Source organism: Amborella trichopoda, chromosome 11 (genome assembly GCF_054954075.1).
Source record: "Amborella trichopoda isolate Santa Cruz 75 chromosome 11, AtrichopodaSantaCruz75HAP2 v2.0, whole genome shotgun sequence".
Classification (NCBI taxonomy): domain Eukaryota; kingdom Viridiplantae; phylum Streptophyta; class Magnoliopsida; order Amborellales; family Amborellaceae; genus Amborella; species Amborella trichopoda.
In genome coordinates, this window is record NC_142346.1 from 12,056,664 (window position 1) to 12,124,426 (window position 67,763).

Consider the following 67,763-nt stretch of genomic DNA (forward strand, 5'->3'; position numbering starts at 1 on the left):
AGAAAGAGAGAGAGGGAGAGAGAGAGAAAAGGAGAGAGAGGGAGAGAGAGAATAGGAGAGAGAGGGAGAGTGGGAACCAATGGCTAGGCCATCGGTTCGATCAAGGGGAGAGAGAGATAGAGAAAGGGAGAGAGAGAGAGAGAGAGAGTGGGAACCTGCGGTTAGGCCACTGATTCAAGAGAAAGAGAAAGGGAGGGAGAGAGGAGGGGCCCGGCCAGTTGGCCGCTAGTTCGAGAGACAGATGAAAAGGAAGAGAGTAAGAGAGAGGGAGAGAGAGAAGAGAGGAGGGGACCGGTGGCTTAGCCACAGATCCGAGAGGGAGGTAAGAGGAGGGGATCCGCTGGTTAGAGAAAGAGGTCGTCAGTTCGAGAGGGAGAAGAGAGAGAGAGTACCGTGGAAGAAAGAAAGAGAGAGGGAGAGAGATAAGAGAGGGGATCGATGGAGGAGAATCAGTTTGAGAGGGAGAAGAGAGAGGGAGAGAGTGAGAAGAAAGGGGAGAAAGAGAGGGGACCGACGGCGATTCGAGCGGGAGAAGAGAGATAAAGAGCATAAGAAGATGAAGAAGAGAGAGAATGAAAGTGTGAAGAGAGAAAGAGAAAGAGAAGAGAGAGAAAGATAGGCAGAAGAGAGAGAATGGAGAAAGAGAGGAAGAAAGATAGAGAAAGTTGGGTACCTAGTATGAACCGCGAGTTTAAACTCGAGGACTAGGTTGGTCCTATCCTTATTGGGATGCTCCTTAGTATGGGTTGGGTTCTTGGTGTAGAAGGTTTGGGTATACGATTAGGGTTTATGAACTAGGAAATGGGCTAAGGTGTATGAGATGAGGATAATGGAAATTGGGAGTAAGGCATCATAGGTTGGAAGTAAGAAGTTCTAGGTTGGAAGTGAGGGGTTCTAAGTTGGAAATTAGGGGTTCTAAGTTAGAAGTGAGGGGTTCTAAGTTGGAAATTAGGGGTTCTAAGTTGGAAGTGAGGGGTTATAAGGGTAATTCTCAATGGGTGAAAGTTTTCTCTCGCCTCACTTCGAGGTAGGGAAGTTAGGACCAAAAATGAGCATGGCATGCGGCCTTAGCAATAGTATTGTCGAGCCTCATGGTGAGGTCTCTGACTCTATTCTCACCAAAAGGTAGGGGCCCAAATCCCCACTGACTTACCATTTTTCATTTTAGGAAAGGAGCTAGGGTCGTGATGGTAGCATCCCCATACCCAATTACCACATCATACTAACCATTCCTACTGCTGACAACCCCAATTCGGGGCCATTTTCGGGCGCTTTCGATGATCTTTCGATGAAAATAATGCCGTGGAACTGATGGGCTTAACTAGACGATCACTTTGACATATAACTTTGATCTTGAATCGAGGTTTGGAATCCACTTTGAAATTCCGGGGATAGATCTTCAGTGCTTGATCTTGCTCATTTCTTGATGTTTCAGGTCGATTCCTTCATCATAGATTGGCGAAGATGCCGTCACGATCATTTTGTGATAAAAATATCTTGATTTGGTTGTTAGACCGTCAATTTCCAAATAGGGAAATTCACCGGATAATGGGATTCCAGTCACCGAAAAATGTACCCTTTCGAAAATTCAAAATATGGTGTTTTTTGGTCTTGCATCACATACAATCTTTAGCTCAAATTGGAGCCCTCGATGTCATGGTCACAACGAACCCATTTTAACGACCATCCGATTTCAAGGCTTCATGATACGACCATTTGATTAAAGGGGTGTTCCTTTTTTAAAAATTCTGCAACACATGAGTTTTTTAATGCAACTTCTCTCTAGGATTTCTCTCGTTTCTAACCTCGTCATGAGTCGTGCCATATATCAAAATGTGCACATCAATGAGATAAGAACCCTCTAAATTAGGCTTAAAACAGAAAATTTATGACCCTTAGAAGGCAATCCTGAGCCCATATGGTACAGTTTCACTAAATGGAAACTGGTTCACCAAGGCTACATCAAAATACTGTAAAACCTACCTTTTTTGGTAAGTTGGCTCTAGAATGGTTTAGAAAAGTCCGAATGACCTGAAATATGGTATATGGGGGTTTTCAGACCTTTTGAATCCAAGCGAGCTGGTACTCATCTGAATTGGGGTTGTAGTTATGAGGCACTTTTTCAGCATGTAAGGAATTGAAATTGAGTACTAAGCTTCCGTCTAATCTGCTTTAGCTTTGTCAGATCATGACGAAACTTGCCGGATGTCCTTAGGGCATCAAATACCATCCTCACATACATTTCAAGACCAATATGTCACCTTTCAAAATTCATCCAAAAATAGGGCTTATTTGATTAGTGCTTCCGTAGTCCACATGCACTTTGGTACCTATAAGGTGAGGCTGCAACTGGCTTCTTCTTTATTCTTTCCGATAGTAAACATAATTACCTTTGAGGGTAAAGAATAAAAGATTGACCTATACAATATCACAAAAAGCAGTATGTCCCTTAACATGCCTCCTCAAGCCGACCATGCATCTTGTGCATTGAGACCTTGTTTGTTGACTCATAGTGTCTTAGTCTTGTCTGAGCTTTAATAAACACGTCTTCCAGTTGGTGCGACGAAGGAACAGAAGTCATGGAAATAGAACCAGATACAACCTTTCTCGAATGAACTGATAATCAAATTCTATGTGTTTAGTGCGAGCATGGAAGATAGGATTTGTGGCTAGTCGCATAGCACCTTAATTATCACAAGATATAATGGTTGGCTTAATTGTGGAAATGCCAATTTCCTTAAGAAACATATGTATCCAAATAATTTCTGCTGCAAAAATACTCATTGCTCTATATTATAACTTGATACTGAATTTTGATACTGATGTCTTCTTTTTGCTACTCCAAGAAATGATACTTTTTCCAAAGAAAGTACCAAATATGTATTGGACCTACGATCATTAGGACACCCTGTCCAACTAACATCAAAGTATGCTTTAAGATTAGGTGAACTTTTAAGATTAGGTGAACTAGAGAAAATATATAATAAGTCATCATGTATAGAATCTTTTAAATACCTCACAATCCTTTTTGTGGCTTCCCAATGAAATTGTCGGGGTGTCTGCATCAACTAACATATTGTATTCGCTATATAGGCAATATCAGGGCAAGTGAATGTGAGATATTGAAGACTACCAATGACACTTCTGTATAAAGAAGGATTAGACAACAACACCCTTTCTTCAGTCCTTAACTTTTTATTTACTTCAGCTAGGGTGGAAATCGACTTGCAACCCAACATCATTGTTTTATAGAGTAAATCAAAAATATACTTTTGTTGGGTGAGAACAATGCATTTTTCAGTTCGATGAATTTCAATACCCAAAAAATATTTCAGTTCTCCAAGATCCTTCATGTCAAAGTTCAATTTCAATATTGTCTTAAGATGTTCAATGCCTTTGAGATCATTTTCAGTAACAATGATGTCATCCCCATAAATTAGAAGGAGGACAATATCTGAGGATAATCTTTTAAAAATAAGGAGTAGTCAACCTTGCTTCTTTGAAAACCAATATGACGGAGTTGGTGGCTGAATTTCTTAAACCATGCCCGATGAGCTTTCTTGAGTCCATAAATCACCATTTTTAATTTACAGACATGATGTGGTTGTGAGGGATCTTCAAATCCCTTAGGTTGTTGCATGTACATTTCTTATTTTAAATCATCATTAAGGAATACATTTTTCACATCAAGTTGATGAAGTTTCCAATTAATCATAGATGACAGAATTTATGCATCGAATAGTGGGGTGCCTTCACAACTGGGTTGAAGGTTTCATCATAATCAATCCCATATTCTTGACTATGGCCTCTAATCTGGACTTCAACCTTTCAACTGAGCCATCTGATCTAACCATAACATTGTACACTAATTTTGTACCCACAACATTTTTTCCTAGAGGAAATAGCACTAGTTTCGATGTATGATTCCCTTTAAGTATATTGATCTCTTCTTTCATTGATATCAGCCATCCAGTGTCAAAAGCAGCTTATTCATAAGTGGTGGGTTCTTGAATTTGAGAAATTTCTGTTGCAAATGCTTGATGATTGGAAGACAATTTCTCTTAGGCAAAACTTTCAATATAATATTTTGTTGTTATGGGCTTAGAGGTGGTGGCAAGAGAAGAAATGGTTCTGGTTGTCTGACAGATGTTTAGGAGGTTGTGTTGAGCAAGAGGAATGACGTGGGAATCTAGGTGAAAGTTCTAAGGATCTTTCAAATAAATCATGTTGCATTATGGGAGATGCATCTAAGTTTAAAGTCAGAGAGAGGTAAGGTGATGGTGAATGGTCTATCCAGGGAATATATTGTAGATCGAGCCTGTTAAAGTGAGGAGGTGATTGATGATGGTGGTGCTGCTGAAATGGTTCATCTGTATCCTCATAAGAGATAGGTGCTTGCGGATGTAATTTTTCCTACAAATGAAAAGGCATTGAAGTAGGCAGAGACACATTATTTGGCATGTCATTACTGGTGTTATTTGGGGAGCACTGGTTCTTAAAGTAGAACCTTGTTTCATCAAATGTTACATGTCTTGCAATAAAGAAGTGATTTGACACTTTGTCATGACATCGATGACTTTTATGTTTTAAGCTGTATCCAATAAACCCACACTCAAGAGCCTTAGGAGAAAAATTATTTCTTTCAGAAGAATAAATAAGTGGGAAATATATACAATCTAAGACACGGAGAAAAGAGTAATTTAGTTTACTACAAAATAACTTTTGGAAGGAAGATATAAATATAACATAGAGCTTGGTAATCTATTAATGAGATGCACAACAGTGGAGAAGGCTCCTAGCCAAAGAAATTGTGTTAGGCCGCTTGAGTACATCATTGGAAGACTATTCTCAACAATATGACGGTGCTTGCTCTCAGCAACACCATTTCTGCTGGAGTGTATAGACATGAGTGCTGGTGATAAATCTCATGATGACTCAAATATTCTTTAAAAACATGAGAAGTGAATTCACCTCCACCATCAAACCTAAGGGCCTTGAGTTTGGAAGTCGATGCTCAGCATAGGTGTGAAATTTAACAAAACAATTAAACTCATTAGATTTTTGCTTCAATAAATATATCCAAGTATATCGAGTATCATCATTCACAAAAATTACAAAAAATCTAGAACTTGATAAGGAAGTAACTGAGTTGGACCCCAAACATCACTGTGAATTAAATCAAGAGGACCATTAGACTTTTTATTAGTTGACTCAAGTGTAGACTCAAAGTGTTTTCTTAACTGACACGATGAACACAATGAACTAGTAGATAGATCATCAACAAAATTAGGTTGAGCTAACTCTCTTCTAAGACAATGGATAATAGTAAAACTACGATCACATAGGCGCTCATGCCACAAAATAGACGCTCCTACTCTAGTTTGAAAATAATCTTTACAACACCTTAGATTTGATCCTTTTGAAGCAGCCTTCTCTTAGTAGCCCCTCAGTAATCACCTTCTCACTTTATAGATCATTCACAACACAATTCCACTTTGTAGATCCCTCACAACACAACCATCAGGAGTAAACTCAAAACAACACTTAAAATCTTTAACAAATTGAGATACATATATGAGTTGTTTCTCTAGTTTGATAACAAATAAAACATTAGGAATGTTTAAAGAACAAAAGGTAGTAGAAATAATCACAATTCCAATATGGGTTATAGGTAAAGTTGTGCCATCTCCAGTTAATACTATGGAAAGGAATCATATCATACCTCGAAGTTGAGAGTTGTCATCTGTCATATGAGCAGTTGCATCAAAGTCCATAACCTTGGAATGATCAGTTTGGACAGTGGCAGATAGATTGTTGAAATCATGTACTAGGACATCGTGGGACGATGAAACATTTTTATGTCCCAACAGTATTTTGCAATGTGTCCATGTCTCCCACCATACTGACAAGTTACTTGAGATGGCATACTCATTCTTGGCTGAGGTGGGCGATGGTAAGATGGGTTGGCTCCAAGAATGCCTTGCTAATTTTACTTATGACCTCTACCTCCATAGCAACCACGTCCTCGACCATATCCCTCTCTGTGCCTTGATGTTGTGTTCACTAAAACTTGAGGAATACTTTCAACGATCAATGGAGATATAAATCAAGCTTCATATGTAAGAAGAGATTATCGAAACTTTGAAAAGGTTGAAAATTGATGTTTGGTCATTAGGGATGTCTCAAAGGACTTCAACTCTAGACCAAGGTCTTTGACAGTTTAGAGGACCATATCTTGATCACTTACTGGACTACCAGTAACAGTAAAGTGGCCACATATAGTTTTGAACTTGTTTAGGTATTCAGTCCCTAATTGAGAGCCCATTTGTAATTTGATCAATTATGTTTTAAGTTGGAGAACATTTACAAAGGTTTCTCTTTGATATATGTTGTAAAGTGTCTCCCACACTTCTTGAGTTATCTTTAGGTGCATCACTTCACTAAGCAGACCATCGGATGGAGTAGAAAGCAACCAACTCAATAGTGATTTATCCTCCATTCGCCATTCCAGAAATTTATGGTCCTTTGATGGTTTTCGATTGGTACCTTGATTTTCTTTTGGTTCCTCAGAAATATATTCATTTTGTGGCCGACTAGACTCAACAAGGTGACTTTCAAAACAAGCGTTCAATACAATTGAAAACACGGGCTTTCCATTTGAGGCAGTTGTCTCTACTGAGTTTAATAGAGATGAAGGATGGGAAGCTTAAAGAGGTCATGGTTAAAAAAAAAAAAAAGGGAACTATTTCAATGGAAATTTTGGGAATAATGGACTCACTAGAAGAGAGATAATTCCGAGAAATAACAGTGATTACTTCAATACAACAGTTTCCAAAGTTTAACTTCACTTAGACTAGTTCGGCACAAGGGTTGCCGACTTTTTGGTATGACTTAACAGACAGTAGTTCGGCACAGAGTTTACCAAACTCGAGTTTGGATTCTCAAAAAGTGGTTCGGCATAGAATTTGCCGAGGTTACACTTTGGGGTTAAACGACCAAGAGATGAAGACAACGATAAGATATGGAGAAAAACACTAAGAGATGAAGACAATACAAAGCTTTTGAAGAAAAGGACAAAAGATCTAAATGTTAAGAGAAAGAAAGTAGAAGAAGTACCGAAAGAAGTACTACTTGCAACAAGAAATTCACGAAGAAAAGTGGAGAGAATATCAGACTTAGTTTAGAGAGAGAGTGACACTTGATCAGCTAAACTTAGCTTAGAGAGAGAGGAAATTATACTTGCAGCAAGAAATTTATGAAGAAATGTAGAGAGAGAAACCAGACTTAGCTTATAGAGAGAGAAGATGAGAATACCAAATTATAGAGAGAGAGAACCAAACTTAGCTTAAAAAGAGAGAAGATGAGAAAACAAAACTATTTCTAAACAAGAAAAGTGGTGGATGATATGGCACTTACCGGTTATTCCAAGACGGAGAGAGAAAGATGAGATCAATACTCAGATAGCATGATAAAATATGGAAACTTTAGAGATGATAGAGAGAGTGGGAGAGAAGATCTCCCTTGTATTCATTTACTTAACACTATCATGTTTATATATATATATATATACATATATATATATATATATATATATATATATATATATCTTAAACAGAAGTACTTTTGACGATAAAATATAAAAGAATGCTCTATACAATATCACAAAAGACAATCTGTCTCTTTAACAATTATCGCTCGAGCGAAGACAAATAGAGAGACAAAAGATAGGGAGGTGGGTGGGGGGACTTGGTAATTCGAAAGTTGGGGTTTTTTTTATCCAGAATAGTGGAAACTACAACCCCACTACCCCCCTGCCACCCCTTCCATCTCATGCCCATTTTTTGGGCTGGGGAATTCCTTATGCCCATTTTACTATAGCTAAACATGAAGAAGTCTAAATATTTTGGATTTTTTTATCCTAAACTAGAAAAGCATTGTTATTAAACACGTTTTAAGACTTTAATTAGGAGTAGTATTGGTTAATATATATTCATATATACAAATGGAATAAAAAAATCCAAATCCTTTTAAACTGCCGCATATCTGTGGTGTCATACATTACACTACAAATTAAGTTGTTGCATCACAAACCACCCACCTTTGATCGTTAATACTTTCTAATATGCACTTTGCCCTAGGACCACTTTGGAAGAGTTCTCAAATGTAATAATGCATGTTCCAAAACTTAGCCCAAGTGTAAAGAAAGAGGGAGTGATACAAAGAGAAGCACTTATGCCAATTAATGCTGAGAAGAAGAGATAAAAATAAATAAATAAATGAGAGAAATAAAAGATAAAAATGAAATGATCGAGAATTTATACTCTCAACGTCTGCAAGGGAGTATATCCTAAAAAAGATCCTTGTACAAGACCAAAATAAACTCTTCTTCTCCTCTCTCTTTTTTTTATGTCCAGTTTTCTATTTATAGAAGAAAACCCTAAAACCTTACTTGCTCCAACCTATTAATATTAAATCCTAGTCATTCATCTTTAAAAAAAGAAAAATTTCAATTCTACTACTCAATTCTCTACAACAAAAAAGACACAAATGTTCTAAAAGAAAACTAGAACCACAAATAACCTCAAACCATCTTTAATCTCACAAAAAATAATAAAATAAAAGGAAAAACACCCAATTTTATCTTTCTCTCAGAGTTGAAAAAAGTTCGATGTTGAGCTTGTTGTATTCATGACATCCTTCAAATGCCACTTGAATAATTGGCTATGAAGTCTCACCATTCGTTGAGGTACTTTGTTTTCTTCAATGGATCAATTAATTTAACACTTTATGTGCAATTTATAATGAAAATATGGGATGTCAAACATTATTTTAATTTCTCGATCGAGTTCCTCATTAAACTCTCGAAGATTGAGATTAATAATGAGATCATGTAAATATTTCTTAAGTGGTAGATCTTGTCTCAAAATTTGCTCATGGATCGTCACCCTGAGTCGGTCTTGGAGCTCGATATGTCTCCAAGGTGAAATTTGGTACTAGATCTACAAGATTACAATAACTCTTTTCTCAATCTATGACATTTTCTGTGATTTATTTTGCGATCTCTCTTTAAATATCTTTCAGGATTTTATTTATATTCTCTTTGATTTATTGCTTCAGACCCTCCATGATTGTAGCAATATATCCTTAATCATAAGAGTAGGTTTTGGTGCGATTGTGATGGAGAAGCTTAATACCAATTGATGCAAATGAGAAGAGGGGAAAGAAAATTAATAAATCCAATATATAAATGATAAAAATAGAAAATTAAGAGACTACACCATTTCAATGTCTGCAAAGTAGTTCACCCTAAAAAGATATTTTCAGAAAACCTAAAATAAAGCTTTCTTCTCTTCTCTCCTTTTTATTCTTTGTCTAGTTCTATATTTTTGGAAGAAAAATATAAAAGATGTGGTTAGCATGTGGCCAAGCCTGCACATGTAGAAATGTGGGCTTAGCAATAAATATATTTTTGTAAATATAATTTGATCTTAATTTTTAGAGAATATATAATCTTTGATATGGAGATCATGAATATAAAAAAACTAAAAATAATAATTATATTAAAAAAACATTTGGGCCGTTAGTTACAATTATTTTTAGATGGATCATTTATTTGCATGTTTTATACGTCTGGACTGCATATTGTACAAATGCGGTCCAGCCCATATGAAACATTTGTTTAAATATATAACCTAAGTTGCAGCCAAAAAAACCCTAACCAATATTAAATTTTAGATTTTTATCTTTTTAAAAATTAAAATTCCAATACTACTTGTCAATTCTCTACACCAAAAACAGACACAAGTGCCACATAGAAAGAAATACCCCTTTGATATAAACCACATAAAACAATTATGTAAAAGAGTTTCAAAATTTCATATTATTGTTCTCTTATTCTGATAAATAATTGCATTTGATGGCATGAGACTACCAGTGTCTAAAAATTCTGCAAGTCAACTCGGACTCAGCTGTGAGTTACTTCGGCCTAGATAATGGCCGAGGCGAGTTCCCATGTACCTACTCAAGTACATGGAAAAGCATACCGTGCTCCAGTAAATATGCCTAGTACTCGCATGAGTACTATTTAAAAGAGAAGAAAAAGTGGTGTACATTCCCCTATTTCATCTCCCTCTCTTAAATGCGTGCAAACATTTGTACACATTTTTCAATCTCTTTATTTAAAGGGTGTGGTTTGTATAGAGCCTAGGCACTAAACAATCAAATTAGAGTCTACTTTCAAATAGTATCAAGAAATGTGGTTTCAATATTAAAAATCTTTGTGATAGCCTTAAAATATTTTTATTTTTATTTATAAAATTTAAAACTTTAAAAATAGTGTAGATCGACATATCTATGAAAACTTGAAAATCTTAAAAATTGACGGTCCAAAAATACGTTACAAAATGCATTATTTTCAAAACTTGAAATCCATTTTTTTCTCATGTCCATGCATCTTGATGTCGAGATGATCAATTTGAAGATATTTGAGCATCAAAACAACCTATTCTAGTGAAATTTTTGAAATAAGCTCAAATTTGATTGTTTGGAGCCTCGGCTCTATATAATCTTTTCCCTTATTTAAAAAGTGCAGATATTTGCCTCTTTATACACTCCACTCTCTTTAAAAAGGTCCAGAAATCCACCCATTTCATCTCTATCTAGAAGGGGAGATCCACCTTCCTTTTCATCTCTCTCTAAAAGGGGAGGAAATATGCTCCCTTCTCCCTCTCTCCCTAAGGTGGGGTGAAAAATTCACCCCATGTTTTCTCACTTAACCATGGAGTTTCTCTCTCTCACCAATGGACAAATTTCTTCTCTCGTCTCCTTTCCCAAATGTTCTTTATCACTGGCTTATTTTTTTGTTTTTTTTTTTTTTTGAGGTGGTTTTTATATTTTTAAGGTTTTACAAATCGTCTTGAGTGATTTGCTCTGCTCAGGCTGGAGACTTATCTTACATAGCTGAGTATTTACTTTAAATATTAGAGACCACTCATAAATAAGGGATTGTCTACAAAGAGATTATTTATCTTTTGTATAAGGAGGTCACAATCATTCTTGTCCCGTAGATTTTAAAATAAGTGATGTAAGAGTATCATTAATTAGACACAGTTCCAAAAAAAAATTTATCAGACTTCGTATCTCACTTCAAACCATCCAATTTGACATCTAATGTTGTAATCTCCCTGTATATAAGATAAATAGTCACTTTGTATACAATCCTCATAAATAAATAAATAAATAAATTTCAGTACCAAGGAGACCAGTTTCAGTATTTCACCCATAATCATAGGGAAAATGCTATATAAAGGGTGGCTCATGACGATTCCTAACAAAGAACTGAAGAAGTAACTCTAGAGCATCTATTTAGCATGATCAAGCTCAGTGTAGAATGCAGCTCTAGCCTTTCAAATGACTAAAATACCCATATTGTAATGTATCGTTATAGGGTAAAATTGGAGTTTTACAGTGAAGCTCCAACAAAAGGAGATATGCTATTTACTTCGTGAAAAATTTAAATCTTTTTTAAAGAAATAAGTGTTTTTTTTTTTTTTATATTCATTTTGGGAAGAAAAAGTTTAGCAAACGAAGTAGGTAGAGTTCGAAGCATAGTTACAAGGAGCCGGAGCGGGGACAGCTCCAGGATTGGGAGCGGGAACGTCGGATCGAAGGGTGTTGGGTGGTTAAAGCTCTGGCACTTTCAGATTGTGCTTCGTAGAGGGTATCAACCCCCGAAAGCTAGATCCCATATATAAACCTCTCGCATCCTATTTTTCAAGGGCCGCCTTTCCCACTTCTCATGGGATCTTGATCCCAAATACCCGGGGAGCACAACCTGTATAAATTGGGGTCCTCGACCCATAAATATAAAAGAAAGCTGTCCCAATGTTCATAGAAACTAGATCTTATTGCGCAATGAAAAGGGTTAAATCTTCCTATTGTGTTAAATACTTTAATTATTTTAATTTTTGATATAGTTTAGTAATCTAATTTTGATGTTTTGGATCAACACATGATGAGGATAAAGATCCACAAATATATGGCACTGAGATCCCTGAATCTATCTGAGGATCGTGATCCCAACATAATAGGGATCAAGATTCACAAATAAAGGGATTAAGCACCAAAAAAAACAGTTCCGGTCAATATCCCAGCTTTGGAGTGCAGCATCTAGATTCCTGAGCCAAAACCATGACCTCTAGGGGCACTCCCGGTAACTACAGTCTAAAGTGATAATTAATTTATAGGTACATTTTAAAGTTAGAATATACTCATACAGTTCCTCCATGGCCCTTGTCATTTTGAGAATAATCCAATCATCTTTAAAAAGAGAGACCATATGGGGTTTAATAAAAAAAATTTCAGCCTTAATCACTACCTTCTAAAGCTAGAAGATGCTCAAGGCCATGTTCCACGCGTTGATCGTAGTCTTCGGAATAGTCCAACCATTTTTAGTGAGAGAGAGAGAAACTTTGTTTCAATGAGTTAGAGAGAGACTCCTTAAAGAAAGTGGGTTGATTCAGGCTTTTCTAAAAGGTGGCTATGAGAGAGAGAGACTGTGGAGACTTTATTTAAAGGACACGGTTTCTATGCGGCCAGCCCACACATTGTAGAAATGAAGGATTGGCAATAAATATATTTTTTAAATATAATTTGATCTTAATTCTTAGATAATATATAATCTTTAACATGGAGATCATGAATATTAAAAAAAAAATTAAAAATTAAAAATAATTATTATATTAAAAAAAAGTTTGGACCGTGAGTTATAATTGGTTTTATATGGATCACCTATTTGCATCCATCTTTAAAATGGATACTTTATGTCTCCCGACCTTATATTGTAGAAATATAGTCCAGCCCGGATGAAACAAATTTCCTTGTCTAAATGAGATACAGAGAGAAACTATTTTGGAGAACGTCGGCGTTGGTTAGGGCTAAAAGAGGTAGAAAAGAAGGTGTATGCGTAAGGAAGAATCATGGTGCAGATGGATGTGCCTACCTGCCATGCCTTCTCCCTGGAAAGCATGGACACCTGAAAATAGAAATCCCATTATAATTTCAAGAATCTCTTAAACATGTAGCACATGCATGGTTTGCATAACGCTTGTGTCAGTTCTTCGCACCTGTTGAGATGCTCAACACGTATCAGATTTCTACATTCCAAATGGTTGAGCTGGGCTAGGGCCAGGGCTTGTGTCAGTTCCAACATATCAGATTTGGACACTTGTGTCAGTTCTTTACACCTGTCGAGATGCTTAAGCGGACAAGGACTAGGCTAGGTCCAGGGCTGGCCAACTCGGCCCCTGAACTAACCTAACCCGTTACCCCCTTAATTATTTTGGATAGATCAGTGGGGATTCATGCCCCAACCTGTTTTAGAAATAGTTTGTGGTTTCAAATGTGTAGTGAGAATGGAAGCCTAAACTGTTAGTGGAGGCTGTTAGTTGAGGCTCAGGTGGTGCCGCCACGACTACAACCCCATTCCCAAAAAAAAGGTACATAAGTAGGGATTTGGGCCCTTACCGTTAGGTAAGAATGGAGACCGAGACTTAATCATGAGCTCAGTGGTATTTGAGCCAAGGCTCCAGCCCATTCTTGTAAAATTAGGTACGTCAATGGGGATTTGAACCCTTATCCTTCGGTGAAAATAAAGTCCTAAATTTAATCTTAAGCTGCTACTACTGCCAAGCCACCACCCTTTATTCCTTTCGCTGTTTTTCTTTTTTGAATAGGAGTTGCCAAAATTGTATCTACAGCATAATTGTATTTCCATTGATTTATTTTACATCCCAAATCTATAAAAACCTTAGGTGGACTCGTAAGTCAGACTCAAAGTAGACTTGCCCAAAGTAAAAAAGGTGTGGTTTGTATAAAGCGCACCTCCAAATTTTATCATAAATATAATTTTGGTTTAAAAATTATGAGATGTTTTGAGAATCTATTTTCATCTCTAATGATAAAATTTTAAACTTTAAAAAAGGTTCAAATCAAATAGATCTGTAAACACTTAAAAATCTTGAAAATGGGCGGTCCAGATAATGTGTTGCAAGATACACTATTTTTAAGATTGAAATTTTCTTTTCTTTTTTTTCATATTCATGCATCTCGATGTCGAGATGATCAATTAGATAGTTTTCCAACATCAAAACTATAATTTATGATAAATTTTTTAAGTGCACTTCAATTCTACATTTTTTAAGATTTGTGGTGGAACTTAATTTTACATTTTAAACCCCCCAAAAAGGTCTAAGCGCGGTGGATCCGTGACCATTCAAATTAAATAGTTTATTTAGACGATAATAGATTTGGAGCATTTTCTCTTTCATGAATTTTAAAACGTAATCCTTCACGTTCGAACATGGAATTTTAAGACGTAATCTTTCACTTTCGAACTCGGATTACATTCATCGGGTGGTAGTGACCTCTACCATGATGGTAGATTTACAGCATTTTCAATGCTTTTTTTTTTTTAATACACTTGGTACAAATAGCCAAACGGTAGCCAATTTAATCTCGACTCGTTTCTTAAAAATTTTCAATGCTTTTCTTCTCTTGGATTGTTTTTAGATTGTATGTTGTAACTTAAATCCACTGCCCATTCCAATGGATGACCTAAAATTCATTCAGTCTTGGCAATGCATTTGGGATACCCGTTGGGAAAGCAGTTATTGACACTTTGAGGTAAGGGAACATTATTGTCCAATACTCTTGGGGATACTGAAAGCTTTTCCAAAAACAAAAAATAGGGAAAATTATAAAACACAAACACCCCCACCTTAAAAATAAAAAATAAAAAATAAAAAACAAAAAATAAAAAAGTTGTACTTTCTAAACATCCACCCCTCAACAGTTTTTATACCAGACTATTAACCCAACATTATTTTTCTTTGCAATCATCCCCCAAGTAAAAAAGTGCCTTTTTTTTAACCAAAAGTTATTTTTTTGAATGGTCAATTGATGCAAGACGGAAAAAGGTGTAAAATGGTAAAATTATGAAGATGGAAAAGAGATGGTTAGCCTTAACTGTGTGTATTCGGTAACAAGAAAGCCCGAAGGTTAAAATGGATGGTCCAGATAATGTGTTAGAAGATGAACTATTTTTAGAACTGAAATTCCCTTTTTTCATGTACATGAATCTCACGGTCGAGATCATTTATTTTAAAATATTAAACATTTCAATGCTAAAATGTCCAAAATGTGAATATCAGTTATTATAACCGATGATTCCAAAATGTGATGCGTGGAATGTATCGATCCAGTACTAAATATGCCAAACTTGAAAACTTGAATATAGAGCTAGTCCGGCACATTTAGGGGTGGCAATGGACGTAGACCAGACTTATACTCATTAGGTATAGCCAACACGGGTCCAGGTATGGGTCCAAGTTTTGGACTCGCGGGTAGAGTTTGGGTCCAATAAAGGATGCCCGAATAGTCTCGGGTACGGGTCCTGCTATAGCCAGACCCGCATTTTTAGTTTACCCAAAAGCCAAAACCCCAACCTTAAAATCGTTTCAATATTTTCGGTCTTCTCTTGGTTCCCTAAATGGCAAAGGCCCATTGCCATCCTCTCGCTCTCAATTTCTTGGAAATATAACTGACTCTGAATCTTGAATGTCTCTCTCTCTAATTGCCCACCCCTCAAAAATGAGTTCAGGCTACAAAAAAGGAAGCTCATAGTGAGGGTAGCAATGGACACGACCGGAAGGTCATAGTGAGGGTAGCAATAGATCCAACCAAACCAGGATCCAACAACAACAATAACAACAACAACAATAATAATAATAATAATAGAAGAGACAAATGGAGACTCGGTCATGCCAAGAAAACCCTAAAAAAGCCAACCACAAAGATTAAGCCTTGCTAAATCAAGCAATGCTTATCATGTTGTTAGACATAATCGATATTCCACATGTACGGTTTCAAATTTCTACCCCAAAATGAAATTTCCCGACGAGCTATCTCTCACCGTAAGAAAGGTCAACGGCTTTTAATTATCTGCTTCTTCGAGTCAAGTAAAATGTACAGTTCGGTTGCTAATAATCTTTATATAAACCATGGCATACTATTTTAATACTTAAAAACCATAGAGCATATAAAGAACACCCTATTGAAATTCTTCCCTATGTAACACAAAGCAAGTCCTCTGTCTCCATCCATTCGTTGTCATTTGAAGGATAAAATAAGAACCTTTCTCCAAATGCTATCTATGATCTCCCCTTTATATAGTATTTTTAAGAAACTCTCTCCCCTTTATATGGTAAATCCTCATTGTCCATGAAACCTCTCTCTCTCAATAACTCATTTTCCTCTATGCAGTCTCTCTCTCCTGCATAGAATGGAAGATCAACATCACCATCGTTGCCATTGCTTCTTGCCCATCCCCTCCTATGGGAGAGAATTCATGCTTCCTTTCATCATTCTCCTCACGTTCGTTTCGTGCTTTCTGTTTCTAGGCACCCAACCTCTCTCCCTCCTCCGCGAAGTCGCTGCCGAAAAGCTCAGCTTCTTGGCACCGGATCTCTCCAATTCAAGTACCAACAGCAAGACTTCTATGAATGTCAATAGTAAATGTGATTTCTCTTATGGCCGGTGGGTTCAAGACGAGAACTACCCATATTTCGATTATGCAGGAAATTGTGCATTTCTCGATCCTGGCTTTAGGTGCCACGACAATGGCAGGAAAGACAGGGATTACCTGAGGTGGAGATGGCAACCTGCAGGCTGTGATCTTCCAAGGTTTCTCTCTCTCTCTCTCTAACTTACCAGTATTTGATTATATCGTTGTTAGTTTTTATCTGAATTTGTTTGATAAGCAGAATGGGATTTGGAATTCGCCTTCCCAAAAACAAGAAATTTGTAATCTCTATGTATAACAGTAGAAGTAGAACCCACGCAAACTTGCGTCGGACTTTTTAGAGTTTGAATCTGAAACCATTTTCTTTTGGGAGTTTGTAATCTTATTATTACTCCTTGAATATTTCTACCTCCTTATTGGGATTTGGTAGACTTTATTATTAACATAATCATTATCAATATCATGACCATTGTTATTTTTTCCATATTGCGTCCCAGCTACTGCAGGTTTTCATTCTTATAGTTTTACTTCACGGAGTCCCAAACTTGCACCATTAAAAAGAAGAAAAGCCATAACTAACTATGGATTGGTAGGCTGGTCCACAAAACTAATAAAAAAAGGGAAAATTTGAGCCTACTTCAAAAATTTGAGCCTACCTCAAAAATTTGAGGTTTTCATGCCCAAATATCCTCAAATTGATCACAACATCAAGATGCATATACATAAAATAAAACATAAAAAAGGATTTTAAGTTTTGGAAATAGGGTATTTTGTAACCCATTTTTTTACCTGTCAATTTCAAGATTTTTAAGCTTTCATAGATCTATCTACACTATTTTCAAAGCTTTAAACTTTATAAATAAAGATAAAAATATATTTTAAGGCTACCACAAAGATTTCTCGAGACTATTTGAAGGTAGGCTCTAATTTGATTGTTTAGAGCCTAGGCTCTGTACAAACCGCACCCATAAAAAAAACATAACACATTTTAACAAACTTGTTTGCAATTTCATATCAAGAAAGTTGAAAATACCCAAAAAGAAAATTTGAGCAGTACTGTAAACTTGTTTTGCTAATTAATTTATGAATTTGTTTTTCTTAACTTGCTTCAGTGGAAATTACACACATCTGGCCACCCTTTAATTAATAAAAGGAGTCAAACACGAGGGGAATACTGACATTCAAACAGTACCCATATCCCAGTTTTCTTTTGTTTCTCCCATCCAAAAAGAATTGTTGTTTCCTAAACTAGATTTTTCGTCTTTACTTTCATAATTTGCTCCTTGGAAAAATAAAACCCTTTGACAAACCAACTGTTGAAATAAAGGCTCCAATGCATTGGGCTATTGGTAATTAAACACCTGAAAGGAAAAAAAAAAAAAAAGCGTGGGCTATTGGAAATTGAACACCAGAAAATCTAAAAACAGTGGCACCCGCAAGCCAGTCTGGATTGCTTTCTCTTCCATGAACACGAAGTTTAGTAGAATAATGGCTAACTTACGATCCATGAACTACAAAAGTATTCTGAAGTATAAATTAACTCATCCTCTTTTAATCAATGGGATTAATGCTCTTTATTTAAATTGGACAAACCCATAATTTAGCCTCTCTACAATATCTTTGGGTCAGGTGAACAAGCACCCTATGCCATAAGAGGTCTTAAGCTGTGTGCATTTAAAAGAGCAATACTTTTATGGTACCCTCATGTGAATTGCATTGCATTTGATCCCCAAGGTCTTGTAGATGATTTGGATCTAATAATGACACTCTTATAATTCATGTTCAGGTATGTAAAATGCATATGCACACTGGCATGAATGTGGAATGTGTATGTAAAACGCATGTGCATGTAGTGTTGTATATTCGCATGCATGCATTATTCTTACTAGCACACACCAGAAACTTAGTGCTTTAAAAGACATTAGTAACAGTAGCGGCTCTTGCCATTGCAACAAAACAATGACATTGTTTTAGTTTTCCTCTATAACTTGTTCCAAAGAAATTGCATAACAGTGTTATTAAGTCTTTATAATGGCAAGTTGGCAGCAGCAAAGGTCCTTAAAATAATGGTAAATGCCACTTCTAAACCGAAATATCTGCCTCAGCATTACATATCTCTTGCCTAGAAAACAACCATATTAGCAGTGAACCTCGTCTCTAATTTTGAAGTTAACTGCATTGCAAGCAATTTAATCTGTACTTTTCTGTTCTTGTGCTTATGGTAAGTTCCACAACCAGCATCTGTGTTAACCCCCGAGGGAGAGTTTTTCTCTATTAACTAGTTCTAAGAAACGACATAACAGAATGTTATTAAGACTGTAATAATGGAAAATGCCACTTCCAAACATAAATGTCTGCCTACATGGACATCAATGTCTCGCAGAGAAAATAACCCAAGAATTAGTGAAACACAACTTCAATTTTAATGTTATCTGCATTGCATGCAATGGATCATCACTTTTCTGTTGCAGTGCTTTTGCCATGCTCCACAACCAGCATCAATGTCAACTTAACCCCCAGAGAGAGTTGAAAGCAAAGAAAAAAAATGCTTGTTACTTATTTTCATGTCTGTTATCGCAGATTCGATGGAAAGGATATGCTGGAGAGAAGCCGAAATGGGCGCATCGTATTTGCAGGTGACTCCATAGGAAGGAACCAATGGGAGTCACTGGTTTGCATGCTAGCTCAGTTTGTTTCTAACAAATCAAGCATTTACGAAGAGAATGGAAAACCTATAACAAAACACAAGGGGTATCTTTCCATCAAATTCGAGGAATATAACTGCACAGTTGAATACTACAGACTGCCTTTCCTCATGCTCACAGGTTCCCCTCCTAAGAATTCCTCCGTTAAGGTCAGAAGTGCAATCAGAATTGATAAGCTCCATTGGTGGTCATCTGGGTGGGTGGGCTCAGACCTTCTCGTTTTCAATGCTGGGCATTGGTGGAACCATGAGAAAACCCAAAAAATGTATGCGCAATATACTCCAATGAAACTAGCTTACATTAGAGAAGATTAATGTTTTATCAGAAGTGTACCCTACACCAATGGTGTATGGTACATCCACCATCCTTTCTCTTCGATGGTGAACATGAAAGATGGCAAATGTCCCATCTTGTAGCATATATATCCATCAACGACATGGGTATACTTTGCAAGAACGGACAATTTTCATTGATCATCCATTCTATTATATGGATTAAAACCAATACCAAGTTTGAAACAGACATTTAAAATGTTTACCTATATGAAAGTAGAATGTAATATCAGGCCCAAATGTGCAGTTTGGGTTGATTTTCCTTCTTTCCAATCAAATTAGTTTTAGAATCAGTATCCTCCTGTTTCTGGCCCCAGGTTGCTATTGCCAAAATCCAAAAATCTTAAAATTGTGTTATTTGTGCTTCAGGGGTTGCTACTTTCAAGAAGGAGAAGCTATCAACATGACAATGGATGTCAAAGATGCTTTCCGCAAGTCCTTGCAGACATGGAAGCAATGGGTAGTTCACAATTTGAACACTCAAGGGAGCCATGTTTTCTTCCGAAGCTACTCTCCGGTACATTTCAGGTAATCACAACAAACAAGTTCCTTACTGTGCTTGGATACTCCTAACCCAAAGGCTACATATGCTATAATCCAATGGACTATCAAATACCATAGTCCATTAGTATCATCACCATTCAATGATACAATGGGCAGTGATGAGAGGGATTGGGACCCACCAAACCCTAGATTACAATCCATATTCCTTCGGATTATAGCAAACATTCCCTATCCCAAACCTGACTTAGTAAATTGTGTTCCTGAATGCGAACAGCAGAGGTGGAACATGGAATGATGGAGGTCAGTGTCATGCTAATACTCAGCCAGAGACTAATTTAACAGAACTGGAAAGGGAGCCATGGAATAACCAAGTCATATCAGAAACTATTGAGCACATCAAATATGTCAAAAGAAATGTGCATTTTTTGAACATCACATACTTGACAGAGTTCAGGAAAGATGGTCATCCATCAATACATAGAGAGGAAGGCATACCTCCAATCCAGCAAGACTGTAGCCACTGGTGCCTTCCTGGAGTGCCTGACACTTGGAATGAGCTCCTCTATGCCAACTTGTTGTCAAATGGCTATAGGACAGATACAAACAATACAAGGAAAAGTTGAGACTACATGTAAACAGTATCAACATTTTACACGAATTCAACCAATCAGCCCATCAATTGCCTCATGAGGACCATGCAACTACTTGTGGACCTTCAGTTCTCCCTAGCTTGTGCCACTCCACTATCATCTGGACTTCCATCATTGTCTTCCATTTCCTTCACTTTCTCAAGCTGCCTCAGCAAGTCCAGCCTCTCCGGTGCATAGGCAGAAGGAATCTATAGACAAGGAAACATGGTGTCAAGAGCAACCAGTTGGTTTTTCAAAGATCAGGATTGTAGAGAGAGGGAGGGAGAGGGGGCCGAAGGGGTAGGAGAGAGAGAAGCCCTAGACATAAGACTTCAGAAAGAAATTCCATACCAGAGCAGGCACGTATCTCTGAATTGCTGCTAGTATGGCTGCATGCCCAACAGCAGTAACCTGAAATTTAAAAAATGTTCAACTCATGCATGAAGCATACTCCATATAAGATGGAAATCAAGTGACTAGCAATGAACGAGAACAACTCTAGAGTAACGCAAGAATAATTAAGAGTGAAATAAGTGTTATAAGCTCGAAGTTATAGACCTGGGAGACGGTTCAAAATGTTCTAAAGGTTCTTCATTGTGCATCTCTGAGTTCTTTGATGTGCAACCAAAGGGCCATACCTCCAGAAAGGTGAATGGTATGGATTATAAATGTTCATATAGAGTTTTCACAGGGGAGGAGTAGATTTATCAGAGTCCATTCTGAGACTGGTAACCCAGGCAAGGAAATAGGGATTGTTTAGCCATGGTGAAACCATGTTCTCTATACCAACTTTAAACAGAAGCCAATAAGGAAATAAGGAAATAGGGATTGTTTAGTCATGGTGCAACCATATTCTCTATACTAACTCTAAACAGAAATGGGGATTGTTTAGCCATGGTGCAACCATGTTCTCTATACTAACTTTAAACAGAAGCCAACAATTTCCATCATGCAACTGTGTCATGTTCAAATTATAACTAGGTTTGTTCTTCTACAACAGAAACTAATTTCCAGCCATATAAATGTGAAAAAAAAATGCAGACACGAAATATATATTCAGGGACAGCCATCTAAAACTCACAGGGAGAAGCATGAGAATGCCAATAGGTATTACTGATGCCAAGTCAATTAATGTCCTTCGGAGAGACTTCTTCTCTTTCTCTGTGAGTTCATCGCCTGTGATTGCCCTCCTAAGCAGTACCATCGCTGCTGCCACATCTATGGCAAGAAGTTGGGTTCCTTGCAATACATCCTGTTTACGTGAATTAAAAGTCAACCATACTCCAAAACATAGAGCTATACTGACAAAATAAACAAATATAGAAATTATTTGAAAGAAGTCAAACTGCATATTTATGCACAATTAACTACTTATTCAGGTTTAGTAAATGAACATGCTGGTAATTTCAGCACTTCTTATCCATTGAGGGTAATGATAGTACAAGGTAGCATCCAAATTCTAGAGTCTCGACTAACTCGTTACTGCATGGAGATGTAAGCAAGAAAGCTCTGAGATATACAGGCCTGACAAAACAGAAACAATTTGTTTTTGACAAAACAGAAACAATTTGTTTACAGTGAAATTATGTATCTAAACCTATCACGAAGATACTCCTCCCTCTCTTGTCAATGAATTGTAAGCCCATATTTCACGTCATTAAATATGAATTTATCCCTCTAAATCTTATGGATATAGGTTGCTTCCTATACAAGAACTAGAGAAATTTATGCAACGACCTAAAGAGAACTAAAAAACGCAACACTACCGTGGTAGTTTCTTTCAGCTTGTCAATAGATTTCCCAATTATGCCCTCTTTCTTTTGCACTTGAACTAAGGGCGCCAGGGAGCTTCCCAATGCAGAGTTGTTTACGGAGAGTTCAGATTCATTGATGATATTCTCCTGAAATAAAATAAAAACTCTATTACAAACCTATCAAGAGGGGGTCTTAAAAAAAATGAACAGCAGCATAGTGATCTAAGGGATTGGAGAAGCATGCATGCAGACACATAATGTCTTTTGAAATAAATCTATCCCATCAACTTGAGCCTACATGAGTGATGATACATCTTGCATAATGAGTTACACTTGAATGAAGAGATCATATTCTCATTCTCCCGGATGAACATTTCAGATAAAAAAGAGGTACTGGACAACATAACCATCCATTCATTCAAAAAGTAATTAATCATCGTATAGAATCCCTGTGCGTAGGCAATTATCATATTAAGCCCCTGTGCCTAGGAGGTCTGTGCACACACTGTGTGTGTGTGGACGTGTGCATGCAGATGTATGTGATTTTGTGTGTACATGTGTGCGTGTTGCACGTGTGTGTGTGAGAGAGAGAGTCCCATCCTTGTAAGTCTAGAATCCCATACCCAAATTCTGGGCCTCAAGTAACCTTGGCCTCAAGATCCTCTCACAACTTGACAGGAATAATTTTTGTCATTTGTCAAGGACAAATGAAGAGAACCCATTCAGAAGGGGTTATTTTATTTAAAATACATTTAGTGCTCCATTAGGATGATTTCAGCCTATTTAATCTATGTCTATGTCATCGTATCACAAAAGGAATAGTTTCCCATTTGCCCTTAAAAAGTACCAAGAACTGTTGTCAATTGAAAGTTGTTGACATTATAGAGAAGGGTGTTCTATGTCCAAGACCTGAGTACTGGCTTCATAATTTACAAGGAAGTATCTAAAATCAGGAAGCAGCAGGAAGGGCTGTATATAGATGCATGGGGATAAAATTATTCGAGAGAGTTACATTGGTGGTGAGCACCTAAGTTACTGAAAGAACTTTACAAATCCAAGGTAGTTCAAGGATTTCATGTAGGATGTGTTTACCTACCCAATATAGATATATGGAAAAAGCTAACAACACTTGGCATCTACAATTAATAGTAATATAGGTGGAATCCCAGCCATAGGCAAAAATGAACAGTGATTTCGCCTATGCTAATCACTGTCCAAAGTTCATCACACGGTCACAATTGTCAGGTAGTATTTTAATTTTTAAAATACAAATTATATATATATATATAGGAAAAGTCTTCCCAACGCCTATAGGCGAAAATGAACAGCGATTTCGCCTATGCTCATCACCATCCAACAGTCACGATTGTCTAATAGTGTTTCAAAAATTTACGGGGTATTTTGATTAATTTATATTTTGCGAATTATTTTTTTCATATTTTTATTAGGTGCGCCTCACTAAAGTGTACACATGCTCCGAATTTCAGATCATTCCGATAAGTAAAAAAAAATGAAAATTGAAACACTACCAGACAACTGTGATCGTGTGAACTTGGATGGTGATGTGAGTAGGTAAAATCACTATATTATATATATATATATATATATATATATATATATATATATAGATATATGGAAAAGCTAAGGTCAGCCCACCAGCTGATGGAACAGTGTAAACCCAAAAGCCTAAATTGAATCTGGGCTGAACTGACCATCATGATTGTATTTTGTATGTGAATTTTAGCTTTTTTCTACAAATCTAAATCACTTGAAATTTGAAACTTTTATTCTCTAAAAATAGGAGAATCTAATAAGCATAACAAAAAATAATTCAAAAAAAATAAATGGACCAAAATACCCCTGAAACGTTTCATGGGTATTTTGGTCAGTTTAATTTTTGTGAATTATTGTTTCAATATTTTTATTAAGTTCGCCTTGATGAGAAGAATAGATGCTTAAAATTTTATGTGATTTGGATTTGTAGAAAAAGTATTAAAATTTTATTACAAAATGAGGTCATGACCGTCAGGTCAACCCAGATTCGATCTGGGCTGTTGGGCTTATACTGTTCCATTAGCTGATGGGCTGACCTTAGCTTTCTCATATATATATATATATGGTTATTCTAGAATACGCCACACTAATGGCAAACCTAAACTACAATACTCTGAAATTTTTTACCATAAAATACCCTTAAATGATCAAAAATGACTTTTTACCATAAATATTTCATGTAATTTAAAAAGGGTATTTTGGTCTTTTTAAAATCCCTCTAAAACTCAATTTCAAATCAAAAAGATTCTTTTGACCTTTTTAATGATGATTGGAGTTTAAAGGTAAGTTAAAATTACAAAAATGCTCTTTTCGAAATTTTCAAGTAAGTCATTGTTAAAATACTTTATTATATTTCTAAGGCCATTTGATGCCAAAAATTTTGGAGTACTAAATTCTAGACCCACCAGCTAATGGAATAGTGTAAGCCCAACGGCCTTGATTGAATTTAGGTCAATCTGACGGTCACAACTGTATGTCGTAATATAATTTTTAATACTTTTTATATAAATCCAAATAACATGAAATTTTATATATTTGGGCCATCCACTCTTCTCATCAAGACACACCTAATAAAAATATCAAAAAAAAATTCGCGATAAATGAAATGATCAAAATACCCTTGAAACTTTTCAGGGGTATTTTGGTCAATTTATTTTTTGTGAATTATTTTTTTGATATTTTTATTATATTATATTATTTTTAAACAATAGATGCTCTAAGTTTCAAGTGATTTGGATTTATAAACAAAATTAGAATTTAAATACGAAATGCAATCGTGATCATTGGATTGACCCAGATTCAATCTAAGCCATTAGGCTTACACTATTCCATCAGCCTATGGGCTAACAACAGTTTTTCCCTATCTATGGGAGAGTCTGAGATCAGCCCGCTAGCTGACAGCTACAGTACACGCCCCATGACTCAGATTGAATTTGGGCCGATCTAATGGTCAGGATTGCATTTTGTATTTGAATTTAAACTATTTTTCTACAAATCTAAATCACTTAAAATTTGGAGCATCTATTCTTAAAAAATAGATGAATCTAATAAAAAATAATTCACAAAAAATAAATAAATCAAAATACCTCTTGAAACTTTAAGGTTTTTTGGTCAATTTATTATTTGTGAATAATTTTTTATTTATCATTTGCGAATAATTTTTAAATAATTTTATTAGGTGCGTCTTGATTAGAAGAGTGGAGGACATACCAAATTTCATGTGATTTGGATTTGTAGAAAAAAACTTAAAATTCAAATACAAAATGCAGTTGTGACCGTCCGATCGGCCCAGATTCGATATGAGCCAATGGGCTGACTGGATATTTTTCATATATATATATATATATATATATATGGTGTATTTAGTGAACTAAGGAATCTTTGATAAAGTAAATTATCATGATGGATTTGAAATGGAAACTTCTACTCTCACTGGGAAACTCAAAAGTTCACAACATATCCAATCATAAGCTTTGGCAAATTAATGGATCGTCACTAGAATGTATAAGTGATACTCAAAACATGAAGACGAACTATGCAAAAAGGATTCAAAAATTCCTAATCCAACAAGTACATGAATGGAAAGATGGAGAAAAGAAAAACATAAAAATTCATGCGTATAGAAGTATGTGAAGATGCATCCTATATCATGTTAAATATGTATAACAATAAGCAAGCAAACAATATTCACTTTCGGTACCTCTTCGTTTTGAGTTCCATCCGTACTTCTCTGAACTCGTTTTTCAAGCTCAATCAGTTCACATCTCAAAAGCTCAAAGCGGCGAATTTCATTTGGTTCTGATTCTCCATTGTCTGTGGAGTTGTAGGTCTCTTCACAAGGGTCGGTAGCCTGTAATCCACTATTTCGGAAATTAAGACTTCCAAAAAGCATATGCAGGGGAACAATATAAAAATGTCACCGCTTTTCTCTTTGTCTACGTTAGCTGGAAACATAGTGCTATTTAGGCTTGCATACTAAAACTATGCATATACAGCTATTAATCCCTCATAACATCAAGTACTTAAAACAAATCAAAGATTCTTGCCAGCTTTGCGAGTAAAAACAATTAAAAATAAAATAACCATCTGATTGTTGAAAATCACCTTCACAATAGGCCCCAAGCATTCTCCCAGACAAACATGTGTCAAAGGAATCCAAGGAACACCAGTTCATTGGAAATTTCTTTCCATCATGTGTATAGAGAAATCAGGATACACTCCGTTGTAGCATTTCTATCCTCTACAGAATTTTTACCACTTTTTCCTTCCAAACTAAGTATAAATAATTAAAATAGAAAATTTGATCTAAGAGCAAGCTCACGACATGAACTAGATCACGTACAATATAGACTAAATTAATGACACGCATGAACTGTCCAAGTGCAGTTGTTGTTGCTATCAAAAAGGAGCCTGCAATAATTTAGATAGCAACCATTACATCTCTTGCTACTAATGAAACTGTTGCAAGTTGTGCACACTACTTGCTCCCTTCTAAAAGCGAGAGGTGCAACGAGAGATGCATTTTAAACTTCCCTCAAGATCTAGATATCAACAGAGACCAGCATTTTGCACTTCCCTCAAGATCCAGACATTAGGCCATACTTTAAGCTATATATTTGGATAAGGAATGCCACTTTCATGTCACCACTTCCATCACACAATCACATTGATGGAAGAAATTTGGGCGATATGAACCTAAGCATATTTGACACCAGTAATTACCATGACTTAAAATGTGCAAATTTTCAAATTAATTTCATATCAACTACAACACATCTTATCCTATATTATAAAACAACAGACTCATGAAGCACGTTCCTTTGTTCTTCTGAATGGCAGGGCTTTTAAGTTGGCATAAAGTCACAATCATGTGAGACACACAGGGAACAAAGCAGATAAATGATCCCAAGTTCATAAAAACATACAGTTTGGTCCACTCTTGATGGTACATCATCCTTAGAGACTATTTGCCTGGTTGAGCGGCGCAACAAGAAACTCCACAAGCCATGAGGACCATTGTCAGACCTGCAAAGCAAATCACCTGTCAAACATATTCAACCACATGCCATGCACCAAATTTGTCTCAACATCCTTCAAGTCTTATTCTAACAAACAGTGTCTCCAACCTGACAAACATGTACTAAATAAATGGAAACCATAACGCAGAATAGACACCAATAACTTTAGGTACTATTTCTAGAAAACAAACCTAGCTGGGGAACCCCTCTTGCTTTCAGTCCCATCCTGCATCAGAGGATCCTTTTTTCCATGCTTTTTCTTGGAGAAACTCTTCTGCTTACTTAATGATGGATCTAAATGCCTATCATCAACTCCCTATTGCATGGACAAAGGGGACCCACCAGAGTCATTTTAGATCAAGATCAATGATGCAAAATTAAACAGAAGTCCATATCACAAAATGCCTGGGGATTAATGAACATAATTATTCGAAAGATTTCACAAATCCTAACTTAGGATCCATCACTTTGACAAAACTGCAGCACCAATTGTTCAAACACCAAAACCATCATGGTGTCATTTGCAGGGAAAAAGCTAATGGACACGTAGAACCCAGACAATCAAAATCATATAATTGATGATACTAGGAATGCTATAATTTTCTCATCTAATCAAACTCTGAGGTTTGCTATCAGCCTATCATTGACAAACAATTTATTAGAAATTTAGTGACCAATTTATCAAGACATCATGTTCTCCTTCTATTTATCACATGGATGTTAAATTAACTGAAGCTATGTCAAGGGACCATCAAATTCGTATATCTAGCATGCCCATGGCAAAACATTACCCTTCAACTTGCATGTGTATACTGCAATAGAACATTAACATCAAGATGCCATGATTAATGACATTTTATAAGTGAATGTTTCCCAATCATTTGTATTGTTTTTGTCACTTCACAAAACAACCTCACTTTCACCAGGTTGATTTCACAATCATGGAATTGTACAAGATTTCCCAGGAAAAAGGAGTTTTAGAGAATTGGTTTTGTGAAAATTTCCCCAGAAAACTGCATAAAGTTGTCGAAATGACAACAAACAGCCTTGGGATGCATCCCAAAAAGTTTTAGTAGATGAAGGAAAAAGTTTTATAGCAGTAGATTCCCAATTCCTTGTTCAACATGTTCTGTAGTACTTGAAGCAACATTGGGAATCTCACGTAATAGTCACTCATATCCATCTGGGATAAATTCTAGGACGGATATAACAAAAAGTCCATAGATGTCACCTGCTGGAGTGATGCTGCTTTTGCTCTGAATGATGCCTCAAGAAACTCTGCCTCCTTCTTGAGTTTTCTTATTCTCTCAAGGTCAGAACATGCAGCTTTTAAATGCTCCTTCCCTGAATTCGAGCTGCAAACATGTAGCTCTTGAAGCAGCTCTTCTAATCTTTTCAAAGCGTCATCAACACTCTCTAATGCCTGTAAAACCAAAAAGATGAGAACCATATCAATGAGAGCAAGAAACGTAGGCAAGAAGATCATTTTAATTGCTCAAAAAGAAATTGTAGTTTGGATCCCTTTAATAACCTCCATAGCTTTGTTCTAATGGCATCATCACATAAAGATATAAAAGCCACTAATAGTTTCTTCTAATGGAATCATCATTTAAGGAAAAACAAGAACGTTTTTTTTTTAATTTTTAGGAAAAAACAAGAACTTCCCTCTAAAAATAGATGAAAGGAATAACAGACTAAGTTCTTTCACATAATATGTTCTGTGACAAACTTAGAATAGCTTTGAACCAAATCATAAATCAAACAACTCCCTATTCTTCCACAGAAGAAGTCAAACAATGAACTTGCCATATCAAACGAGTCTAACTCTGTCTCAGATAAAGTGTATGATGCTGTGTCAACTTGTTCATGAGAATACTGCAAACCATCTTGGCCCCGTTCATTCCTAGAAATCATCAAGGGCACAATTTCATAGATAGGCACAAGATGCATTCATGGGCTTACAAATTCAACAATGCAATGGCAAACTGAAGAATAATCAGAAACACGATTGATCAGCACTTACTTCAGGAACCCCACTCTTTGCCTGCATTCCTTTAACTTGCTGTGGCTGCAAATGTACCACATGCTAGTGTCAAGAAAGAAGAGTAACCAATGACAATGCATACGAAGCATACGGTTTAACAATTAAATGGGCCAAAAGAACAAGATACAAGACCACAATCGTCTGAGGCAGTACCCTCTGGACAAAAACTCTGCTGCTTTGACATTTGAAGAATTCTCAAGCCATGCACTGTACTTTATAAAATTTTGCATCCAGTAAGAGCACACATCCAGTACTTGGGAGATAGCTTCACCTTTGGGAAGTCCCTGGACTTGTTTCCCTTTATTTTCATGAGGTCTTTTCAATGCACCTGAATGGTTTGGATAAAAAGGAAGCCACTCTAACTCTTCACAAACCACCTACAGGACCCAGGAAATATATTGACAGAGCATATCAGGAAATTTAAATGTTATATATATTTGACTTCTTATTGATGTTGCTAACCTCCACATACAGCTGATAAGCGCTAATGGATGATAGCTGAGGATAATACAACACACTTCCCCCAATAAGATACCTGAATAGAAGAGTATAATATAGATTAATATAGAAGATAAAGAGAAACTACCATCACAACATCAAAGAGAATATCACTGTTGAAGAATCAAACTCATCATATCTAAGTATCTCGACCTATTTTTCTTTCTTAATATTATAGTATGTTCTAAGTTGTGCTTGTAGTCCTACACAAGGTTGAAAAATCGATCAAGGCAAACCATGTCGGTAAGCGGCAGAGGCCAAAATATCAGTATTGACCATTATATCAGACATCAACTGAGGAAATAATAATCATCTCTAAAAAATAATGATAGAACCAGCAATATTTGATGAAGCAACAAAATAATGGTATTTATAACTGTTATAATGAAGGCAATACTTTTATTTAGTATAAAATTCATTCTATTGTTAAAAAAATTAATGGGTTTAGAATGTTTATTATGTCTTTCTAAAAGTATTAGATAAAAGAAGATTTATATTGAATGCAATATGTTTTTTTCTTCAAATTATGAAACTGAATGTACTGGTCTTTATACCCTTATATGACAAACTATTTAAATAAAATAACAATAGTTAATGTACTGGTCTTTATACCCTTGTATGACAAACTATTTAAATAAAATAACAATAGTCAACATATTAGTTTTGACCTAAGATTCTTAACCATCACATACTGTGACAGGCAGGGCCCTAAGCCAATATATAACCAATATTGGGACAAGTTTTTGAACCACGTCCTATATCACATAGCCAATACATGCATCCTTTTCTCCATATAAAGAAGGTTGGGTCTCGTAGAGATGTAACCACAGTTAAGGCAATATGGAGCTCAAGCAATGTCCAGAGCACTTTCCACCATAAGAGTGCCACCAATTTCTTTAATGGGAAATATTTTTGTCATTATTTATTCTTATATTTTTCCATTGTTTTAAGTTTTAACAATCACATTCTGGTAACAAGATCCCAATTAACTTGGATGTTTAAATATTTGGATTGTGCCAAGAAAAAATCCGAAGTATCATCAATACAAACCAGATAGAAGGAAATAATACCTTATAAGACTCTCAACGGAATCATTGATGATATCAATGTTATTTGCAGATAAAAAAGATTGCGTGCTCCTACCCAATGCAATAAAAATCCCAAATATTGCCAAGTCCTTTTCCAATACCTGTTCCAAGAAACATAAAACCTTTTACCATCAGTTAAAGAAAATAACAAAACCTTTCCACATAAAAAAGGGACATTAGCGAAGAAATCACATCTTTACAAATTCTCTTCATTATTCAGTAAAAACTAATTCAGTGACCAAGGCAATTAAGCACCAGACCTACATAAAGCAGCATTCCCCAGAACAACCATATCATGGAAACAGAAAAAGCATTAATTTAGTGGTCAAACAAAGGGCTTGGTTTAGAGTAGAACCACCATTCAATAAAAAAATATATGTATTTGGGTACATTTCATTTTCCATAGAGGGTAAGTATAACAGGAGCCTTTCAATGGTATAACTACAAAAGAATTCCAATTTCATCAGACCATAACGAAAATTAATGTAACTGCCTGAGATTGGGGTTGTAACTAAGTAAATATATCCTACACATGGAGGATAAATAGATATCATCCACATGTTTGTGGATTGTAATTACAGGGATTGTAATTACAGTCAGCCTGTTTGGGCAGGAATTTCAAGATATTTCTTTGTCAACAGAATCTAGGCACATGCTTTTTCATAGTTTCCACGTGGAAAGGGCTTGGAATGATCCTATGATGGATTTTGACAACTAATAGCACATCTGGAAAGAGAAGAGCAATTAAATTATCTAAGAAGATTATTGAATTTCTACAAGAAAATTACCCAAAAGCTATGTAACAATGACATGTGTGTCATGTGCGATTAGGAGAATAACATGGGTCGGCACACATATAGACAAAGGAATTCCATGTCGACTTTGTGCCTGGATATGTTCATTTTTTGAGTTCGCAGACAAAGCATGTCTGCTGTGTGGACACGAGTCCAAGAATTGGATGAACAAGACAGACATGTCCAATTTGTAAGAGACATGTGGACGTACGTCTCTTATGATTTGGACAAATGTTTTTTATTAGGAACTGCATGTTCTATTTTTTTAAGTTAATCTTATTATAACAAATCACAAATAATTTTATATATAAATATTTATAGACATATGCATTGTACAGACATGTCATACTGTACTTGGCAAAATATATAGGAGAGTGGGATTCTTTGAGTCCAAGTCAGGAATGGATTCTTGCATTTGTGTCGTTGTAACATAGCCCGAAGCAAGATTTAAAAAAAGGATATACATATGGAACACTCAAGCAATTTCTGGTATGCTAGTTTTCTATGTGGCAACAATGATGCCCAATCCCAAGAAACTTTATTTGCCACCTAGAAAGCGCTGTGTTGGTCTGTCTCATCTCGTCCAGCTATGTTGTGCTCTCAGAAGTCCAGGCAGTAACCTCTCTACTTGTCCACCCAAGGGCCCTATATTGGTCTGTCTCATCTGGCTATGTTGTCTTCTCCTGGGAGTAGATGGCCCTGCAAGCATGCAATCAATGTGTTGGCTAAGAGCAGTCTACAATCACTACGTCCAATCTGGGTCATTGCTTCAAGCCTACAATTTTTTGCGTGCTCTCTGTTTACTTAGATGCATTACCCAACTTTTCATCCTTGTTATAAGAGCACAATCATTCTGAATTGGTCACCTCAAATTGCACCATGGAGAATGGCATTGACAGTTTTGAAGCTTATGAGTGTGTCAAGAAACGATTATTCACAAACAATTTTGGGAAATTTATTTTAATCTAACAGACTGAGAAAAAGATGTCTATTGAATAAGATAAGTACTACAATTTTCTATTATAATTGAATTTCTTTCTTTTTTCCTAGCAGCTTTGTCACCATGCTCTTTCTCCATTTTTTTATGGTTTTGGTACATGAACTTATCATCATACTATTTTTGGCTAACAGTATGTTACACATTCCATGTTACTTGTAGACAGAAAACTTCTCAATAATACATGACTATGAGAGGATCTCCTTACAGCGCCATTACATAAGCACAGATCACAAGAATAGGTGTGCTGTCCTTATATCATATTTTTTGGTAGATGATTTATTGATGTTACATACATCTAAGAATGGTGAGACCGTAAATTTCCCTTAACCCGTCCCAAGCCCAAGTCAAGGAGGTGGATTGTGTTAGTAGGCAGACAACGTAAAACTTTGTCAATACTTTATGTGAATCATGAATCTACATTATCTGCTTATGCTAGAGCGTTCCCCGAAAGCGACGCATTGTTCCATAAACCCAAGTATAGTGAGAAACGAGCTAGGGTTAGTTAGGGTGTTCAAAGAAGCGACATGCTACAGCACTATCCCGTTGCGGTGAAAAATAGGCAAGGGTTCCCATGCCATTCTGGACGAGTGCGGGTAAAGAAGCTGGTCCAAGAGAATATGATTCGTCTAGTCAGATGGAATGTAGGAATGCTTACAGGTAAGACTATGGAGTTAGTGGATATAACGAGACGAATGAGAGTAAATGTAGCTTGTCTACAGGAAACTAAGTGGAAAGGGGAAAAAGCTAATGAAATAGATGGGTATAAACCTTGATATATGAGAAAGGACATTAATATAAATTGCATAGGCATAATAGTAGACAAAGATTTAAAAAGATAAATAGCTAATGTCAAGATAGTAGGTGAGAGGCTCCTATTAATTAAACTTGTATTAAGGGAAGAGATAATTAAAGTAATTAGTACTTAACAGACCACAAGTACGACTAGATGATAGAATTAAGAGACATTCTGGGCGGACATGGATGGACTAGTCCAAGACATACCAAATGGAGAGAGGACCTTCTTAAGAGGGGACTTAAATGGTTATCTAGGGAAGGATTGTAGAGGATAAGAAGGGGCACATGGGGGATATGGGTTCGGTAAAAGAAATAAGATGGGTGAAGCTATTCTACATTCTATAGCCTACGACCTAGCAATAGCAAACACTTATTTTAAAAAGCGAAATGAACATTTAATAACCTATAAAATGAATCATATAACAGTCAAAGAAACTTCTTATTCATTAAGAAGGTAAAACGACCATCATGTCAAGACTGTAAGGTTATCCCAAAAAAGAGTTCGACTACACAACATAGGGTTGTGGGTATGGACGTCTTCATAAAGGGATGGAAGAGAAGGTATGAAATTAATAGGTATCCAAGAACTAGGTGGTAGAATTTAAAAAATGAGAAAATAGATTTATTTAGCAATAAATTAGTTAAAGAAGAAAAATGGAACTCTGAATATTATGTGGAATGAGATGGTTGACTGTATTAAAAAAGTGGAAAGAAGTTTTAGGATAAACTAAAGGGAAAAGAAATTTCAATAAGAAAACTTGATGGAGTGATGAGGATCAGAAGACCATTAGCAAAAAACAATCATGTTATAAAACTTGGCAATGTAATAGAAATGATCAAATTAGAAGAATATAAATATGCCAATAAAAACGCTAAATAAATAGTAAGTAAAGGTAAACTAAGGCATTTGATAATCAATAAATTGAGAACAGGAAAAGGTGAAAAAGATGCCTTCCAACTGACAAAAATGCGAGAGAAAAGTGTAAGGATCTAAACCATATCAAATGCATTAAGAGTGAGGATCAAAGGTATTGGTGAAGGAAGGTAGTCAACAAAAGGTAGAAAGTTTATTTTAAAAAATTATTAAATGACGAACAAAATGGGAACACAGCAATAGAAGGAACCGTTGGCATAAATGAGGGACGGAGGTCATAGATACATTCATAGGACTAGGATATCATAAATGAAAGAAGCTTTGAAGATGATGAAGATAAGAAAGGATTTAGGACCAGATGATATCCTAATAGAAGTTTGGAAGTGCATGGAGAGATCGGCATTGGCTGGCTGACCAAGCTGTTCAACAAGATGTTGAGAACAAAACAAATGTCAGACAAATAGAGGAAAAATATTGTGGCACCTATTTAAAAGAACAAAGAACACATACAGAATTGTGCAAACTATCGAGGAATCAAACTTTATGAACCACAATAGGAAACTGTGGAATAGACTGATTGAACAATGACTAAGGCATGAAACGAGTGCATCAGAAAACCAATTCGGTTTTATGCTACGGAGGTCAACAATTGAGGCTATTTTCCTACTTAGAAAACTGATTGAAAAGTCTAAGGTGAAGGAAAAAGACCTCCACATGGTCTTTATTAAACTAGAGAAAGCTTATGCTAGAGTACCTCGAGATTTAATTTGGTGGGTGTTGGAAAAGAAAATAGTCTTCAGATACTAAATCGACTTGGTGAGAGGTATATACAAGAGAGCGTCAACTAGTGGAAAGACAAGTGAGTTTTCAGTGGTAATAGGTTTACATAAGGATCAGCGTTGAACCCATACCTAATTATGGACAACTTAACTAGGCACTTACAAGATGAGGTACCGTGGTGTATCTTGTTCGTGGACGACATAGCTTTGATCAATGAAAAGCGAAGCTACATCAACAAAGTAATAACTTTTGAGGGATGCTCTAGAATCTAAAGGTTTCAAAAATAGTCAGACTATGACAGGGAATATGAAATGCAAGTATAGTAATAATATGAGTAGAGACAAAGAAGTAGCTAAGATTGACGGCCAAGAAATACCAAAAAGAGCGCACTTTCGACAAATTGGATCGATAATCCAAGAAAATTGAGAGATTGTGGAAGATATCGCACGTAGTATTAGAGCTGGGTAGGCAAAGTGGAAATGAACAACCGGAGTTTTATGTGATCACTACATACCAATGAAGCTAAAGGGGAAATTCTATAGGACAGCTGTGAGTAATGTAGGAAAAATCGAACCGAAACGGTTAACTGGACATGGGCCCGAAAGTGGTTCAACAGCCCTAACCGGTAAACCGGGCGGTTGAACTGTTTTAACCAGGCAAATCACGGGCAGTCAAAAAAGTGTTAAAAAAAATACAAAACAAATCTAATAAATATGAAAAGTATATTTAAATAATGATTAAACAAAGCACATCCAAATGAAGTTGAAAATTAATGAAGAAAAATGGGTTTTAAAGAATCGATTTGTGCCAAGGGGTATTTTTGAAATTTTCAAAAAATACAGGGAATATGTAAAAATACGTATTAATGGCCAAAACAATTTCCAATCTTTGCCATAGTAATGAAAAACATTAAAAAATGCATTACAAATAAAATCCCTTATATTTTGGGTTTTTATATAATTTTAAAAAAAAATTTAAAATACCCAATCCATCACCAAAACCAGCTGAAATCGGCCGATATCAAGCGGTTACTGGTTAGACAGCCCGATTTTTCCTTCTACTGCTGTGAGACCAGCTTTGCTTTATGGAAAGGAATGTTGGGTGGTCAAGAAACAACATATCCATAGGATGAGTGTAGCTGAGATGAGTATGTTAAGATGGATAAGTGGTAAGACAAGAATGGATAGAATTCGAAATGAATGCATTTTGAAGAACTTAGGTGTGGCTCCAATAGGCAATAAGATGAGAGAAAGTAAACTTAGGTAGGCTAGCCATGTGCAGCACAGACCTAGTACAACACCTGTTAGGAGATGCAAGTTGCTTCAAGTGGAAGGCTCAAAAAAGGCAAGGGATAGTGAGAAATATATGGTTAAAATTATTGAAAAAAGATATGGGGACTTATGGCCTCACTGAGGGTATGGCCCTTGATAAAGCATAATGACGGATCAGGATTCGTTTAGCTGACCCCGAATAGTTGGAAAAATGCTCTAATGATGATGATTTTAATCTAACAGATTATAAAGAAACAGTCCATTGGATCGTCACCATCCATTAAGGACAGCAATACACGAAGATAATGACCAACCCCTGGGCAATGTCCTTACCTAGTGGGTCCCCCTTCACTAGTCGCCATGTCAATCGGCGGTGATGACCCAATGGACCATGGTTTTTCCATTAGACCATGGAGATAAGACGTAGTTTACCTAGGCCTTTTTAACACTGCAATAGAAATTTGTATCAATGAAGAGAGTGGTATATGTATCCAAGCTTCTAGCTAATTGATGCCCTAGATTTGCTTCAAAGAGATGCAATAGAAGAAGAGAAAAATATCCATAGACTACAGATTCAGTTAATCAGATATGTTGATGGCCACTCAACTTTTTTAAGTTTCTCCTGTTGCAGCACTATAATGTTGGGCACATAGTCATCTGTACATGCTGCTCAATACTGCACATACACACCAACATGGACACATACCAAAAGGTTCTCGACTAGGCATCCTTAGCACAGAAGTTTATCAAGAGAAAAATAACAATGTCAACAAAATCAAAAACAAAGAGCATATCATTTATAGCAGGAAGCATATGGTGTAAAACTTTCCAATTACAGGACGATACCAATCAGATACAATAACCATTATGCACTAAATCAATGATATACTTTAAATATTCCATAAAAAAGATTAGAATTTATTTTATTTTTTTTGTTCATAAAAAAGATTACAAATTACTAACATCTAATTTAACCTTTCTTTAATAAAATATCCAATTTAATCTTATAAAAATGCACAAGAGCATGACAACTTGCTTCCTACCAAAAGGAAGATGGTATTATAATTACCTCAATACTTTCAGTGGTAGTCAACCTTGACCATATTTTCTCTCTATCAATAGCTCGTTGTAGCTGTTGCTGTACAAGATTCACCCAAAAAGCCATCTCTTCAGCTCCCTTATCATTTTTACCTCTTAATGATGCAGCTCGAGGACCAAAGTGCACAAGGAACTCTCTGCGTAGACCAACTTCTTTCATGGACTGATAAGCTCGACGTACAGGAATAAAATCAACAAGCATGTCCATTAGTCTACCAGTGACATCTGGTATGGATGAGAAGAACTGGGGGCAAGAAACTTTTGCTGGTCCAAGTTTGGTGATTGCAGCAATGCATGACAGGGCAAGCATAAGCAGAGACAAGTCACTTCCATTGCCTGAGGCCAATGATGCTCCTGTCTTCCAGCTAGTAGCCATAAGAGGAAAAATAACAGTACAGTATTAACCTTCTAAGTGTTAAGCACTGGAATTCGAAGCCTCTAAATGAAATGAGGCAACATTCTAAAACCAGAAAAAACATACACTGCAGTGGCAAGGGAGAAGCGAGGATCACGTTCAAAAAAGTTCACAAAACTCGTCACAACCATTGGATGCTGCTGCGACCAAAACCAATCATACACTGCAGGTTCCTTGGCCACCAGCTCTTCCCTAATTATGCTCTCCAGGGGAGTAGATTGCCGTAATAAACTGTAAGGTCCAAAACATATATCAACAAACACATATATCATCACATCTTACGATTAGGTGGCGTAATTATCTACAATTTGAAGCCTAACGTATGTAATATGTATGCATATGTGTGTGTAGAGTTGAGGAGGGGTGTATCTGACCTTTCGCTTTTGTGACTCGTTATCCAGTGTACATTGTATACGGCACAGTTGTTGTTCTGCTTATATGTGTGTGTGCCCCAGTACATGTGTGTATGTGATGTCTATGTATGTATGTTTTGTCCAGCACTTCTCATTTTCTAAGGGTGGGATTGCAAATTTTATAGCCAGTCCAACATATTGAATGGGAAGGGAGGTCTTGAAGTTTTGAGGGATGGTGTTCCAAGGTTAAGGAGTTTAGCGGAGGATGAAGTATGTGAGTTGGTGGATATAGTAGGGTCATTGAAGAGATTTTCATTTCATTAAGGGATGAACAAGTGATCACGAATATAGAGTCTGAAACTTGGGTGGATTGTTTAATGGGTTTCCATGTACCTCTAAAAGTGATGCACATTTGTGCAGCTGACCATAAAAGACAAGATTGTGATGAGTTGCGATCTATTGTGATGAGTTGCGATCTACTTATTTGCCAACATGGGAGCTTAGGGATGGGAATCTTCTTTCATCTATTTGGCATCTCTTGGGTTCTTTCTGTGTCTTTGACTTCGTCAGTCTTGAGGCCCCATTTTGGCAGGGGATAACTTCCTTTGAAGGTACTACCTTCTAATAATCTTTTGATGGAAATTGAAAGAGCACAATAATTAGATTTGAACTTTCAGAGGAAGGTCAGAAGGAGAGTGGTTGTAAAAGAGTGAATCAAGATAAAACCCATTTCCTAGACAGTAATAGAAGAAGAGGTTAGAGGAGGGGAGAGGACCTAGCATACGAATGAAAGTCCATGGTGCATACTGAAGCTTCTCAAAATAGGGGAAGGGAGATGTGAAGGAGCCCTCCCACTGAAATGATGAAGATTAATGTCCACGGGAATGCAGCTGCTTCAGCAAGTGGGGAGGGAGGAATAATCAAAAATAAGGCCAGCATAGCCAAGAAGGCCTTAACAAGATCAACAGTAATGGAGGATCCCATGTCGGTTGAGTTACTACTCTAAGTGGAATAAGGAAATTTATGGGCACCCTTACTAGCCCCTTGCTCGTGGAAAGAAATCCTTCATATATGATTTATTCATTAGACCAGTACAGGGTGATCTATTCATGGATGTGTTTAGGAGAACAGGGAGGTTGTTAGCTCCATAGTTTACAATTTCAACAAGTTTATGGAGAAACCAATAAAGAGGTAGTTTCTCTAGCCCAAGCTGAGGTCACTGAGCAAAGAGGATATCCATCCATCTTCGTAACACTTTTTTCCTTCTATACTCTTCACATTCCCATTTAAATAAGCAACTAGTAGCTCACAGAAATATAATAGAAAAAAATAAGCATTGTCATTGTTTCACCAGTAGCTCATGATCAGATATTGTAAAAAAAGATTGTATACTCTAAGACCATTCATTTTTAAAGCAAGGAGGTCACAATTACTCATAGCCATTGGATGTGAAAATCCTACATATATTGAAATGTGTCACAACATTCAATAAATTTTATTTTGGACATTGTACCCAATAGTACACCCCCAACAACCTGATTTCATATTTGTCAATATAATTGTGACTTTCTTACACCAAAGCAAATGGTCTCATTGTATACATTTCCTTGCAAGAAACCCCAATATAAACTTGAAATTTCTTACATCAAACTAAAATGTCTTCAAACACTGTGTAAGTGAAGCTATTAAAGCAATAGGCCAAGAATAATCCCACATGATCTTTCCAACAACGAAAGGCACCACAAGCATATCAATTCCTGAGGGATAACTAAATATTTTTTTGAACACTGAGGGATAACTAAATTTTGGCATAATGTCATAATCAAAACTTTAGCAAGTTAAAAAGTGATCCCTGTGTCCATATAATGACAAAGCCAAAAAGTTAATGACTGATTGATCTTTAGGAACCACTTGATCTCATTGGGCATACTAGAAGCAAATAATCAGGCATGCTAATAATTATTCGCTGAACAGATATCCCACCAGAGAGTTCACTCTAAAATAGCATACCGACCTCCTTTGCACAAAGACATTAGTATCTCTATCTCTTCCATCTCCTCGAGATGCAATTTCACTTCCTGCTTGCAATAAAGAATGAACAGAAGCCTGAAAAACAGATATGTGAGATTCTAGAACCGAAGAAGCCATTTCATAGGCATAAATTTTTTAAATCACATGTTGCATACATATTTTCACTTGAAAACGGAAAATAATTAGTCTTATGAGCAAAAGTATAGAGAAGTTTCATCCAATATGGTAGTTTGTATTAAATCCTCGTTTGGAGGCACCAATTAGGAGACACATAAAAGCCTTCACAGTATAAATAACATGTGCAGTTGTTTTAAAAGAAGAGAGGAAAAAAAAAAGACATACTGACATATAAAGAAAACCTTTCTTGAAAGACATAGCATGGAACTCATTCTACATATTTACGGAACTGAGACAAACTAATGCTCTAGCAAATCCAGTCATCAAAAAAGAAGACTTAATACATAAAGAGAAGCTTGCTTGAAATACTTAGGGTAATAGTTATTCTAGACTTAAAGGGAACTAAAACAGACTGATCCTTCAGAAAATCCGGTCTTTCTCAATGCAAAATAAAAATAAAAAAAATTAAGTGGACTCAACAAAAAGAAAACCATAAATGATATGAGAAAGGTAATCAAGAAAGCTATCCCAGGGCTCAGAAGGGGAAGATATCCCATGATGAAGGCTGTAAAGAGATAAGTGACTTAAATGAGCAACAAAATGATGTATAGGAACATGAAAACACTATGTGAGATGCACGAGCCACTATAAGAAATACGACCGGCACAAATTGAATTTGTGTTGTACAAAGATGTATTTCAACATTATTGGAAGATTTGAAAAGAAAGTGTGATATATCATTACTCAACTTGTTTGAAATTCAATACACTGCATTAATTCTTTTGAACTAGGACTTGGACAAAAACTCTGGTTGCTTAGAAAAGTGTGCAGAATTTAAAAGCAGGTACCCAACAAAGAAGGTTCATGGATCAACAACTTTACGGTACCTTACCGGCTCAGTGCTCAGATTATACATGATATGAAGGAATGGATTTGGGTAGCTGTACACATTTTTATCTACACCCACTCAGGCACACAAAAACCATGTGATCATTGACACTGACATCGTCTATCATTGTATCCTTGAATATGCAGTATATTTATGATTGAAATAGTAAACCACCCATCTAAAAAATCCGAACAATTCCCGAACACATAAATACACACCAAACTAGATTTAGAAGAGCATTATAGGACTAACCTGATAAGAGAGTGTCTTTACCCAGGCATGTTTATCTACACCAAGCCATGCCTTGGAAAACCACGGCACCCTTGATCCTGAAGTATGTTCTTTGATGGCCAATTCAAAAACCCGAGCTGCATCATGTAAGGCCTGTATCAGACTACTGTTGAGATCTTCTCCCTGTATGGACTGATTTAATTTGGTCCTCATTTCCTCTACCTCAACACCAGAACTGGTTTGGGAGGTCCCACTAGCTGCCATTCCATCATCATTGGTGGCCAAGAGAGACGTAGAAAATAACATTCTTTTTGCTTTCCAAAAGGGTAAAACATAATTTTTATGCCCTAAAATTCCATTTCTAATAGTTTGTCTATCATACTCTACAAAGCCACGCCTAACAATCCATCTCTGTCTCAAATTGCCTTTGTAGCATGAAAGATAGATTGGGTTAGTTCCATCCTTCCACAAAGTAGCTTTCTGGGCTAGATGAGGGTTTGAAATTCTGCAATGTAAATACAAATTGTACATTACAGGTATTCATGTAGGCGACAAACTTCTTTCTTTCTATAAAAATCCAATTTATAGGTGCACAAAAGCATCAAAAAGTACACATCACCAGTTATGTACGGTGTACTACCGCGTGAACAAATAACAAATATTTTGCTTTCTTAGACCACAATTTGTTGCTTTCATATAACATTCATGAGTTTTCTGGCTTTTTCTTGATGCCACTTGGCAAGAATTCTAGTATAAAACAGGAAGAAAATCAATGATAGCAGCATGGAACCAAACAGAACTGAAAAAAGGACACATTAAAAACTCCATCATGCATTTTGAATAAGGTGAGATGATATAAAAAGAGGATGACACTCATAACACACCAAAGAAATCAAATGGGTGCCACCAATTCTTAGGATTCAATGGGATATTAGCTTCTCCATTATCAAGGAAATTACTTCTCCATTATCAAGGAAATTACTAAATTTTAGCTCATCCCTTGTTGCTAATATAGACAAGTATCTCCATCAATTATAAAAATTCTGTTTGGCATTCAACAGATAGGGTTTTGCCAAATGCCATAAATTCTCAGGAAAATAAAATGAATTCAGTTGAATTTCTCTGATATTTATAGAAATCGATAATTTGTGGCCATCGATGACCTAGTGGATCAATAATTTCCATGACAAGAACCTGTCCCAGAAAATGTAGCAAGAAGACCTTAATTCATCAACATACCAACTCTAAAGCAAAAAAATTCATTTGATTTCTCCAACAAATTTACAAGTACAGAATTTTCTGCAAACTCTGATGTAACCAAGCAAGCAGTGATAGCACTAAATTTGAACCGTTTAATGTAGATAGAAAATCCCAAATTCCTCCAATTACCAACTCTTGAGAGGAATTATTCATTTATGTTTGTCCATCATATTCATAAACTGATAATTAATTGTCACCTATGAATTAATGGAGCAAGTAGTGACAATACACAAAATCAAACAAGTAAATACAGCAAAAAGAAAACCATAAGTCATCTCAATTTTAACTCTAAAGAGAGTAAGAAGTCTAGATAAATCATGGCAATCTGCGGCCCACTGGAGAAACCAGTTGTAGGACAAGAAATTGAACAAGAAAATGCAGCAACACAAGCCGTAACCATTCCAATTTCTCAGAAGAGAGATAAAGTGAGAGTGAGATAGAGAAGTCAACGTAAAGAAAGCATATCACAATATCTTAAGATAAAGAATAGCGCATCATGAATAAATTAAACAAGCTGTAGACAAAAGAGAAAAGGAGTAGAGAACCTTGAATGCACAAGATTATGCTGTAAATTGAATGCCATCAGTTCTTTCAAAGAACCAGATAAATATTAAGCTCTAATTAATTTGATATTGCAGATTTTATTAGAGAAAAAGAAAGACTTCACGTTCTATTGGGCACTGAAGGTTTTTCTAGATTCAAATTTGGCATTTCTAGAGAGAATGACTGTGCGAGAGTGTGAGTTAGAGAGAGGGAGAAAAGGTATGGTTCATGTAATGGCTTGCTTGATTGTTTGTAGCGAGAGAGAAACCATGCCCGGTCTAGAGAGAGAAAGAGGTTTGTTTCTAGAGAGAGAGAAGTGTCTGGTTTGGACGAATGTGCTATGGTCCGAGTTCGTTCAGAATTCAGACAGAAAAGAGGTCCAATTTCTCTCCCTCGCTCTTCACATTATCCAACGACGTGGGGAACCCAGTGATCACATATAAAGTCGTAATCCCCTACCCTTTATTTTTCCATTTCTTTTTACTTTTTCTTCTTTTTGTTCCTTCCTTCTTTACATTGAACCCCATTGTTTAATAAAGGGGTTAGTGCCGTGGATCGGACACTTTCAAAACTTATGTAAATCGGTGATACGGATCGACATCAATAAAATCGAATAAATTTAATTTTAAAAAATATAAATAATTATTAAATTTTATTATAAATATATTTTTAGAAATCTAATAAAAAATAGGAGTACTCCATTAAAAACTTTTATTTTTTTCATCAACATGTGAATATTGAAATGTTCTTTCCCTGTATGAACTATTGTTAATCATTAAATTTACATAAATATAGAATTATGATAGATGAAGTATATAATTATACATGAACTACAATAAAGCATACAATTCTTAAATACGAACTAATACCAAAATGAAAGACGATTTCATTCTTCATTTTGGTCACGCTGGTGTTATTGATTAAATTCGCGTGACAATTCATTAAAAATAAAAATTACAATGATATAGTATCAATAAAGTAATAATTTACAATAATATATTTACAATACCACTACATATAGACTCGCCACAAATCTTTATTTTGACAAGCATGAATTAGTTCCTACTGGCAAAGAAAATTTATTTATGCAACATTATAGATAAAAACAGTATGTATAAGCCACACTTAGAATCAAGAAAAAAAAATTACAATGATATAGTATTAATAAAAAAAAATTACAATGATATAGTCGTTCACAATGCCACTACAAGTAGACTTGCCACAAATAATATTTACAATAATATAGTCATTCATAATGCCACTACATGTATCAAGATAATATAATTATAACATATGTATCAATAATATATGTACATTTTATGTACCAACATACATTTTATTGTATTAAACATTTAATAATAAAATTAAAAAATATAAGTTAATTTCTCATGATAATCAAAACTTGGTCACAATGTTTCAAAAAATCATGATTTTTCAAAAAATTTGAAGAAGACCAACAATCAAGATTTTTCAAAAAATTGATCACCAAAAATTTGGTTAATCACACAAATAACACCAATAATCGGTTGAATAACATTGTTATTCTCAGAACCCCTCTGAAATCATTCAAAATGATGCTCTAATTCGGCTAAAAATTTCAGTTTGGTTGATTTTTTAATTCTTTTTCTAAAAACACAGCCACAACTCCATTTCTTAAAAATTCGAGCAATAAAAATTGGTTAATCCCACAAATTACACCCAAGATCATATGAAGAACATCTTTACGTTCAAAAACCCTCTGAAATAATCCATAATGGTGCTTTAATTCATCTAAATTTTATAGTTTGGCGGGAAAAAAAAAACCTAACTGTTCTTGAGAAAACCATGACTCAAAATAAAAAATCCACCACATATTGACCAAAAATATATATATATGTTACAATTTATGGTCAATAATATTATAAAGAACCAAAACCCTATGATATCAATAAAATATTTGCTAGAAATAGATTGGAATCGATTAAATGGGCAAAAAGAAAAAGCTAGTACCTATTCTTTTGAAACTGTGACTTCAAATCCAAAATTGACATGTAATCAGCCAAAATAAGCAAAAATGGTATACAATTTCGCCTCAATAATATTATTACGAGTAAGAACAATCTGATTTGATCAAAAATAGTGCCATATTTCATCTAAAATCAATGAAATGGTAGAAAACCTAAACACAGTCTTGTGTTCTTCACAAAACCGTGAATTTTTTATCTAAATTCGACCTTTGAGCTTGATTATAATACTCAATAAGGCTGTAAAGTTGGATCCAAAACCTGCAAGATTCAATTTTGTTCCAATAATTGATCAAAACAATCCAAAATGTCATGATTTTTTCATGCTTTATACTATTCATCGAGTCTTGAACAGTGAATCGGGCGGTTCACTGTAGAAAATCTCCGGTTCTTCTCTAGAATCGAGCAATATTGCGCTTTTCACTGGAATCGTCATGGGGTGGCCGATTCCCGTGTCGAATAGCTTGAATCCGTTCTGACTCGACGATTTTTGAACCACTAATTGTACCTATAAGGGCTTAGATATTTTGGGATTTTTTATATGCCTTATTTTAACAGGGAGATTTATGATTATGTAGAGGAAAATACCAAAGAACACAATTTTTTTCCAAACAAGTTTGTTGAGAAATTATTCAAAGAAAAAGTTTATATAAGGTTGCAACCTTAAAATGTAGAATTAAAGATGTACATAAAAAATCCATCGGAAAAAGTTATTTTAATGTTGAAAGACACTCTAATTGATCATATCGACATAGAAATGTATGGATATGAAACAAAGAAGATTTTGAGTTCCATAAATAGTAGCATATTGCAACACATTATCTAGACCGTCCATTTTCAAGATTCTCATATGTTTGTAGATCAACTTGATTTTAACCATTTTTGGAGCTAAAAAATTTATAATTAGAGATGAAAATAGATTTTAAGATAATCTAAAGAAGTTTTTACACCAAAATTACATGTTATAATAAAATTTGGAGGTACATCTTAATTGGATTATTTACGGTTGCAACCTTATAGAAACCGCACCCATTATTCAAATATGGGAACTTCCTACAGAAGAAAAGTGTAATGCTTTATGGTATGCTCCTAATTAAACTTACTCCCTCGAATGAAAGAGCTACTTAGGACGATAATTTTTTTTTTTTGTGAATTTTCTGATTTTACCTACTAATTGCAATTTTTCGAAACAATTTTATGTTTTAAGTTCCTAAATATTTATATGTGACTGTTAAAAAATTGAACTTACAATAGATTCTTTTTTAAGGCATAAGAAAAGCACGTTTAAGTAGCTCTCGAATCTGGGCCGATGAGAGATGCGTAATAAAATTTGAAGGTGCAAGTAAGAAAAGCATGTTTTAAGTTCTTAAATATTTTCAAATCTAGGCCGAAGACGGTCAAGATTGAACTTGGGCCGATCTAATGATTACAATTAAATTTCGGAATTGAATTTTAATTTTTTCTCCAAATCTAAATCACTTGAAATTTGGAACGTCTATTCTTCAAAAATATTGGAATCTAATAAAGATATTAAAAATAATAATTCACATAAAATAAATTCATCAAAATACCCCCAAAACATTTCAGGAGAATTTTGGTTAATTTAATTTATGAAAATTATTTTTTGATATTTTTATTATATTCGAATATTCATGAAGAATAGACGCTCCAAATTTCAAGTAATTTGTATTTGTAAAAAAAATTTAAAATTCAATTACGAAATATAATTGTGATCATTGGATCAGTCCAGATTCATTCTAGGCCGTTGGGCTTACACTGTTCCATGAGCTCATGGGTTGACAGGAGCTTTTTCATATATATATATATATATATATATATATATATATATATATATATATATATATATATATATATATATATATATATATATATATATATATATATATATATATATATATATATATATATATATATATATATATATATATATATATATATGTATGTATGTATGTATGTATGTATGTATGTATGTATGTATGTATATATATCTATATATATGGAAAAGTCTTTCCAACGCCTATAGACGATAGGGAACAGTGATTTCGCCTCTGTCTTATCCACCGTATGTTTCAAATTAACGAAATGTAGGGTTGTGATGATGAAACAAAACCCTCCTACACGAGCTCAAAAGCTTCAAACCCAAGTTTATTTCAACCTGTACCCCTCTTTTCCGCTCGCTCTCTTCTGTGCAACAGACGAATGCATACCCCTCTCTTCCGCTCACTCTCTTCTCTACAAAAATGCCGCTCTTCTCTCCTGCTGCTAAAGGCGCCCCCAAAACCCTCTCGATCTTCCTGGCTGCTAAAGATGGCACCAAAGCCCTCTCGACCTTCCTGGCTGCCACAGAAGTTGGAGCTCTGCCACGAAAAGTTCTTCGACATCCATTTAGGTGAGTGCACCTCAAATCTTATCCTCATTTTTGTATTTTTTTTTGCTTGAATCCAACCCACAATTTCCGAAAAAACTCTCATCTCTTTCATCAGTTTCAGATCCAAATTCATCTGAAGATTTGGTTTCATCTTTAGATGAGGGATAAACTGAAGCTCTTGGTTCGTATGCTTCTATGAGTTTTGATGTGTATCCTACGTATGAAAGAGCAGAGATAGCAGAGGGTTGGCTTCTGGATTTGAGAAAGGAAATTCCTTTCTTATTCTCCAGTTGCTTCCTATGCTCAACTTGCCCTAAATTAAGAATAAAACCCTTTTTTTTTTTACAAAAGCGAACCCAAAATATTTTGTAGATCGCAAAATGATATATGCCAATAAAACCCTACGTTTTTTTCAGAATAAATCACCAAAAACGGGAGAAGAAATCATAGTTACAGAAAATGAAAATGGAAGACAAAACGATATATGGGATAGGAAATTTTGGGTTTGGTTAAAAAAAATTTTGGTGATTTCAGTTTATCATAGTTTAAATCATATCTTTATCGCCAATAAACACTCATATTGTTCTTTGATGTCTAAAACAAAGACGAAGTTTGTGATTATATCCAAAAATGAAATTTGTGAATTAAGCCCTTTCTTTTATTCTTGTTTCTTGTTGATAGAAATCGATTTTTTTCTCTTATGGTATTATTTTGTAAATTTTGATTTGATTTGTAGATTTTTTACTAATGGTTCATAAGTCAAATGGGTGATTTTAGTTCCTTTACCTTCTGTTGTTGCTTTTTTTTTTTTTCATTTTTGATATAGTCCAGAAGTGATTGTAGAGCAAAATTTTGGAGTAGGTTTTTGTTTTTCTTTTGTAGTTTTTTATATTTTTTTTAGAAAATTTGGAAGTATCATTCTAACGCAAGTTTTTTTTTTTTTTGTTTTTGGAACATTCACAATGAGTTTTATGATTTGATGACGCTTGGGGTTGGGTTCACAATAACTACCAAGTTGGTTGGTCATCACGATCGTGTCATCAAAGTATTCTAACAACGATTGATTCTCTCTTATGCTTCTTAGTGAGTTGAGTACAGAGATGTGTCTCTCAACCCTATAAGAACCCTACAGTGATCATAAGATAGTCAAAATACAATGTTTCTATTGCTCTTTCTTTTTCTCTTTTTACCATATCTCCTAACTTGAGTTTGCATCAAGCTTCTCTTCTCTCACACACTCCATTCATGGTCTCTAAGTAGCAACAAAACATGCATACAAGCCTTTACAAAATCAGTGTGTTTCTAAATCCCCATCAGTTTATGTACATGAAGATGGTGGCATTTTGGGCAGCTACATTTTGTGAAAAACCCGATTTGATTTCCCAAGCGTGGATTAATCTCCCAAATACAAGTGACTCTAAACAGTCACAGGAGGAAAGAACAACTATTAGAGTAGCTAGGTTACATCTTTGACTTGAATTCAGCAAATCTCGAAAAAGAATCATGACATCTCTTGAAAATCTATTATTTGAATACCCCACAATCATGGTGTTCCATGTAATCAAATCTATCTCATCCATCTTTTCAAGAAGCAACCTTACTGATCTTATATCAGAGCCTTTTGTGTACATATCTTTCAAACTATTAATCACAGTCAAATCCAAACCCAATTCTCTTCGAATCACAAATCCATGTATAATCTGGCCATGCTCCAATAGTTTTGATTTTGGGCAAGTTGAAATTAGAGTCACCACAGTAACCGAATCAGGCTTTAAACCATCTGATTCCATCTCCTCCAAAAGGCCCAAAGCCTTTGAAACTCTTTCATTCTCTATGAAAGCATTGATCATTGAATTTCAAGAGACCAAGTCCCTAGAAACCAGTCCTTCAAAGACCTTACAAGCATATTCAATATCATTGATTTTTTAGTAAAATGAAATGAGAGAATTACACACACACACACACACACACACACACACACACACACACACACACACACACACACATATATATATATATATATATATATATATATATATATATATATATATATATATATATATATATATATATATATATATGAGCATTCCCAAACCCTCTTTTGAATCCCCAACAATGTACAGACTTGCCAATGTTTGGGTTGCCTAAATCATGGCAGGCTGAAATTATGATTGATAGAGTTATTGAATCTAGCATGGCATTGGATAATACCATTTTTTTGAAATACCTAATTGAATTTTCAGGCTTTTAGTAATGCAAACACCCCCAAATCATCGTATTCCAAGCTTCAGTTTCTCTAATATGCATTGATGTAGAACATTTGTGATTCTTAGATGTTGTTATTACTATCATTAGTATTATTTTGTTCCTCTCTCTCTCTCTCTCTCTCTCTCTCTCTCTCACAAATAGTACTCTTTTTGTTGGTTCCTAAAAAAATCACTCTTTGTTGGTATGCATATGATAGTTTTTTCTCTCCCTAAATTTAGAAATTTTGACTTCAATAAATAGTTTCTAGGTTTTCATTGCCATAATTAGTTTCATTTGTAAGCTTGTAGCTACTTTTTGAATGGATGATCTTGGATTTGTTTCTAATGTATATTACAATTGTTAGGCAAATTACTTTCTCAAAAAAAATTTCTTAGGAAAATTCACTTGGATTTAGAATACCATGATTTTCTGGCCTCATTTTATGTATAAAAGTAAAATGAACTTTTTTTTTTTTGAATGTTGCACTTTTTGAAGTGCAGCCTCCTAATATAGAGAAGTTCTATTATCTTCTAGTGAGATTAGCAGGTTTGGGCATGACTCTTACTCATGCGTTTAGCAAGGTTGGGCAGGACCAACCAAGGACTCCAAAATACAATCCTCGAAGTTACCAGGGTGAAGACAATGTGGTAGGCCACCCACACCACATCCCATCATTAATGCTGAATTGCTTTAGTATTCATTGTTGTGTTATTTTTGTCAATTAACATTCGGTTTTACAATGTAGTGACACAAAGCTCTTGACAGATGGTATCAAATCTAAGGATTGGGATTTGGCCATTGAGGCATTCGGCTACCTATCAAAGTATTGTCCAATCCCATTAAAGGAGCCCCAAGATGACAATGTGAATGGTGATGTACTTGGGGACAGTGGAGAGAGTAGCTCCCTATCGAAGGATCAGATCCCGACGTAGCCCATTCCTATATCAGCACTAGTGGAGGAGGTTGGACGGGTGTTGTGCCATCAAAGATGCCTAAATCGTGGAGTTGAGAGCAGTGAGCCAGATGGTGACCGGAGCAATGTAGATGGTCCCCTTGGGAAAGGCAAGGGGATATTATAAAGCAGGGTGCATAAACTTAAGGCAATATGTAGGGGCCACAATTAGTGTAGCATTGTACATGTCAAGTAGTGTTATTGATTTTTTGAAGTCGCCTTTGTGTAAATTTGGAGCAAGTAGTAAATTTGGCAAGTTTTTATGAACTAGTAACTATATTTTTGCAGCAATCTGATGTGTATATGGTGTTTGCTGGTTCTTTGGATTATGAAAGAGTGGCCATTTTTTTATTACTTTTGACCTTTTATTTGTTTGTGATGGCAAATGAATATTGGATCTTTAGGTTCGACATTTGCTTATTTCTATATGGTATCAGGTTGGGCCGGTTATATTGATACCACATTATGTTTTGGTGTTGCTTTCGTTTCATGTCTTGATATGGATATGGCCCTAAGAAGGTAGAGAGTTTTCAATGAGGCTTTTTCCTTTGCTTTATAATGAGATGCATTGTGCGCACAACCTATCTCGCTAACCAAGTTGCATAAATATGTTTGGCTGCTCTATGTCTGTGATGTCTGGAAACCCTCCAGGAGGGTTATGGTTAGTGTCGAGAGTGCCAAAGAGAGGGCAACGGCCGTCACAGACCTGCTATATCCGTGACAGTTGGAAACCCTCGAAGAGGGTTCTTGTCAGTGCCAAGAGTGCCAAAGAGAGGGCAAAGTCCGCCACGACTCTATCACGAACCTGGTATCAAACACTCAACCTACCAAATACAGTACAGTGGAAATTATCTGGATATACATGCATTTCACTATCTATGTAAAACATTGCATACATAAATATCATACGTAAAACAATAAGGCCTTTACAAGAAAACTACTTTACATCACATTTCATTATAAATGGATTCCACTATCTATAAATATGTCATTTACGTGACCCAAAAAATAGGTCATTTACATAACCCCAAAATAGGTCTTTTACATACCCCCCCCATAATTAGGTAATTTACATTTCCCTATAAATAGGTCCTTTACATGGCCCCAACATTATATGACTATTCAATATTCACATAACCTCTAAAGTCAATTACAAAAAGGGGTATTTACATATCTCCAAAATTTAAAAAATTAGTCAATACAAAAAATCCTTTATGCATACATGCAAATGAATCCCTGCAAGTTGCCACATTATCTTTGTATCGCTCAAATATGAAAACAAACCTCCTTAGAACTGCCAAGGTAAGACCTATTCTTCATCACCAAGTAAGAGTGTGACACGTGCCTTTCTGCTATCTGTAGTGAAACAAAATCATATAGTTTATTTGCAGCGTTTTAAGGTTAAACTCTCCCATACAATTTGCATTACCAAAGTATGAATTCCCTGTGCAAAAAGATCAGTAAGAGTTTCCAAGAACAATAAGACATATTAATTGCACTGTTGCCATAACAATGTAAGTGAATCTAAGAAAAATATCAAAAAAATATTTTACAATTAAATAAATTGACCAAAATACCTCAAAAAGTTTAAGGGGTATTTTGATCAATTATTTTTACAAATTATTTTTATAATATTTTATTAGGTGCGTCTCACTAAGATGTATACAATCCAAATTTCAGATTATTCCGACTTGTAGAAAAAAAATGAAAAACTATTGGACAATCGTGATCGTGCAACGGTGATGAGGGTAGGGGAAATCACTGTTTATTTTCGCTTATAGACGTTTTGTAATGTTTTTCTCTCTCTATATATATAAAGTAATGATCATATATGACCCTCCCTCATTCATGTATGTAGGACCTCAAAGGATCACCATTAAAGTTAGCACGAATCTTTAGAAAAGTTATCGCATGGGTGGGGGACTTGACCTTTCTATATATCCGTGCCAAATTTAATGGTGATCCTTTGGGGTTCTACACACATGAGTGGAGGAGGAGGGTCCTATAGGATCATTTCTCATATATATATATATATATATATATGAGAAATGACCTAGTGAAACCTTCCCACACCCATGTGTGTAGGACTATCCTAAAAGATTACTATTAAATTTAGTACCGATCTCTAAAAAAGTCAAATCTCACACCCATATGATAACTTTAAACAATTAATTTAACGCCTCCAAATTTTTTTATAAATGTAATTTTGGTGCCAAGATTTCTTATGATGGTTTGAGAATCTATTTTGATGTCTAATTATAAAATTTTAAACTCCAAAAATGGTTCAAATCAAGTCGATCCATTAACACATGATAATTTTGAAAATGGACAGTTCAGATAATGCGTTACTAATTATACTATTTTTTGACTCAATATCTTGTGTACTTTTTATATTCATACATTTTGACGTTGAGATAATCAATTAAAGGGTTTTTAACATCATAACAACCTTTTGTGATGGATTTTTGAGGTACGCCTTTATTTTATATTTTAAAGTTGTATAAATTTTTGAAAATATATTTTATTATGGGTGAGGTTTGTATATTGTTGCCTCCTCATACTGTAGAAGCAAGGAGCACCTATAAAATTTAGTTTCAAAATCCCTTTTTATCTTTAGTTATAAAATTTAAAATTTCAAAAATGGTACAAGAAACACTTAAAAAGTTTGAAAATAGACGGTCCAGATAACTTGTTACAAGATGCATTATTTTTTGGACTTGAAATTCTTTTTTTTTTACACGTTCATTCATCACAAGGTTGCAATGGTCAGTTGTAGAAGTTTTGAGGTGCACCTTGCTCAGTTGTAGAAGTTTTGAGGTGCACCTTATGTCAACAATATAAAGTTGCAACTTCATATACATTTTTTCTTTTTATTTATTAGCTTAAACAAATTAAATTTTTGGATTTCAATTGTCTTCTACTTATTTTAGACTAAACACTTGGCATGTGCCCAAAGGCTTACTAGGTTTTAGTAGGGGTGGCAACGGACCAGATGGTATACCTGACTTGGGTCTAGGTATGGGTCCTAGTTTTGGACCCATAGGTAGGGTCCAGGTCCAATATCTCATATCCGCTTATTCCCGGGTCTGGGTACAGGCCTGCCACGCCCGACCTGTCGGGTAACCCATCCTTAGTTTTATTAATACATTACAATCTACTGGGTGAGCTTTAGAGAGAGACAGACGGGTTTGATGGGTGAGCTTTAGAGAGAGAGACAGAGGGGTTTGATGGGGTGAGATGAGGGTTTGATTTGCATCTTTATATGAACGGCACCCTCTCTTCAAAGAGGGTTCGATTCGCAGAAAAAAAAAAAAAAAGAGTTTTGATTGTGAGAGCTTGAGATTTGTAGAGATCATCATGAAAAGAGAGACAGGGGGGTTTTGATGGGACTGGTGAGATGAGAGAGAGAGTGTGAGATCCACACTCTCATTTGTAAGAAGATGGGAAGGAGGAGCAGCATCTAAAACAGCAGCGAGATCCACTAAGATCCAGCCATGGCTTCTCTTTCTAGCTCAATAAGCCATCCCCTTGCAAAAAGCCCAACTCCTTTTCGACAAATTTCACCCCCTCTCTCTCTCTAAGCTCCCCAAGATCCATCAATGGCTTCCTCTTCTATCTCTATGTTGGCCATTTCACCGTGAAAGGTGGGTCTTTTACAGTGGGGCTCTCTCAGTTTTATTTCCTGTGATGTGGTTGAAAGTGGGCTCTCCTGTTCTTTAATGGCGATTGTCAAGCAAAAAAGACTCTGAATAAATACATGGATACAAGCAAATATGTGAAGTATGGCTAAATCAATACGTCTGGAGAGAGAAAACGGGTCGTGTGTTTTTTTTTTCTTGGTAACACCAAAACAGGGCCATTGCCAATTTGGGGTACCCGTCCGGATACGGGTCGAACTAAATCTCTTGGGAACCGGTCGGTTAGTAACATTTTTTACCCGTCAGGAGCGGGTACTGTTACGAATCCACAGGTGAACTTTCGGGTCCGGATCTGGACCCGTTGCAGCCTTATGTTTTGGAAACTCTCCTCCTCTCTTAAGCGACATGGGAAGCCAAAAGAAACGCAATTTCGTTTGAAAGCTCGCTCAGATTTTTGAGGACCTTTTTAATTGTGGTCCCGTTGGATTTCATAATCATCACTAAAATAAATATTTAACATACTTTTAGATATATATTTGGCATCTAATTACTTATTAAGCTGGATTATATTATCTAGAGCCATAAGCGGGGTACCTAACTCGGTATTGGTTTAAGGGAGGAAATAAGTAATTTCAGTATCAACACAATTCAAATATGCAATGCTCACGCTTTTTATTATTTCTGACCAATTATTCCTGACCTCTTTGATAGAGCGCAACACTTATTACTCGTAGCATGTACATGCGTTGCAGGTGTTATTAAAATGTCATCCATGCAATGTTATTATTAATGATGCTAAGGAAAATAAATTTATGAAAATCTAAAATAAAAACATAGAATGAAATAAAAACTGAACTAAATTTTACAATAAAATAAAAATAATAGTTTCTTACCTATGTAGAGAGCAAGTGAAGGAGAGATGAAATATTTTTCACAAATAAATAACAATAATTGAAAAACTATTTGATTTAATATTTAGACATAAATTTAGTGAAATAAGTAAATTATTAATTCCTTAATGTAAATAACACATAGAATTTTAATATCTACGACATATTAAGCTAGATGATGACCCACATTAGTTTTATGACATATGTACCTCTCTCTACTCTCTCTCTCTTTGTAAAAAATGGTTTCAATTGGCATACGGATGCATCCGTAGTTGAGGTAAGGTGTACCTTCAAATTTTATCATGGTATATATTTTTGAGGTAAAATGTTCTTAGGATTATCTCAAAATCTATTTTTATATCTAATTATGAAATTTTAAATTTAAAAAATGGTTAAAATCAAGTAGATCTATAAACATTTGAAAATCTTGAAAATTGATAGTGTAGATAATATGTTGTAAAATGCACTATTTCTGAGACTTAAAATCTTTTATTTTCATGGTCATACAGTTCGATATCAAAATGTTCAATCAAAGGGTTTTTCAACATTAAAACTACCTTTTCCGATGGATTTTTGAGGTGCATCCGTAGCTCTATATTATAAGGTTGCAACCTTATAAAAACTTTTTCTATTAATAATTATATATTATTTAAAAATATTTAAATATCAAAAGTTACGAGCTTCTTAAATCTATCCCACAATTTCTCTCCTTAAATTAGATATCTCTTAGTAGCCTCTCACCTTTCCTCCCATTTCATTCTCCCTTCACTCCTTTAATTAAATATCTCTCAGTAGCCTCTCACCTTTCCTCCCATTTCATTCCCCCTTCACTCATTCGTCTATCCTTCAATCTCTCCCTCCCTTGAACTTTCTTTCTTTCTTTCTCTCTTGAAGTCTCTCTATGATACAAAAGGAGCTCGAGAAATTAAATTCGGTATTCTTTCGATTTTAAACAAGCAAAAATTCAATAATAATGAAAAAAAGAATGTAGTTGTAAATCAAGCTATATAAAAAAAAACCTCTCTTTTTTTCATTCATAAAGACTCTCTACAAAATATCCAAGTCTCAGTCTCTATACATAAGTCTTTTCTTAAAATAAGAAACTAGAAAATCCAATTACTCTTGTTGGGTGAATGTAGCCATTAAAGGCATTATGAGTGCTTGTAAAATGAAATGATATAGTGGAACATGAACTTAATGGGAGTGTGGTCCCTCGTGGACCATATTAAGCAAACAATTTTTACTGAGACCAAACTGTGCTTGACGGTCAAGGCCAGTCAGTTGGAAAAAATTTATGTTACCTAGGCATAAAAAATTAACTAATAAAGGCTTTAATGGATCATCCCTTGATGAGGTCGGAATATGTCCGGATGAGCAAGTCGAGGGACTGTGTGTGTGTGATGGTGGCCTTCAGAGATGGGGGCCAAAGCCTCATCCATATACCATCACACGACATACATAATGATAGATCGTTTCAGGAAAACAAACCACCTTTCAAGGTGAAACTTATGCATGTGCGCGATGTACCCCTATGCATCATAGGAGCTGTAGTCGCATGAGGTCTAGGTGACCTTGACATGTCTCCAGGGGAGAATCAGAAATCCATAGACTGGGATTACGATCTATTGGCTCATCAACCAGACTTTGGTGACCCACTAATGAGCCCATGTATGGACTGTGGTTCATAGGAAACATTGGGTCAGTTGATAATGCAAGTATGGACTGTAATCTACAGTTGAAGGTGGAGTGCCCCAGATTATTTATTTCTAGACCATATGGATCCTTATCCCATCTAATGAATTTAATTATGTTTATTTTATGATGATATGATTTTAGAATTATTATTTGAATTTTTCTAGATAGATGGATTTTATCTTTATAAATTTTGGATTTATAAAACGGAGATATTGATTTTTAATGTTTTAAATATTCAAATTAATTCTAAAACCATTTATTGAATTTTAAATATTTAAAAATAGTATTGGGGGCCATTGTGCATATGGGCCTACCATGCCCTAAAATGGTGGGGGACAACAAAGCCACGAAATGGGTGGCACGCCCCAATATTTAAGGCTTCCTATTCCCATGGGGTGGCATGCCCCACTTTTAAGGGGTTTCCTATCTTTTATAGGATATGTGGGTAAAGAAGATTTGAGTGAATCATTTAAAAGGCTTGATAAGACCTGTACATATTTTTGGATAAAACACAACATTATGATTGATATTATTTTATTTGATTTATATTAATGGGATAATGGTTAAAGGAAAGCAGGGGTTAAAGGTTCTAACACCTTCCATAATGTTGATAACACGTATATGGAATGGATGGCTCAAATCTCTCACTCTACAAGTCACCCAAGATCAATGGTTTATATTCAATCTCACAAAAAGAGACAAGCCAAAGAAAACCTTAAGAAACCCTAATATTGTTTAAAGCCTATAAAAGAGGATTGTTTCTACCCAAAATCTTTACACCTTATCTTTCTATCTTCTCCTAAGAAAGTTATCTCTCTCGTGAAAGCCCAAAGGAAGCATGCCTCACTCTCTCATCTTTGATCTCTTTTTCTCCCATATTGTGAAAGAACCTCAAGGTTTAGGTTGTGGATTTCTTCTCTCTCCCATATCTCAACTATAGATTTATGACTAGGGGTTTTAGGGTATAGAAAAAAGAGAATTCATCTCTCTCAAACTAGGTTGCCAAGGGAATTCACCTAGGGTTTGAGTGTGAACAAAGGGGTTCATGTTCTATTGGAGTGGCTTAGCCTAAACTTGTTTTCCCGGTTGACTCGCTGTGGGGTGTAATAAGCCCGGTTGAGGTAATCTCCAGTAGTTTCTTTTTGTTTCTTGCTATATTTAATTATATTGTTTTTATATTCTCAAGCATAAGAATTGTGGATATTTCTTTTGATTAAAAGAAAATTGGTTCTGTGGCATCAAGGTTTTTAAGATCTTGGATTTGTTAGTTTTATTTTATTTGAAGCAAGGGTTATTGTAATAAGACTACTTGTAAGTGATCTTTGCCAAAAGAAAAAGAAAAAGAAAAAAAAAAAAATCCCCGGCAAGATCACATTAGTCTTTCTTTCAACTCTCTTTCTCTCCCTCACGTTAATCTCTCTATAGCCCACATCTCTCTCTCTCTCTCTCTCTCTCTCTCTCTCTCTCTCTCTCTCTCTCTCTCTCTCTCTCTCTCTCTCTCTCTCTTCATATCTTCTTCGCCCTTAAATCTTAACTCCCATGACAATAGGAGTTCCCCCTTGTAGACACCCCATTTTAAATCTGGTAAATGAAATGGTTTCCTTAGGATCACATTGTCCTAGTAAACCCAAAATCCATAGTCCACACAGCCTACCCTGTGACCCAAAACCATTATGCCTACCTAGAACCCTGCAAATATCCTATTTTGACCCATAATCATGCATACGCCATCACTGAAATGCCCCATCCCCGGAACATCAGAGAAATCTGTGGGCTTCAAGTTCGCATACAAGTCATAAGACGTTTTATCTCACAACCAGCAGACAAGTGTGCACCATTCAATAGACTCCTTAAGAAAGATACCCCATTCATATGGGACAATGAATGCCAAGAAGTGTTCGACCAAATCAAAGAATACCTCACTAAACCTCCCATCCTTAGTCCTCCTAGTCAAGATAAACCCATGTTCCTATACATGTCAGTGAAAGGCAAGACCATGGGGGCAAAGTTAGGACAATACGACGACTATGGAAAAGAACAAACGATATACTACATCAGCAAAACTATGGTGGACTACGAGACAAGATATGCAGATGTGGAGAAGCACTGCTTGACGCTTGTGTGGGCTATGCATAAGTTAAAACATTATGCCTTATGTCATATAATCAATCTCATCTAAAAAATTGACCCACTCAAGTACCTATTGGAAAGACCAGTCCTTCACGGACGTTTGGTAAAATGGAGAATGCTATTGAGCGAGTTCGAGATCGAATATATTACTCAAAAATCGATCAAATGACAAGTCATTGCTGACCACTTAGCTGAACACGCACTACCAGATAACACTCCCGTTAACACGGATCTCCTTGATGAGAACTTCTTCACAATTGAGGAGTCAATTTGAGAGTTATACTTCGACGGTGTAAAGAACGAATATGGGTCAGGTGTAGGTATCATACTATGCTCAGCCAAGAAGATTTTAATGCCAACAGCAATCAGATTGAATTTCCTATGTACCAATAACAATGTTGAATATGAAGCCTTGATCGTTGGGCTCGAGAACGCTATGGGAATGAAAATTCAGCAAATACGACTCGTCATAAACCAAGTTCAAGGGATTTGGAAGGTGAAAGAAGAAAAACTCAAATCATATCAAGAAAAGACGGAAAAGATGATTCCATATTTCAAGAAAATCACATTTCAGCACGTAACTAGGAAAAATAATCGGTTCGTCTACACCCTTGCGACCATTGCTTCAATGGTTGATATTCCTTCAGAAATCATCACGTTGCCATTCTACATCAGGAATAAACATGATTCTTCCCCACCAAGGATCAAAAAAGAAATAGAGCAAGAAAATGAGAACGATGAGGAAGTGTCTCTCGTGGCTTCAGATGCGTTAATTAAGGTAAAACCATGGTACCACGATGTTCTGTCCATGCTGAAAGATGGGTTATACCCCGAAGGAGCCACCAAAAAGGATAAAGAAGCATTTCGAAGGTTTCCTATGGGATTCTTAGTAAGAGGTAATCTCCTGTTCAAGAAATCCTTCGATGGCATCATTCTATGGTATCTTAAACAGCCAGAAATTGACCAAGTACTGACAGAGTTACATAATGAAGGAGGTCATTCTGGGGCAGCTACCTTAGCTTAGAAAATCAAGCGCCAAGGCTATTACGGGACCACCATGGGCAAAGATTGTTGGATGTTCGTTAAAAGGTATCCCAAATGTTAACTTTATGGAGACCTCATCCATGCACCGTCCGTACCACTCAACTCAACACCACCCGTATAGCCCTTCGCCATGTGGGATTTTGATATTATAGGAATGATCTCACCAAAAGCCTCAAACAGCCACCATTTTATATTAACGGCTACAAAGTACTTCACAAAATGGGTAGAGGCTATATCATTTGTCAAAATTGAGGGACAACATGTTGCCCGTTTCATAAAAAACAACATTGTATTCAGATTCTGTGTTCTTGAATCAATCATTACTGACAATGGATCCAACTTCAAAAATGAAAATGTCACTAAGGTATGCAAAAAGTTTGGGATAACGCAAAAATTATCCACACCTTACTACCCTCAAGGAAATGAATAAGTAGAGGCCACGAACAAAGGACTTCTCAAGGTTACAGATAGAATAATAGAAGGTGGCAGAGATTGGCACGAAAAGCTAAATGACGCACTATGGGCCTATCGGACAACTGAAAAGACTCCTACTGGCATGACTCCATACTCATTGGTGTATGGTATGGAAGCAGTGCTACCCATTGAAGTTGAGATACCGTCTCTCCGAGTGCTTAGTCACAAAAATTCAAAAGGAACAAAAGATCGAAGCACGAACCGCTGCCCTCCTTACTTTGGATGAAAGACGACTACAAGCAACACAAAATATCGTTGTTTACCAATGTAAAATCAAGAGGGCATACCAAAGAAAAATTGTTCCTCGACAAATTCAGAGAAGGGGACATGATACTTAAGAAAATCTTCCACACTCCTACAAAGCCACACCCTTTAGGCAAGTTCAAACCTAATTGGGAGGGGCCATTTGTGGTTACTTGAGTGCACGCAGGCAACTCTAATAAGATAAAAAAATCAAGAGGGGTACGAACTCAACGACCCCATTAATGCGATGTATCTTAGAAAATATTATCTGTAACGGGCTCAAAAGCGTGATGAAAACCTGAAAAGGCATCACAAAGAAAAAAAAAAGAAAGAAAAGAGAAAATAGATGTGGTGAAAACCTGAAAAGGCATCACGAGTAAAAAAAAAAAAAGAATTAGAAAAATCTCCGATTCAAAACCTCAAGTACAAACAAGTAACTATAAGTTACAACAGTATTGCAGAAGCAAAACACTCAAGTACAAACAAATACGTGCAAGTTCCAACAATATTGCACAATAAGACCTTGATGAAGATTCCTCCTAAATCCTGTAAGTTTCCAATATAACCAATTCAGAAAGATGCGGGAGGGTGACATGAATGGAAAACTGAAGTGACTTCGATGAACCCTAGAAGAAATCGAGACCTTTCCAAGATGGAAGCCCGGCAAGAATCCAAAGAACTCTTCATGGACCCACGAAACACGTGATGAAAGCTCCAAAGGTAAAAAGATAACTTCGAGATTTTTGAGTTCTCACGATCCCACAAGGAAATCCTTTCATCATCTTCGGGTAAAACATAATAAAGATAATGACCACCAAAGGGGCAACAAGTGGCAAAACTGTAAGGCCCGTCCCTTTTAAAAATGCTTTTTTAATTTGATTGTTAAAACTGTCCATTACTAAAACCCTTTTAGAAAGGACTTCTTCCATCACCACAAGAGATTAAATTGTTAGTTGTCTGGCCTCGCTCTCGAAGCCAACCTCCTACGCCTGTTATGAAGGCTTGAAACTAGTCAAGCACTCCATGATTATATGAGTATAACTACCAATTACCATATATCGGAGATGGGTGAACCTCGCCAATGATGATATTGGCTAGTCTGGAGCGTTTTCGCTCGACTGGATCCCCTGAGGTAAAATGAGGCAAGCTCATCCCTGTGTGTACGTACAATGTCCCAATAGCCAAAAATTCAAGACAAAAACCCTACAACTTGAGGACTGAATTGAAAAGTGTGTGCAAAGAAAGTGTTCCACTATGCTTCAGTGAATAAAATCGCACACTTATTGATGAGAAAGAGCCCCATAACAAGGGCAACAACAGGGAGTAAATAAAAAAAAGGATTCTACAATCACAGAAGATCAATCAGAATAGAAAATAAAATTTTGGGTGTCTCAAAACTCTAACTTTATTCATCCATTGAAAATGAGCTTATTATATGCATTTATGCAATTAAACTTGGTCCTATGATTGAAATTCCTACTGCCCCAATGGACTTCAATAAATGAAAGGAATACTGAAAATAGAAATGATCACAAGATTAACTTATTCATGCCAAAAAAAAAAGAAGAAGAAGAGAAGAACTCTTTGGCTATTTAGTCTTCGGCTTCGGATCAACATCATTCTTCTTGAGTTCCACCACGAACGCCGCCCATCGAGCCAATTCAACTTCAGCATCTTCCAAGCTGATGTCAGGAACATCCTCATTTGATAGAACTCACTTGTTTCAACAAGAGGCACCATCTTCTCGAGGAGGCACGAGATCCTGAGCAGGAGCAGAATGTTCATCACGGAGTCTCGAAGCCTTGGGACACAACGGAAGAGGGGAAGCATGGTCCCACCAAGAATCATAATTGGAGGTGGTCGTGGGCTTATCTTGCTTAACCAACCCCTCACTAGAAGAAGACTTCTTCCCCTTCCATGACAAACCCACCTTGACCAGAAGGTTGAAGAGTGTCGAAGAAGAGGAAAAATAGACCGACGATCAATCGCCTCTCCAGGAGAAGTATAATGCTGAATATGGAGAAACTAGTGAATTACCCTTTGAGGGAAATACCCCTCTGTGAAGTACTGCCCCGCCAGAATAAGACATGAACACCCCATAGCAAGCAGAAACAGGGGCACATTCTCAAGACCCATGATCACCCAATCAGAGGACGACAACTTGTCAAAAACCCAGTGATAATAATTGACGTCTCGAGGTCAGGTGGAATCACTGACATATGCCAAACTTAGAGCGGTAGACACAACTATTATGGATCGAGGGGGACGGACAATGGCGATGTGTTCATAGGCCCGAATCCACAGAAAACTAGGGTAAAAAACACCCCAACAAGTCACAAAACAGAAGTCCACAACCCCGAAATCATCTGGGGCAAATTGATCAGGGCAACACTACTGGTGTCGCCCAACTCAGACCCTCTCGGTTTAGTCTGGGCCTTTTCAAGTGACTTCCTATTGTAAAAATATGGGATCCAGGGACCAAAACCAGAAGAAAAACTGAGTTGCATGGACAAAAATCAAGATACTGCCCTCAATGAATCGGTCACCTCGAGTGACCTAATTGTGAAGACCCCGGTAAATGCCTGCGAACACGATCGAAACAATGGTGTAACCCACTCGCTCTCAGAAGGCATGGGCTAAAGGAACAAGAGAACTACGAACTGTCTACGACCGCTCGAAAAAAGAACAAATCCTAATAGCATAAAAAAGAAAATACAGATATGTCTGATGGCCCGAGATCGCTCCCGATTCCGAACCAATAACTCCATATCGACCCACTGACCATGTGAAGAGTAGGCAGCCCCCCAATAGTCATGCACCCATGATGGAATGATCGTCGGTGGCAGTAGAAGGCTGATATGCAATCCAGACCAAGCTCAAGCCAGAAACCTTGGCAATTTCCTCCAAAGATGGCGTTGTCCCGCCCGTATGAAGGAAGAAAGTGTTCATTTGATAGTTGAACCTCTCAGCAAGAGCCTCGAGGAGCGGAAATTTCACAGGGCAAGAGGCCATGTTCAAGATACCTATCATCGAAACTAAAGCCAAAAAGGCCATGAGCTCGGGCCACTGCCGAGCGGAATGAAACCAATCCCTAAACTAGGGCCCAATGATAGGGAAGCCATTGACATGCCGAGGGACTTCACCCGATTGAAGGCCTTGCGAGATATGGGAGGGCAGACCTTCAGAAAAGTGCCTAACCCTAAGAAATAAAGGAAGAGCCTCCTCCTCTCCTCCATTATTAGCTTGCTCAGAAACCTTTCCTTTGCCCTTGGAAATCACATTGTCCTTCATAGCAGCCATGAATGCCTAAGGGTGAGAGCAAGAAAAACCAGTAAGATCATAGGGAAGATGATGAAGAAGGAAGAAGATGAATATGGGAAGAAGAAAGAAGAGATTGAAAGGTGAGAGAAGAATGGGAAGGACGTGGACTTTATGGAAAATAAGTTTGGAGGTCGGTGGTCTGGGCGATACGCCTGGTGTCACCCAACTCGATGCCCAGGCTAGGCAACACCACTAGTGTCGTCCACATAACTTTTGAAAAAAAAGGCCCACTCTCATCTCAGCATTTTCCAAAAAAAAAATTTTGTTTTTTTGACGACACGCCTAGTGTCGCCTAGCCTGTGGGGGTTGACACCATGCATGTCGCCCGGGCGACACTACTAGCGTTGCCCAAATTCTTTTTTAAAAAACCTCCTTTTTTTTTTTTTAACCTCCTAGCAAAGACAACAAAAAAAATTGAAATAGGCGACACTGTGAGGACGACACTACGGCCCAGGCGACACCACTGGTGTCACCCAAATCTTTTTTGCAAAAATCTTTTTTTTCTCCAATTCCTTAACTTTCACATAAAAAAAAAACAAAAATTATATGGCCAACGCGCTTAGTGTCGCCCAGCTTGTGAGGGCGACACTACGCATGTCGCCCAAAATCTTTTTTACGATATTTTTATTTCAATCCCTAGCAACACACATAAAAAGTAAAAAATAAAAAATTTTGGGTGGGTGACCCTAGCCGTGTCACCCAGACATGGGCAACACCACCAGTGCCGCCCAAAAACCTTTTCTCAAAAACTTCCCCACTCAATTTTAGGGTCTTCCGAGGATCAATTTTGGTTTCATCATGTGTTTTTACAATTGTTTTCAAACATTTTAATTAATTATCAAAAAATTTAACTCACTTTTCGGTGGCACGAGCCTAAACTGCCAATCAATTTTCCAAAAAGAAAAATTTCAAAAAATTCAAAAAGAAAATGCTCCTCAGTGGCATGAGCCTAAACTGCCAACCACAGTCCAATTCAGAAAACGTCAAACTCGTGGGACGTAAAAGAGCCGAGAAAGGAAAACGTCTAGAACCGTATGACGTGAAAGCTCGGGTGTATCCAGTTCAACGTCAAACTCGTGTGACGTAAAAGAGCTGAGGCAGGTATCGTCTAGCCCAGTATGATGTGAAAGATCGAGTGTATCCAGTTCAACATCAAACTCGTGCGACGTAAAAGAGCCGAGGCAGGTAATGTCTAGACCCGTATGACGTAAAAGGTCGGGTGTATTCCGTCTACCCCCGTATGATGTAAAAGGGTTGGGTGTATTCCGTCTAACCCGTATCACGATAAAGGTCGGGTGTATCTAGTTCAACGTCGAACTCGTGCACCGTAAAAGAGTCAAGGCAGGTAACGTCTATCCCCATATGATGTAAAAGGGTCGGGCATATTCCATCTAGCCTCGTACGATGTAAAAAGGTCGGGTGTACTCTGTCTAACCCTGTATGACATAAAAGGGTTGAGTGTATGGTCCATCACTGTATGATGCTAAACTGCTTAGAGGGCTCTATGGTTGCAGGAGTTAAAACTGCTAACCAACCTTGTTTTTCGAAATATCTTTCTCTTTTTAAAATTTCACTATATGTCGTGTGTTTTCAAAAATTTTAATTTCTTTGTTAAAATCGTAACCTGTCCTCGCTCCGGGTTCCATTTCAAATCTCCCCATACCTTCAAAATTTCTAAAATGACTTTTAAAACAAAGGAGCTTGGACAGTTGTATACGATGATTATCACGTTGCCGTGATTACCGCGTTGTTGCCTCGTCTCTCTCTTCGAAATCGGCCAGACAAGTCTCTTCCCATATAAAGCCTTTTCCTATAGACAACCTTAGGAAACCTTAAGGAAATCAAAGAAGAAGTCATGGCTAAAAAATTTCAAACTATGAAAGCCCTGAAGTCAAGTGGCATGGCCAAAAAATCCAACTCGAGTTTCAAGCTTGTGTAACTCACCGACATCGCAAGCCAAAAACCCTAGGAGGAAAATGCCTTAGGTGGGTGAGCTCGGTGAGCGCATTGACTTGGAGGGATTAGTTAGTGTGCCCTCTAACCATGTTATGTAAGGAAGAAATGTAAAATAATAACTTGGAGGGATTAGTTAATGTGCCCTCTGACCATGTTATGTCAGGAAGAAATTTAAAATGTCTGCATTACCTTTGACGTTCACCTGCCCCTCGAAGGACAGAGAATGCCAAAGTGTATACTTCTTTGGCACTCACATGTCCCTTGAAGGACAAGGAGTGCCAAAGAGGGGCAACTATAGACACCCCCATTTTAAATCTGACAAATTATGTAGTTTACTGAACTCTTAGGACCACATTGTCCTAGTAAACCCAAAATCCATAGTCCACACAGCCTACCCTGTGACCTAGAACCATTCTGCCAACCCAGAACCCTGCAAATACCCTGTTTTGACCTAGAATCCTACAGACGCCTTGTTTTACTAAAAAAAATCATTAAAAATAGTTAAAAAATCGTTTTTGACCCAAATTTTCTCTAAGAGCTTCATAAGAGGCTAAGGAACACACTTAGCGTATAATTTTTTAATTTGAACAACCTTTGGTTTGGGCAACTCTAGAAGTGTCGCCCCGCCCAGACTGGGGGACACAAGTGGTGATGCCCAAACTTGGGCGGCTTTGTTCAGCCCCAAATTGGAAATTTCCTTTGTGGTTCGATTTCTTGCCCTTTTTTAATATTTTTACCCTTTTTTTTTTTAGCAACACTAGGCGTGTCGCCCACCTTTCTTTCTTCTTCTTCTTACTATTTTGATCTTATTTTGATTATTTTGATATGTTCATTGCTTTGAATTCATGTTTTAGTATTTTGGATCATGCTGGATCTACCATAGATCTGATAGCGGATATGCTTATTTTCGGGCAGATCTGGCCTCAGATCTAAATTCGATTTGTCCAACTTTCTCTACCACATTATTTTTATCAGTTTAAGGTGTCAAGATCCGAGAGATCTTCGTCGAAAGATCTATCCGATTTTCATTGTAAACACCCCTTTAGCTCTTATTTCCCACCCTTATTTACTCCATAATCTCTCGTCCCTTTACGAAACAACTCACCTCGTAAAATAGCAATTAAC

At 36.3% G+C, this 67,763-nt stretch overlaps 2 protein-coding genes across 4 annotated transcripts; one reads left to right on the forward strand and one right to left on the reverse strand.

The window, feature by feature from the left end:
* The first annotated feature begins 16,079 nt into the window (after positions 1-16,079).
* Positions 16,080-21,584, forward strand: TBL9 (TRICHOME BIREFRINGENCE-LIKE 9). 2 transcript variants are annotated; one of them, XM_020662748.2, is made up of 4 exons: positions 16,080-16,740; positions 19,160-19,549; positions 19,986-20,144; positions 20,398-21,584. In XM_020662748.2, exons 1-4 carry the CDS (start codon positions 16,340-16,342, stop codon positions 20,741-20,743), a joined length of 1,296 nt encoding a protein of 431 aa, XP_020518407.1. In that variant the 5' UTR covers positions 16,080-16,339; the 3' UTR covers positions 20,744-21,584. The 2 variants fall into 2 exon arrangements, with proteins under 2 accessions (XP_020518407.1, XP_020518406.1); XM_020662747.2 differs by having other exon boundaries at positions 16,188-16,740; positions 20,395-21,584.
* On the reverse strand, positions 20,524-44,023 carry LOC18426964 (uncharacterized). 2 transcript variants are annotated; one of them, XR_016044338.1, is made up of 18 exons: positions 43,659-44,023; positions 41,875-42,358; positions 40,600-40,691; positions 38,299-38,463; positions 37,789-38,182; positions 31,188-31,306; positions 30,082-30,154; positions 29,773-29,996; positions 29,599-29,643; positions 29,382-29,478; positions 28,807-28,998; positions 27,767-27,891; positions 27,483-27,582; positions 26,258-26,417; positions 22,516-22,650; positions 21,831-22,001; positions 21,101-21,160; positions 20,524-20,958 (listed from the first exon to the last, which is right to left on the reverse strand). XR_016044338.1 is itself a non-coding variant. In XM_006836023.4 (18 exons), the coding sequence occupies exons 1-18, from the start codon at positions 43,694-43,696 to the stop codon at positions 20,836-20,838; spliced, it is 2,787 nt and encodes a 928-aa protein (XP_006836086.1). In that variant the 5' UTR covers positions 43,697-44,023; the 3' UTR covers positions 20,524-20,835. The 2 variants fall into 2 exon arrangements, 1 of the variants encoding a protein (XP_006836086.1); XM_006836023.4 differs by having other exon boundaries at positions 26,258-26,407.
* Positions 44,024-67,763: the final 23,740 nt, after the last annotated feature.

Coding starts and splice junctions, on each gene's coding strand:
- TBL9 (XM_020662747.2), top strand. CDS start 16,340: ATGGAAGATCAACATCACCATCGTTGCCATTGCTTCTTGCCCATCCCC. Junction 16,741..19,159: donor GCAGGCTGTGATCTTCCAAG/GTTTCTCTCTCT, acceptor CTGTTATCGCAG/ATTCGATGGAAAGGATATGC. Junction 20,145..20,394: donor TACTCTCCGGTACATTTCAG/GTAATCACAACA, acceptor GAATGCGAACAG/CAGAGGTGGAACATGGAATG.
- LOC18426964 (XM_006836023.4), bottom strand. CDS start 43,696: ATGGCATTCAATTTACAGCATAATCTTGTGCATTCAAG. Junction 29,479..29,598: donor CAAAGAGTGGGGTTCCTGAA/GTAAGTGCTGAT, acceptor GATGATTTCTAG/GAATGAACGGGGCCAAGATG. Junction 20,959..21,100: donor AGAGATACGTGCCTGCTCTG/GTATGGAATTTC, acceptor CCTTGTCTATAG/ATTCCTTCTGCCTATGCACC.